Raw genomic sequence first — 72,089 nt, 5'->3', positions numbered from 1 at the left:
TGGAATGCAATTTCGCTCCCTTCCTGAGTGGCATGTGCAAGGGTGCGAAGAACGATGGGAGAGGTAGGAGGCCTAACCACATGGCATTTCTCGGCGTCTCGTCGGTAGCATGATGGATTGCAAGCCTGCCTTTTCATGTTTTATGCTGTAAATACCGCTATAACGTGTGCAAAGTGACAAACCAGCCCACAAATTCTCTTATACAATGCGTGCAAGTGTAGTATTTCATCACCGGATGCCTCAACACCCACGGCGTCGTTTTGCAATGCACGTGTATCTGGTTTGCTGTGAAGGGACGATACCTTTGATTTCTTTATGAAATACATGCCATCTAGTGTGCCATCGTTCCACAGTCTCTCAGTATAATTGGTTGCTTTGCATTACAACCAGCTTTTATGGTTCATTCGTATTGTGTAGTCTTTTGGGAAGGCAAACATTTACATACCGCTATAAATCTGTTGCATCTAGTCTCTCGGATGATGCATTTTAACCCTCAATTGGTAGTGTGGCTTCTACCAGACGCCAAGCCATTTGCTTCTCTTGGCCGACATCGTGTTTTCAAAGTTAGGAAGCTGTCCTTCCTTGTATATCATTATTTCATGCTTCTAAATTAGTAAATACTCCATCCGTCGAATGGTACGTTAAGCCGTGATCCCCGTGGTGCCTTTCGTTACAATCATGCTAATTCCATCGCCGGGTTTCTCTCCACCTACCTTTATCTGCCCTTCCCTCATAGCTTAAGCAGCGTGCAGATTGAAAATGAGTTGTCTATCCATCTCGTCTGCCCTAATTTCTCAAGAATGTCTATTAACCCAGTACTCTCCTCTCAAATGATTTTTCAAATTACTCTAGCCTAGCATACGCGTCATTGTTATATTGTAGCCTCTATATAGCCAATATCGCATTTCAGTTTGATTTTTCCTCCCTGAATTCAATTTGATCTCCGCCAAAATAGTTATTTTCCCCATGTTTCCATTCGTAAATTAATAAGCACCTTAGCACCTTATTGGCCGCATGAGGTATTAGGCTAATTTTTCTTTAATGAGGGAACAAATACACGGTTTGAGCACTAATTAAATTTCTAGCAAGTGAGGTGAAATAAAGATATGATAGCATATCACTTTCGCGGAGTTCGGTGATGAAGCCTGAATAATTTGTGTTTTCTCTATAGGCAAAATAATTGGTGAACCCTCTACATGTGTGTTGAATTTCAACGATAAAGTTCGAGCAGCCAGGGTAGATGGCCTTTCTGAGACTAGATAAAAAACTCATTCTCATAATATATATATTTAATACCTACGAATCTACATTTCGAAATAAAAATAGCAAAATAATGTAAAGCTTAAGCAGCCGTTGCGGATCAGATAGTGGGAGCCACATCGTTTCTCGTATTGTTTACTTATTGGAAGGAAAGAAACCCTCATTTTAAGGAACCTTTCCAGGTATTCTAGAAGGAATATTTTCTTTTTACTATTTCGTGATAAAACTTCTCTCCTAGTTAGTTTCGTCAACTTTATCTCTAATAGATTTTTTTACGGAAAATGAAAAGGTTAAATCTGGTGCTGTTCTTGGAAAAATTTTCAGTGAGACGCTTTTTTTAGGTAATTGATTGCTGCAAAAAGTCTAAGACCACCCTAAGTTCAACCCCAAGTTTGGCTTGGAAGCGTATCCGTTCGCCCGCTTACCGACCGATCTGGGGCAGAAACTTCTGGAAATCTTTTTTCTCGATAGCTCAAAGAAGGGTTCTCTCATCTTGGTCGTTTTTTTTAATAATGCAATCCCAATTCGTGTAATGCTATGATAAGACTAAAGTAAGGAACTTGGCGAAAACCTGAAGCAACGATCGAGCCTTAATGCTAGTTAGAGGTCGATCCATCTCGCGTGTAATGCCTTTGAACAATTTTTCAGAAACTTCCATTTGGTCAAGTGATGCATTATGATCAATGAAAAATCTGCACCTTAACTTGAGTATTGTTATTAAAAGAGGCGGGGATAAGCTATCAATCCTGGTGATAAAATATGTACTGTCATTTGATGATAATTTGGAAGAATTGTAAAGAGATTGTTTGCATTGAAAAGATTAATGGCTCCGAAAATTTTGGTGTGAACTGCTGGAGCTGAAATTACGTATTTAAATTGTATATACCTTCACTCTTTAAGTATGTAGTTGCTCTCCGCCGTAATTTTTTACAGCCATATTACATTTTCCTCCTTATAGTGATGTTCCGTTCTCATTAATAAAATTATTTACTTGCTTAACTATTTTTCCTTGTATTCCTCTATCACCGGTCATCTGAGTCTAGGCACAAGCTGTTCAGCCTAACAAGTCCTCTGAATGGGAGGGGTGAGAACTGAGTGCCTGTAATCGTTGACTTCGGTATGACCCAGTTGCGGATAAACATGGGGGGCGCGCGCTCCCCCCACCTTGCGAGGCCTTTATTGCCGAAAGTTACAGAACCACAATTGCAACTTTTTAGTGTCATAAGACGGCATTGTCTTGTACATGTGTGTTATAAGTTTAAATAAAACTTTCTTAAACTTTGCAAGTAACTTAATTATTTTTCATTACGATAGAAGTACAGGTAGCTCAAAATATGTTTTGCGCCCCCTTGAGTGTTTTCTGTATCCGCTCTTGGTATAACCAGTAAAGAGAAAAAAGCCCTGTGACCTTCTTCAACCTCTTCTACTCTGAGGGAATGTACTATAATACACAAAAATGCCATCCCAGCGCTGAGAAAATATGTATGGTGCCGGTTGCATGTAGGTTCTTCAAATTTTTCGGGTAGGCGATGCCGTCGTTATTACAAGTATTATTTAATTATACTTAACTGAGCTTAAAATAATACATAATGACATCGCAACCACATATGGAACCTATTTTCTTGAATGAGTAATCAGTAATAATATAATTGTATGCACCTACTGGCAGGTATTTTTCCAATCAAATTAAGTATTTCTTGTGAAATGAGCCCTTCGTTGCCAAAATGCTACATTTCTAAAGGTAAAGCTTACTTCTTACCTTTGATTGTTATTTACCTTATTCACGTTGTTCTGGGACCTGAAATGCGTAATTATAGAATTTATAAGCTATTAAAATAGCTATTATCGCATTTCTTCCTCGTGTACATAATTGATTTCCTCCCTTTCCGTTTGAGCTCCTAATTAATGCTCCTTTTGAACTACTAGTGGAGAGCTAATAGGATTGCGGAAAGGCTTTTTTCTTTTCTTAAGAGAAATTGTACCATACTTCATCTTCCATCCCAGTTATAGCTGAAACTTGGGTAACTTAGTTTTCTAAGTTGACGCGCCATGAGACGACCGTGAGGACGATTTTCGACTTTATTACTGCTCGCGCTTGATCTTTTACCCGCTTAAATAGCTCTTTTGTCTGAGTGTACAACTCCTTGAACCTTGTGGTCTATAATCCGTGTAATGGAATAAATGTATCTGATCATTCTCTTTCTTCGTCTGAGCTGCATCGCAATAGTCCTCAGGTCACAATAGTTCTGTAAAAGTACTATAATTTTCAGTTTAAAGTTGATTCATTTTCAGCATTAGAACCCTAATTCAAGAATTCTTTCCAACACGACTGATTTCTTTTATTTTTGTTACTTATCCAACCTCCCTCGCGTCCAAGATAAACATAATCTTAATTTTTAGAACGTAGTTCCTTCTTTCAAAACTTCCTCCATTCCTTTGTAATTTCATACCATTATTTTCCCCAGTTTTATTGCCGTATCTCACGATTAGATCGACCCATTATGTTTTTGTACGAGGTGAGTAAGATGGTCGTCAAAAAATGAGCAAGCAGGTACTATACTCGCGAGTTCACTCTTTATGAAGCTTTTGTCTCGCGGTGGCATTTAAAGAGGGTCGGGAAGGCCTCCTATCGGTACTCGGCCTCATATAGATCCTTGAGCCTTTTCGTTTCCTCAATTGATACATTTTGCCTTACACAGAGACGACACCTCAGCGATTTTGATGCGCTTCTCTTGCAGGGGGGCGTGCTCTATCCATAGGATATAAACGTGAAGGAGCCACCCACCTATGTGAACGTGCTCTGCTCTTTGTAGGGTGACGGCCCCAAGCGTAGGTGGACGAACTCGTGAGGGTTGACTTCTCTTCCCCTCCATCAATTGATCCTCCCGGGGAATATCAAAAAGAAGGTTCTTGCAGCTGCAAGGTTGCAAGGAGAGGCGGATTATAGGAGAGCGATCGAGGTAAAAACTGCTGGTTTCGTATATGAGTATAGCCCCTGAAGTGCTGGCGTATAATGTTGCGGTTGAATCGAACAGGGTTTGTAAAGGGGGAGTTAAGGTGGTAAAACTCTGTGGTTCGGAAAGGCTTCAGTCCCTACGAAGTACGAATGGGGTGCTCTACCTCTGATTTCGCAGGCCAAGGAAGTTAGGAAAAAGTTTTTTAAAAAATTGAAAAGATATTTTCCTTTTAGTCATTCAATGATTGCATTATTGCTGTATTTAGACGTCTACTAGTATATCGGTGCAAATGTTAAACGTCATTTTCACCCTCCCCCGTATGTGATGTACAATTATTTCGGAGTTCATCACTAATATCTAATATTGTAATTGGTTCAATTATTTTCTAAGCTGTTTTGCAACAAGAATTTTTTCAATACGTTGTTCATGAAAATTAATTGAAATTTTACTCACTGAGTAGGGCAGAATAAGCTCAAAATAATATCTTGAAACCATTCATTAAAATTTACTCAGTCGTGAATGCATATTCACAAGAAAATGTTCGTTCTCCACTTCCTTGGAGGTAATTTTTGTGTCTTCAGCGATTTATTCATTCCATAGAAACCATCGTAGTGGAAGCCGCCAGAGGCCGTAAAAACTACCTCTTGATGCCGACGTCGCCAGTATCGAATTCTGTGGTGAGCGCACTGTTCTAACTCAGGAGTAAACGATGTTTTAATACCGTTGACGCGCGTAGTGAAAATATAAAAACTCGTTCACTCATTAAGGTACAAGAAGAGCTATTCTATTAGAATATGTCAATCAGAATTGCAGGCATTCGTCAGAGGAAGTAAGGGACGGGAGATTTCAAATATACATAGTCAATAATATCTCATTCCTTTGCACTTAAACTTACACCTGCAACGATGGTAAAATCTTGAGCCAAAAATCTCATGATATATCAGAACCCGAAAGTACGCGAAGGCCTGAATTGTGACCTCCTGTCCCTTCCTGGTACCCCTCGCTTACAATGAGGAACTTGCATGGGTCGTAGATTGCTCTAAAAACTATTTTGAATGAGTAAAATGGATATATTAGCTCGCAAAAATACCTTCAGTTTCTCCATTCAGCATCAAAAGAAATAAAAAAAATTGCATTTAAAATCGAGAAAAATTTCTCTGAGCCGACCACTGCGCGAAGACACCCGAGCGTTGCCGAGGCCAGGCGTGACGTCATAGGTGCCTAAACAACCGTAGGGAGTCGGGAAATACGCTGAGCGCATGATGTAAAATTTGTTTTGAGGGAGTATTTAGCCGCTCATAGTCACTTTATTTTGTTCTATTATTCTTGGGCAAGTTTTCCTATTGCTATTGTGCCACGATTATTACTTGAGATATTAATAATGCGACATCGGGATGATGAAGTACAAGCGTTTCACTTCGTATGTTTTAGTTAACAGAAAAATGGATGATAACGTTGCCACTCGTTCAAATAGTACACCTGAAATTCATCTACATCTACATAATACCCCGCAAGCCGCCTAAAAAGCGTGTGGCATGGGGTGTAAGGACACCAGCTTTTTTTTTTTAGGACACCAAAAATTGATGCCACGATCCTCATAGAATTTGTTAAGACAAATTATAGCTATACGTCGGCGGCAAATCGAGATGTAAAAGAAACTTGTAATACTAGAGGATAACGATCGTAAGCTGTGCTGTTGAATTTGGCAACGCCGAATTAGTGGAGAAGGTAGTCCTATCTGTCCTACGGTACGAATTCACAGCAAAACTGTGTGCACACAATCCACATGTGAGATCGCGAATCGGTTCCGCTGCCAACACACACTCAAGCTACAACCTATTTCAATAATATATGTAAATCCATAAACAATATACTAGCATATACCATAAAAATATAGTGGGAAATAGGCAAATACTCTTATCAAAAACTGGAGGTCACTGTCACATTCTTATATTCATCACGTACAACTTACAATAACAGAGCTCGTTATGATGGAAACAACTATTTATTCACTAATTTAAACCCTTACATTAGCCCACACAAGTGACACAGGTGACTTCTCTCACTACTATTCGTTGGAATAACAAACTTCACACACAGTTTTTATTTCAATAGCTTGATCGTGAAATGTCATATATCTACGGTGAACAACGGAGGTTAACATGCCACTGACAATTTTTACTTTACTGTTAGACATTTTTCGATAGCGTAATAGCACTTTTCACAATTCAATCACGATGAAACACTGATAACTCTTGGCCGACATTTTTAAACCTCGTCAAACTTTGAGAATTACAACCACTGGCACTGTGATTGTTAGCAGTAGCTTAACGGGAGATGTCACGTTGAAAATAACACTATTTTGGCACAAAAATGTTCCTAGATGTCTCCAATCAGCGAGCAAAAGTTGCATTGACTGGAACTCACCCCATGATACAAGCACAGACTGTCCTAAACGACGAATTCTCCGGTACCTACGAATAAACGGATGAAGTCATTGTATATAAAAGCATAGCGGACATTAGTGAACATCAAAATCGTTCTAATTACATACTTAAATGAATGATATGCCGTCGATAACATCAACTTACAATTAACGTATCTTCCTTCCAACGGCCGTGGCTCGGACTCCTACATCGATGTTATTTAGGTATTGTAAAATTTTTGGTTTAACTGCTCCAGTTTTATATTTTACTAGCTGACCCGGCGAACTTCGTACCGCCTAACAATCAATGAACTTAAAGTTTACTCACACCATTTATAAATCAAGAGCGGCTGTATCGTTTTTAATCATGTTTAATTTATTATAATGAAATAAGGATACAAATTCAATAAAACTACGTAAATGAGTACCAAAATTGCTTGTCAGAAGGACATTTTCTTTATTGAATCTATATAGGGTGGATCGGAGCACGTCTACGCGGATATTTTTCAGCAAATTTTCTTACGTTTTAGCTTAAGAAATTTTGGGCATTGTGGTTTAATAAAGCAGTTCATGAAATAAAAATTATACGCATTCAGTTGTTGGCTATTTATTTGGTTATTAGCTGTAAAAAATGTTTTTAGGTCCAAGTCTGTTGCATACACTTGGCCCATTCAGGGGGCAGGTTGACACGACCCCAGACCGACGCTTGACTGATGCTCAAAATCGTGCAAGAAGAGCCCCTATGAGGCAGCATTCGCATTAAATGACTTAAGGCGCGCCAGTTTTAGTATTTCTGTTTGAAAAAAATGCACTGCGTAAACGTACTGCATGCGTAAACGCACCACGGTGAGCTCTACACATTCGGGTTTAATTTCTTGCGTCAAGCACCTTCTGAGAAACAACAGTTTTTGTTTTGTTATCAGGCGCAAGATGAAGCGGATGAAGCTAAATAAATATAGCGAAGCAAAGCAGTGACGCAGCGAGGGGAGGTTTTGGCGGATAAACCCCCCCCCCAAGAGCTTAGAGAATTTTTTATGAAAGATTTTGTTATTAATATTAGGGGGACGGATGAATAACAAACAAAACATATTTAACTATTCACACAGACGCAAAACCCACTATTTTGAACCATTTATCTTAAAAAATGTCTGGGGGAAGTGCCCCCACACTTCCCGCTTACCTTAGCGAGTTTTCTATACCCTACAGACCCGTGGTATTAGCTGCGCCCAAAACCCCCTATCCTAGCTACGCACTTGAAGCGAAGGAAGAAATACAGAGGATGGTTTATCGACTCGTGAACATAGCACGTTAAATTGACCATGAGAAAATCATGGGTTTTCATTAGCACATGAGCACAAACAACACAAAAACTGAAAGACTGACCATACGATTTTTTAATCGTTATCACGAATGCAACACGAATTGGAAATTGAATACGTTTAATCTCAAAAGGGCATATGAGTTGAGATAATGGAATCTACGGAATAAGGACTTCCTCACCTTTGAATTTTCCTTTGAGTGAAGTTGCGTGGATCACATTCATTACCAATTATTTTAATCACCAAACACGTTCCGTTGGATAGTTATGGTTGGCTTAGGCTTCGAAAGATCATGAACACAGAAACTACATTTTTCTGTAAATCGTGCCTTGGTAAGCTAGGTATGTCCAAGGACTTAAAATATTCAGATAGGTAGTTGGTGATTTCGTCTTCGTTTGTTACACATTTAAAAGATTCGAATTCATGTAGAGTACGAACTATTTGAATTTACCTCGTTTTAGTCATCCGCATCTTCGTTCTTGCTCGCTAAATCAACCATCTTTGATTCTTTTGGTGATCAATCATATTCTGGAACTCTTTGTTGATGAGCTCACTGAAACTAATTTGCAATCATTCCAAGGAAATGAGTTAAAACTACTCGATTCCTCGACAGGAACACGGACATTACCGTTTGTCAACAATTGCTTGGAGATTTGTTTACAAACACGGTAGTGAAGTGTCAACTTGAGCTTGGCCACGGCTGGGCTTACAATTAGCTCGAATTAAATTTCTTAAATGTAATTTCAATTTAATTAATGTTTTGAATATATTTAGTAATTAAAATGTTATATTGTTACTAAATTCAGTTATTAAAGTGGTAAAAACAAAACAAATTATTTAATTTGTAGTTTCGACCGACTTATCAATTGTTGTGTTACTATAACTCCTAAAAGCATGTCCATAGGAAAGAGATGAATTTTTTTTGTGAAATTATCCTTTTTTAATAGCCTATATGTTAACCCCGCCTGAGACGAATCCAAAGAACCAAATCTCATTGAAATCGGTGCAGCCGTTCTCGAGTTATAAGTGTTCTAACTAACACGATTTTCGACTTTCTTTTATATATATATAGAAGATGCCCTTACTCAGATATTAATATTATAAATAATGCAAAATATGAGAGCTTCCAAGCCTCTATCGTCGGATATTTATCTTTAAATAGAAAATAATCAACACGTTTAACAAACGAAGCTCTCACAACAGCTGGCAACTATTACAATCAATCACAACAATAGCTTCGCGTGGTGTTTAGGCACCTTTGACGTCATCGAGGCTTCGTCGGCAGTGGCTTGGGGGGTGAGGGAGTTTTTCCCGCGCTTTAAAATTCGTTACATTTAACATTGAATATCTCGCGAAGGAAAACTCAGATATACATGCGGTTTTCTTTGTTGTAATCAGAAAATAATTTTCTGTCCGCCTGTGAAATAAAAAAAATTCATGCAAGTTCCCCATTCTTTCGTAGAAATCGGCATAATTTATTCGACTGCACTGCCGGGTTAAGGAGGAACCTGCGCTTCGAAATACTGCTTTCATTAGTTAGATAAACTCGATAACAACGAGTTAAAATCGCTAAATTAGTCATTCATAAAAATTAAAAGTAATGCTAAATCAATCAAAATAGCTGTACAATGCATGAATTTTACTTAAAATGGAATAATCTAGTGATATGAAGAATGGCTGTTATATTGACTCTTAGGTATCGGAAGAATTTAAGTACTTTCTCTGGAAATACAGTAAAGCTTTATAACTACATCATTTGTGATGAATAAAATGAACTTAACTAATGAGACCTTTTGCTCTGTTAATTTCAACCTAATTTGGAAAAATTGTTTATTTATAATTGCTGACCACCAACTTGACAACGCTGCCAACATATCGTAGTTTCACAGCGGTTGAGCACCTTTGTTTGTTTACGTTACCTCGTAGAGTTACGTTGCATTGTGACAATATTACTCATTTTATTATCCCTTTTACTTAGCCTTAAGTTATTAAATATACCTTTGGGCTGAAGTGATGGCGTCATTATGCCGATTTAAAGGCAAATTTGTGTCTGAAGGTAAAGGTAAGAGCTTGGATTATTTGAGGAAACGAAATGTGGCGGAAAGTGAATCCATCAATTCCATCGAAGCGATTTCAACGAGTGCATCTGTTGAAGGATACCGAATCGTTTACGTGCATTTTTAATTTCTTAAGAAATTTTTGCAATATTTCCCAACATAAAGTGTCCATCATTGTTTAAATAATCAATTTTTATGTCTTGATTTATGAAGATTAAAGTCCCTGTCGAATGACTGACACAAAGCTCTTTAATGTTTATTTCTTTGTAGATTTTCCATTCAATAGCCTCATCCATACTATCAATAAGGAGTTGATTAGTGAAAATTAGAAACTAATGTGTCAGCTATAACCCAAATGTAATACGAATCATTAGTATCAGGATAATTAAATAATACTTGTTCCTAGTGCCGAAGTTTCAGTAAATTTGGAAGGCTGGAATTCAACTTCTACGGACTCACTTATGTCAGCTGCTATCGATTGTTCAGGAATGCATCCTAATTTTTTTTCCTCCTGCAATGACTTCATGAATAGGTAAATGTATTTACTGTTGTTTTTTCAAATTATGCTAATTGGACCTTTGGAAAACGTATCAAAGTAAATTGTTTGGTCAGTGAAAAAGGAAGTACTCTTGTCTATTTTATTTTATACTTTCGAAGAATTACATGGGTGAATATTCGATTAATTAGTACGTTCGCGATGTTGTATTTCCAAATACTACATAGTCGGTACCCAACGGCAATATGCTTGTCTCGTGGTACATTCAATTACCTGTGCACCTTATTCTAGACATTTAATATCAATTAAACTGATGATTAAATACATAATGCGCTAGATTTTCTACTTTACGCTTAGAACTTCTATTTAAATAAGTATTTTCTACAAGTTGAAAACGATGCATATTTTTCGAAATAAACGTAAAAAAAATTTGAAGTAGTATTCAGAAGAACAGATAAACTATCGCAAGTCTCATTATATTCTATCATTTTCGCTTTTGAAGCGATACGCCGACAATTTCAAGTGATGTATTGACTTCCGGTCATGATTATTCGCATGTTTAATAAAATGTAGTCGCATATAGGAATTACTTTAACAACCAGCACTGATAAATTTCATACTTTGGTGTATAGCACGTTTCGAGATGAAGTGAATATTCGTTTAATGAATACGTATAAAAATGACTCCGAAAAATCCAATTCACTGGAATTATGCAGCGGTCGACAGGTGCAATAACGCTCTTCATATTTAACCTCCGTATATTTGCAACGTTGCCACTACCTCCGCCGCATAATGGCTGCTCGCTCTGCAGAAAACCGGAAGTATGTTCTTTAAACTTAAATACTGGCGCTAACATATCGGTAACCCCTTCTAAAAAAATACATTTATTAAGCATCGATGTCTATTCTATGCTGTGCTAATTTTTCAACGTTATATTTCGGGCCAAATTTGAGATAAAAAATGTTTTACAAGGGAAGGTCATCATTCTCCCATAAAGACAATGTATTTCAAGGTGAAAATCCGTCATTTTCAAATCCATAAATCTTTCTTAAATGGCCGGTGACATAGTAATACTTTTTCACTATTCGATAGAAAAAATAATGAGCAACAACATATGTCAAAATAAGGGGAGGTTTTCGGGCATATTTGAAATGATGGTTCCTCCTTAAGGAAGCGTATGTCACGAAAACCGACGAAATTGTTAATCACTGCCGCAATTTCAGTGAAGGATCATTTCGATTAAGTGATTTTTTTAGCGTTCATTAGTTTCCAAACTGAAGTACTCCCATTTGATTTTTAAATAAACACGCAAACAATACTCGTACATTATTACCAACGTAGATCATTGGCTTTCGTGAGAACTTTCTGCTCCCTTTATCTGTTGAAAGAGTTTTAAGGTTCCTTGATTCATTGTTATTTACTATTTATTCTATTTCCGTCAAAATCATAAGACTTCTCGTAGTTCAAAGTTCCTGGAACTGGAACGGAGACTCGCATTAGGCTATCAAGAGTTAGTGTTGAAAATGTCAGTGGAAAGAGCTGGTGGCAATTTTTTTCCTGGATAATATTCATTTATTAAAATTACGATTGTAAAGGTAATTTAATTCCTACTCACTCTACCAACATTAAAATAAAATTCTAAGAAACAATGCACCCTGTTTGAAGATTTATGACTGAAATTCTTTCATTATTTTAAGGAAAGAGAGTAAGAGTTTTTACTGCAAATAGATTTTTTAGGTTATAAATTGATATAACTTAAATCCAACCATTTATCGAACAAGACTCACAAGTGCCTCGCGTTTATCAATGAACCGTTTTAATAGCCAGACTTTGCTGGCGTTAAATTACATAAAATTTCCAATCGAGGTGATATTTTCCATTATGGCCCGCATGCATTACACATTCGATTCTCCTCAGGAATTTTTTACCGCTGCTCTTCCTTTGAGAGCTCGTTTTTCTGTAGAAAAATGTCGTTCGATCCATTTTACGTGAGTTTTTAAATGCTTCGAAAGCCGTTATTCGTTTTTATTCTCCCACCGATCGTCTGTTTCCCTCTCGACATAAATCGTTTTTCTCCCATTTACGGCCGTTACGAGACTCTTGATTTTACGAGTTTCGACGGATGATACGTCACCCCACAGTGGGGAGTAGGATAGTTTCGTCATCTAGTGGGTATTATTCCCGTCGAGTTTGGCAAGGCAACATTATTTAACGTTCCACCCTCTAACGTTACCCTCTTTGCTCAAACTTTGGTAGCACCTATCCCAACTTCGAATATTTACTGAATAATTGTCATTTTTGCCTGGTTCCTTGTGAGGTGTAGCTATCGCCAGCCGAATTTGAGTTCTAAAACTCAAGTAAACACTTTAAAAAATTAAAGTTCAAGAAAAATTTAAATTTAAAAATTTAAAGGAAGTCAGTTTAGTTCATATTAAGTTTTTGGTAATTGTTTTAGCATTTATGTGAGCAGAAAACCATGAAAAAATATTTGACACATTTTTCCCTTTTGCCTGTATTAAATTAATGGGCTAAATTCGAACATTCCAGGAAAATCTCTGCACGATTTCAGTTTTTTATTAAAATTTGGAATTAAAATGCGCAATTACGCTAAATCATTTTGTTTTTACGGATGGATGAATCGGTTTTTTTTTTTTAATCTGTCACCCTTTTTCTTCATTGATTCAGAATTATTTTTTTCTCCTTCGCTTGCTGTTTTGAGCTCATGTACCCATTTCGTAATCGCGTTGCAATCACTCTGCCCTTCCAGGTGACTCCTGGCCAAAGAAAAATAATCAGCAATCGTCTCATATTTTCACCTTAAAAACCTCAGTTCTGTTTGTTTATATTATAAAAACATCATATCAAATAAATGAGAAACACTCCTGTGGCGGCAGTAATTTTATACTTGGAAGTCAACTTTTTTCGGAGAGGCATCGTGGAATAGCGTTTCAAATGGTACACAAAGATGCCGTAGTGCCCACAATTTTATTTTACAACTCGACTACACGTGTTTCAATTGCCTTGCAATCATTAATAGGTACTCCAGTACTTGGGATTCCGAAGGGGTTGGGTAATTCGTCTTAGAGTCTCAAGCGAAGGCCCCAGGTTTTCAAAAGAGCACTATTGTTACGCCACGTGTTTGCGGGTCATTTCCCACAATCGTACAAGATACGTCCATGAGCTGCTATTAAGAAAAACCAAAACTGTTAAAACAAAACTGAACGAGCTTATTATTTTATGCACCGTTTTACTACTTTTAGTGACAAAATAGTAAATAAAAAAATTATATTCCCAAAACTTAATGCCCACAGACTATGATTCGTCATGTCCATGGACAGTCCAACGCAGATTTTCGAAGAGGTGTTTATAGTATTGTGGCGATTGCTACGCAGAATAATACTCTTATGCGGTTGCAATAGAGGATCGTTTATTGCCACTTCAAAGGACAGACTGATATGTTTACCGAGATGGCTTGATATTATATATATATGCCATTATACGCTATATATTGGCGGTGAACTATCTGGAACGCTACGCCTGAACTTCCGCGAAAATTCTGGAATTTCTCTGTAAAAAGACAGAAAAAATTCCGGCCGGCGCTGAGAATAGATATCAGATATAAAGATTCAACAAGATGGATTAGCGCCTCCTATACGTAGACTCCTTGCTTTTGGATTTCAATGTAGAGGCCATAGAACTCACCATCTCATTTCAAAACGCTCTTATGTATTTTACGATTCCAATTTTTGCATGCAATCTAATTTATTAATTCTTATTTATTCCTATTCCGTCAAAGGAACTATTTAACGAAAGGGATGACAAACATTTTATACATTATTCTCATCGGCGTTTTTATTTTCAATAGTCACTTGCCTTTGTTTGTGGGTTGTTGGTTTATTCCTACTCATCAATTTCGTCTTAAGGACAAGTGATCATGAACTAATGCTAAATTCTGACACATAAATAAATAATAACTTTTGGCCATATTAAGATATAGTTAAGATATATTAAGATATAGGCCAAGTTTTCCTATATTAAGATATTAATAAAGATAGTGGTTTCTCTATGATGAGTGGCCGATTAAAAATATCAATTCGATGCAGAGTACAGTGTGTATGCATTTCTTTTTCACGCAGTCCATACCCGCGACGATACTACAGCTAATCTTACCTCTCTGCTTCTAGGAACTCGTTAGACGACATTTTGGAACGAAGCGTTGCCCACTTTGTGCATAGCTGTCCCTTGGGATGCATGCATGGCTAGCTGCCGCAGTAATTGTACGAGGTAATATCTCCCTGGTGCTTGATAACGCTATGGTGTAACTTTCCCTTGGGTGAGTGTAATATTCATCGAGCGGATCGTTCTTACACATGCACCAATGCTTATTCTCCTCCTCGGTTCTCTGCTTTTATTGGTAACTCAGCAATTTTGGACTACCTTTGCATATTCTGTCAGGTCGCCCTTTAACTCTCCGCTCCCTCTATGCAAAACCGAGCTCGCGTAGGGGTATCGACTATTTTTTCATAAAATATGGTTTATTATCTCTAATATCTCAATTATTTTAATTATTTCTTGGTAATTCAGCAGTGTCATTCTTTCTCTGCATTTCATAGTGAAGTAGCTCCCAACAAGGTTACTTCTCTGTGATAAAATATCGTGCATAGTTGCGTCTAATATTTTTGCTGTTCCATTAAATTTTCCGTGTAATATTTATGCAACTAAGATAAATACAATGAAAAATGTTCTCAAAAGCCCAGCGCAATATTTGGCCATCATACTCAGACTCCTTATCGTTTTTATCATAAAACTTACACGTATCTTCCTCGAGCACTAAGCTCTTCAACCACAATATCATCATATTGTAGACCCTGTTTTTAACTGTATGTGCTAATGTATTTTTCGTCCGATACGCATCCTTGTAGTATGGCTTCGTTTAAAAAAAAAAACATTTTTCCTAGCTTGAGCGATGGGTAAGGTTGTTTTTTCAGCAAAAATGCAAATAATGTGAGAGAGCAATTAATTTTTACATAATTTAGTATTTCTCTTCTGCAGATTCATTCCGAATTTTTTCCTCGTTTTAATTGTCCCATTAGTCGTATTTTTGTGACCCTTAGTGTCATTGAAATGTCCCAATTTATCCATTTTTCCAGAACTTAACGCTCAGCTTTGTGAATAAAAAAATCCTCAGGTCTAAGCCAGTAGGGCAAATAAATTCCTTTTTAATTAAAAAACTTTCTCGTGTAATTTTACTTATAAAATAAAATTCTTGGAAAATCGCCAAACAACTTTGTTTTTCTAAAATCAAGTAGCCTGCTGTCCTTTATAGAGACTTGAAGTTGACAAAACTCTCTGATTTTAATCAGCCATGCCAATGACATTCGTCACTTTTAATACTTTCTGGTTGCGTATCTCCAGGACTTTCAGGCGGCACTTTCTCTCAAAAATCTTATTATATTTTTGGCGTTAGTGTTCGATGGATTCTCTCCCTCATCACTAGAGAACAATCCTTTCATGTAGTATATAGCTATATAAAGTTTTGGAACTTAGCTCTTTTGTTTTAGGTGCTTTCATCTTTGTATGAGATTTTTAGAGAAAGTTTTTTAATTATCATGTTTTATATTTTTCCACAGTCTGTATGCTAATATTTTAATTTTTAATCCATTTATTCTAATATGGGGACTAAATGGGTTTTTGGAGTATTACTTAAGCTATCTTAACCTTATTCGTCCCTTGGAGAACTTTCATGCGGGAAAGGTTCATGCATATTATTTATCTCGACATAACTCATACTTTAAATACTTAAGTTCGACATTAAAACTCTTCCAGGGTAAAAGTAATTGTGTTAATAAAGTATGTGGTGGTGTCCAATTGTCCATTTACTGTCAAGTCAGCTTTTTCACTGGAGCCGCGAGTAATATTGTTAAACGTTATTCAACCTGTATTTTCGAGGAATTCCGAAGTTGCTAACATATTCCTTAGCTTCGAATTATGTCTTTGTTCTTTTAATTATGCTGTCTTTAACTATTCCATTGAAATTTAAAAGGTGTGAGCAATGTTTATCCATCGGTCACGCGCGTGGTAAGACTAGGTTTAATAGACTGACTGATGATCCTCGATGCCTCACATATTTAAGCAGTTGTAACTACCATCCTCTCAAGATCTGCATACCATACCTACATTTCTGGCGCTGGGATATTTTTTACGCTGTTTTACAGTCTGGGAGCTCCTAAAAGCGAGCTACGTGTTGAAATCTTAACTAAGTGTTAACCAGAATTTAACTTTCAATTTTTTTTACTAAGAGTCAGCTCATTGCATTACCCAGCTGTTTCAGGTATTATTTCGATAATTTTTCTACGTTTTACATTCCTAACATTCCTTTTTCAATGCGATGGTGGCTGGCGTAACATGGTGGAACTCCTTCATGATGCACAAAGGTTAAGAAAAGGACTTGGCTGTTCCACAAAGCAGATATATTTTATTTTGTGGAACAGCGAAGTCTTTTTCTTAACCTTTGTGCATCATTCCTTTTTCATACTGCATTGTGTAAATAGTTTGACCGAAGTTTTTACGTTGCTGAGGCATTCATTAGTTACTATTTTCCTTGTGAAATAACAATACAATAGAATAAAGAATGAATACTCCATTGCAGAGTTAATTTATGGATAAAATATATTTCAAAATAACAAGTAGATAATAAATCAAAAATTCATGTTACTAATTGGTTAACGAAATTTATGAGTTCGTTCAGGGGTAAGCTATTTCGCTAATTGATTCACATTCGCTTGAGGTAGAACGTTGGTATTTGCATCTTAAAGTGGAAAATAATAATGCTGTTTCTAAGCTTCTCATTCAGTATCATCTACGCATGCGCGTTTTCTGAAAATTTCGTATAAATCCCCCAATTTTGGCATTTTAATAATCTATCGTCAGCAGCATTTTTATCCATACGCTGCACCTATACAATCTTCTAAAGCAACATTATCTTTCAATGCACGTCAATATTTATTTTCAAGTATTATTTAATTGTACACTTTTTGCATTTAATTTCATTTGTTCACTCGATCGACTTCTGTCATTATAGCTTACAGAGAGATGCATGTTTCATTAAAGTTGGTGGAAACGTATCATTCGACTGATTGGAGAGGAAGCGGATCTGGTGAGAGGTGCTTTACATTCTTTCAATTCATTCCTTTCTATATACTCTCGAGAACACGCGTGGGAAAGTCGGGATAGCTGTAACATGGTGGGCTTGAGCTCCTCAGGGATTCTTTCATTTGCATGCGGATAGGACGCGTGGAAAACGAAGGGGTGACAATGGGATTGGATCCTAGCCTGGAGAATTTCCTGTGAGGAAAGTGATGCTCGTCCTTCGGGTGGCATATATTTTACTGTGCGCGGAAACGGACATATATCCCGATTAGAGTTGGGAATAGGGGCTCTTCCGTGGGAGGTGCGAAATGAATAAAGTTAAAAGGTTAAGCGGATGAAAGAAATTTCCATTCGAACGGTCTCTTCTCATCTGCATGCCTTATTTTCCGTCCGTAAACGCGGGTATCTCGGGAGTTCTCCTTCTGGATGTGGTTTGGTTTTTTTTTTGAAGAAATGGAGAGGAATGTTTTCAATTCCGCCCGAGGCATTTCCCCTGTGGCGTTTTATACTCCTGTCTATATTCTGCTGCCCTAGAGTAAAGTTTGCTCGGATACGAAGTTTTCACGCATTCTGTTACGCACCTATATTCTTTAAAGTCTCTATTCATTTATCCAATACTTGATCCAATCCGATGGGTGATTTGGATCGGTCAGGTGGACGTCAAACCTTACCGACTCTCGTATTTATTACCGTTATCTTAAGGTTAAGGGCACATTCAGGGTGGGGAGACCAGTTTATTATTCCTTAATGGTTATTCATTTTCTATTATATACAATGTATATTTTTGTGGCTTTAGGTAATTTTTTGCTGTTTTTTTTTCTCTTTTGGCTAAAATATTTTATGGCTATATGATAAAAATACTCATGAAACACCGTTAAAAATTGTAATCTATCTTGTGCCTCCTTGATTAACCTTGCGTGCATTAGGGTTGAAGTAAGAACCCCTTTTCTTTATCAGACTCCGAGTCCTGAAAACGTAGTCTTGCCTTGAGAGTTACCTTCGTATTCATTTTGTAATGCATAATATTTTACATAATTTGCATTTGACTAATGCTCCCTTCTTCACCAATTTTTCGAGCAAGTACAATATTGTTATGCACAGCTATACTTTTCAAGTGCGTTGTGGTGGAATTAACCCATCGTAAAGGAACGTTTTGAATATAATTGGTGAATTGAAATCTGTAATAAGCCTTTGGTTTATGGCGATGAGTTCTCACTTACATTACCTTAACCCTTCTGTCATACTGCCCCTGACCGATCCAGCAAAGTGCTATTTAACGTGATATTTAGGCTATTAAGTGTTACTATATGTAATGCATTTTAGCATGAGAATTCCATAAAATCTGTGTTTTCTTAATTTCCTAAATTATTCAGCTAATAATGCTTTTTATTGTGCCATTATTTTTTTAACTATTCTAAATAAACCGCCACCGATCAGTCAGCATTAATGCGAAAAGCAATAGGCTCCATAGAGCATGTCAAAACAAGCAGCGACTATAAGCGCCAAGGGTCTAGTGGCTCGGAGAATTGGAAAAACACTCGCGATTTGCCTATCAGTTCCATTGCACCCGACAGAAGGTTAAGCTCTGAAAATATCGCATACAATATATTAGAGCAAGGTTGCTAAACGTTCGCTCTGATATTAAATTCTCAACCCTTATTTCCGAAGCATTTTTATTTATTTTAAAATGCAGTCGCAGAGAAACCCTCCTAGCTCTCAGGTTGTTTTGGAGGGGGGAGGCGGAATATTGCTCGCTTACACTAGAAAAATGTCTAGAACCGGCCCTGTGTGGTATCAAGGAATCGAACCTTATCCGTAATTCATGATAGTGAGGTAGGCAATTGTGATTTTCACGGTTCTAAGCTTTTTTTTTTCAAATTTTTCCAACGCGGGTGGGAAACGTTGCGTTATCTCGCGAACCGAAGCCAACCGCCGTATTTCCAATTTTTCCCCCGCACGGCTGTAACGCCCTGAGGCTCCTGCTGTTTCAATTCCACACACGTCTCCCTGTTCCCGGAATTTCACCAATGTCTCTCCCGTCTGCACCCTTGGTACGTAATTCACCACCCCCCTCCACCACACATTCAACCCCAATGCTTTCGTCCCCCTCGCGTCTCCAATGTGCATTAAATCTTTTCTCCCCCTACCGACCACCGAATGCCCTTCGCGCCAACTGTTTCGGTCGTATAACCAACCCTTTCTTACTCTTCCCACCTCAACACGTGGATCCCCTTTTTCGTTCACCCCATTCCTCCTGCCTTCTGTCTTTTTCGTAAACCTACCCTTGCATAATTCACTCCTTGAGACGTTTGTTTCAGATACCGCCCCTACTCGATAGTCTGCTACACCCCTGCACTGCTTCACTTACTGCTTCTCTTAAAATGAGTTTTTTCCTGACCTCTATACTCAATGTTGATTATTGTGATCACGGGCGTAACTATGTGGGGGTATTCTGGGATAAATCCCCCCCCCCCCCAAAGCCTCAGACAAAAAAATAAATTATTTAAAACCAATGCCCAGTTTTGATATATAGAATAACTGCAGCTGCTTAAAGTTAAATTTTAAGCGCCAAAAGTGATGTAAAATGTATTTCCAGGCATGTCGTTTTTTCAAATATTTTGGGAGTCGCCACCCATGGGCATCCCATCTCCCCCCAAGCATATGCCTAGTTACGCTACTGATTGTCATGGAGCGTAAGTCTTTAAAGAATTAAATGTAAAATGTTTCGGCCAAATTTTCTGCATATTTTTTACCGTTGTTAAATTTTTTTTAATGGAAATGATTTGTGTATTACATTTAAACAAATAGAAAAAGTTGCCCTGATTATTTTTTATAGTCTTGGTATGTTGGTACTTCTTCATGCGTGGTATAATTTGGATAAATGCAAGCCTCTGTTGCACATCATTGGTGTCGTGCTCTGATTTTCCTTGCCCCAGTCGTAAATAGGAATATTTATCTGAGTATATCCTTTTTATCATTATGAATTTAGCTTCAGTTAATTAGGCATTGCATGAACTGACGGTTTTTTTAAAATTAGCAAATCATAATAAAAATGTTATCAAGTTCGAGTATATTTGACATTGATTTTCTTTCTTTTCTTTAAATCCGGTAAATATGCCTCTTAAGTAAGTTGTGTTACACGTTTTTGTGTAAAAAAATTTTGAAGGATATATGATTAGTGTTAATTATTTTAATCGGTTTTTAATCCTGTTTTTAGTTGCTCCGGGATATCATAAATGCGTTCGTGGAAATTACCTTTTTTCAATCTTTTCCTTATATTTGTAAATTCCATTTTAATTGGCTAAACTTAAAATAGCATAGTGTGTTTTGCTAAACTCGAAGATATGTAAACTTCAAGGGCTCTGCAAATGAATTCGTGCGTTGGAGATGATTCCGTACACTGCACGGCGAATTTTCAGCCAGTTAATGTTAGCAATCACTGTTTCACAGTTTCTACTTCGAGTAAGCGAGGAGTGAAGTAATTCAATGTGGCGACCAATATTGCTGTGCAAACGTCTGTCAATTGCGGATGAAAATTTTGATGCTGGAATTGAGGTGAGAAAAAAGATGGACACTTGTTTGTCACACGTCCCTCATCTCCAATCATCCCGCCTGTGGACTGATTCGTTGTTTTTTCGTGCGTGTGCCTCATATTTGCCGTACTCGTTGAATACTACGCGAAGGAAAAAACACTCACGCTAGTACATGCGTTTCAATTAATTTTTACCGCTGATACGGCGTTCCATCACTGTCGAGAACCAATTTCAAATGGTGCCCTCCCTCCTCATACCAAAAAACATTTCATGAAGAAAAAAAATGTTCCGACATCTCCGGAATGTACGTATCGTTTTTATTTTTGCACCATTCGATCAGCCGTAGTTCCGCCGCACTCCAAGAGAGGGCATCAAATCGCTCATTCGTGCTCCCAACCCCATATCATTTCTCTGTTCGAATGTTTTTTTGTCCAGGATTTTTCATCTGGTTTAGCATGTATCTCTCGTATTACCCTCATCCGTCTCACGATTTCCTGAATTGGAAACATCCTTACGTATGTTCTTTTAGATTGATGATATTGGTCGTCAAGAAAATATTTTTGCCGTGTCTAAAGTAAATTAATGGGGAAAAATATTATTTGTAAGGATCTATTCACAGCTGGGCATGAAAGTAGCGAATCATAGGAAAAAATTGAGCGTCCAAGGTCAACAATGGATCCTATTTGTACACCCTCATCTATTGTCGATTGTCTTCAGTTGTAGTCTCGGGTAAAAAAATAAACGGTGTCTTCGATTTGTGTTGTTGTTGATTACCAGGTCAATGGTTGAATAATTCATTTCCATTGGCTCCAATACTGATAAGGAGACGTATTAGGATTTAAATAAAATCCTTATGAGGCATCTCATTTGATAATGGGGTAGTTTCCTTCATCAAAGAAAACGAAAGGCATTGATTGCGATTCGTTACCCACCATTAGTTCATTCATAATATACAAATTATTTGGTTTTAGAAATCCCAGTTTAGACGAATGGCCGTGAGCAATTTTAACCGCATTTGAATAGGGCCAGATTGGCGCCCATGCGATGCCACTCCACGTGACGTCATAGGAACCTAGTTTCTACACGAATATATAGGAGTTTTACATCGTCTGAGATTACCAATGCATGCATGAGGCGCAGAGCTCAGGGAAACATGTCTTAATAATCACTTTTTAAAACTGCCTATGGTCAGAAAGTTCCATCGTTTGATAGGGTATTAATAATCCTTAATTAAGCCAAGCGCTACATGCTAGCAGGGTACTCTGTTACTTGCTAGCGGCGGCGCACATATCCTCGCCCCAAGGTCACCTCCCTCGGCGACAGCGGGAACCAGAATGACGTCACACGGGCTTTTCCCAGCATTCATACTTAGCCGTCGCGTTTTCGCGCGCTTGAAATTTTTCACTTTTCATTTAATCGCGAAAAATAGATATCGTCGTTTAAAAATCTAAGTGTGAAATACGTACTCCAGGAGTAATAATCTTTCGATTTAGGCAATAATAAAATAACAGGAAACCACCATGAGTTCGATGCGATCCGCTTTGTTCCAATATTTTGTTACTGCGAGGAGTAGCATTGAAAAGTTATGAATGTGATAATTCACGTCATCGTGATAGTAAATTTTGGTTGATACCCCTAATTATACATTATATCCCCGCGAAACTCGGATCACTCTGCCCGTATTCTATACTTTTTGTCGTATCTCGCCTCGTTCGCCCAAAAATATTTTTGAAATAGTCAGTCATCGGTCGGAAGTGGGTATTATTCTATATAGATGTGTGCCTGCTATCGTGGTAGGAGTATATAATAGGACTTTTACTCCATAAGAAGTTCTATTACCTCAGTTTGCGCACCTACTCGATGGAAGCGGATATATTTCTCTACATCAAGGATGACAATCAAAGCGAAACGAAATCAAAACGGTGAATATTCAATTTTTTCATTTCGTTCGCAGAAGGAAAATTTAGTAACGAAATGAATGCGAATGGAAAACGTGGAGCCAAAGTGAGGGTTGGAATTAAAAAAAAAACTGCTGTGATGTGAAACTGAAACTCCGGGGCGAAAGAAACACAATTTTCGTTTCGCAACGTTGGGAGTGTTTCATTTTGAGAGCCATTCGTGTCCTTCACCTGTTTCCCGTATTCCCTACCGTTCTTTCTCATTCGCCTCCCTAATTTCGTTGCTCTTCGATTCCACATATTCTTCATAATCCTTTTTTTGCCACTTCTCTCTTCTATCCTCCAATATCTGGTTTCAATGATTTCTTAGCCGACATCCATTTCAAGTGCATGCTGAGCCAATTCGACACTTTAAATTCGAGAGTAAGAAGTAAAATGAATGAATATCTCAATGAGTAGCTCAAATCGTTTTGTTATCTTAGTCTTTTTGATCAGTGTTTTTCTCAAGCTTCTTCTTACATAATGTGCTTATTACTTATTATTATTATGTGCATGTCTATCAGAAATGCTACTAAGTTACGGATATGGTTTGAGACAGTGTGACTTTAATTCCCATACTCAAATGCATGGTTAGAGAAAAATTCATAAAATTGTATGCTCTTGAGTCACATGATTTTGATCTCTTGTGTTATTTGTCTTAGTTGATTTTAGACCTCACAGATACCGCATGATATATAAGGATGTTTGATTGCTTGTAACCTTTGTACCTGAGGATGACGCCGCTGCGTCGAAACTAGTCGTATCGCGTAAATAAATTGGTGGATTAATAAAAAGTTTGTTCGTTTTTATTCATTTGTGTGTAGTCTTGATACCAAAGGATTGGCTCCATTTCAGTTTTGTGTGGGCTCAACGGAAGCGAGCTATGGATTTCTTTGTCGAAAAAAGAGCTATGGTTCACCTGTTCGGCGTCAGATCACCAACGGGAACACTTCCTCCTCTCTTGGCAGCATAATCCGGGCTTACTCTATTGGATTTTTGAATCAAAGGGGCTGGAGCAAACGCCCCCGAGGCTGGGAATTATTGTGCTCCGTCGAAGAGTTCGTAAGGTAGGGTGGTTTTGTAGAGTTGAGAAAAGAAGGGTTTGGGATAAAACAGAGGTCGATTTTGAGCAGGAGTGGTCGGGAATGATGAGGATGGATATTAAGCTTAAGTAAGAAATTCTAAGGTTTTTTTGCCCTCAACAATCAGGGAAGAATGAATACAGTTAAATAGACAAAAACCTAAGTTTGACTTAAAGAAAGGACTGACTTCAAAACTTTTAAATATTTAGACGGTCCAATGTATGAATTTGTTTGAATCAAATGCCGACAACATTAGAATTACATCTACTGTCGGTGATTTCTATTTGTGACGATTTCACCATCATAGTATATTTTTCTAGCTGAAATACAATCTTTTACCAACTTTTTAATTTTCTTATTTTAAAGCAAAAAAGGTTTTTAGATCCCTCGACTAGTTTTTGAGTTATTTGCAGTGAAAAATCGGAAGCTATAATCCCTTCATAGATAACTTGACGACGTTACTCAACCCTGCAAAGGGGGGGTCACTGATACCCTGATACTCCTCAACATCCCGTGCCTTCCTCACACGGTTCCTTGTTGCAATCACTCTCCTGAGCGATTCTTTCCATTAAAGAGTGGTTTTACACGAAAGGCACATTGAACTGGGATTCACTTGGCGTCGAAAAATCATGAAGTGTGGTCGGAATTGTTCGTTTTTTATTTCAAACTTTTGAGATACTGGCTGAGTGAGGTGAATGAAATATTTATTTGTATTTCTCTTTTCAAAGAAAAGCTTTTACTCACCTACATAAACCAAACTTTGAGAAAAGGTTTACCTACAATGCAAAATTTCTTTTTTAATATCTGTATTGATAGAGAATTTTAGAAATTGTTTTCCTAGGGCGCGCAGGGAACACCATCCTAAAACCTCATTATCAGTCCAAGTCCCAAATAAACGATATAATGAGAAAAAATTTTGCGGAACATGAAATTATTCTTTTTAATTTGAATTATACAGAATTAATAAATGCGAATTAAAACTCAAGTAATAAAATATAAGAAAGATATTATTTAGTAGTTTCCATCAAACTGCCGACTAATTCAAACGAATTTCTGATGTGGATCTGAGTGAGCGGTATTAGTGAAATTAATTTCGACTTTAACTTCTATTACGGGCGAAGTAGCTCTTCGATATTGATCCCGAAGCCGTGAGGCGTAATATTCCAATCAACTATGCAAGGTCTAGGTGTACGGAGAAATCTCATGACGATGTGAAGGGCTTCAGAAGGTGTCACTGGAAGCGGTGCCGGACCAGAGTAGCTTACGGCCCCCAGGCGAGTCAAGAGGAGTCAAAAGTCTCTCTCGCGGAACAAAAGAAAGGGCAAACAAAAATGCGTGGGTGAGAAAAAAAATGAAAGGGGTCTCTCATGAAGGGCTGCTTTTTTTAATTCTTCGAGTTTAATTTTGTTATATTCATTTTATTATCTTCATTGTTCCATGTCTCCCTCTGAAGAGGGAAAGGGTAAGGAGAGAAAGATTCAGCGTGAAGAGTATGGAAAGTGGGAATTGTGTTTAGCGAGGGTCCAGGGAGACGTGCTCCTTTGTTCCCAACGCCCTCCTCAGCTCTTCTTTCTTTCGCTGACGCTGCAGGGTGGCTAAGGAAAGGGGAAAGGAAATGCAGAGAGAAAGAAAACTTTTTCTTTCGTAGTCCCAACACAGAATATTAAACAAACAAAGATTTGTCACATACTCGGAGGCTACTCAGCCTCATATGAGCATTCTATAAATTTACAAGTGAATAATTGTCCGTATCGTGTAATTTAAACCAGTATTTAGTGGAGCCTAAATACCAGTATTTAGCGGACCATTTTGAAAGAAATGCAATCAAAACAGGGAAAGATAAAGTGATAACGTGATAAAGTGATAAATAATAAGTCTCTTCACAAACCAACCTCTCATCCCTGGACTGTGTCAGCAATTTCTTTGCCAATATAGTAAAAAATAGAATACCGCATTTACGCAACATGTCCACTAATGCTATTCTCTCCTCCCTCTTCATCCCTAATCTCACTACCCATAGGCTCACAGCTGATTTAAAACTTATATATAAGATTCTCAATTCCACCATCGACTGCCCAGCATTGCTCCCTTTTATCAATTTTAAAGTTCCACCCCGCCCTACCCGTTCTCATCCCCTAATCCACATGCCCATTCCTAGACTTTCGCTCACTAAACGTTCGTTTTTCTACCGCATTACTTCTGTGTTGAACTCACTCCCTCCACACATCGACCCCTTTGCACTTCCATTGAAATCCTTCATAAGCCTTTCCCTATCCTATCTGTCACCGAGGTAGTCTGTCACTGCAGTTTCTTGTTGTCCTTTTGTTTTTGTAAATGTGATTATTGTTTTCTACGTGTTATATTGCGTCTTCGTCCTCTAATTTATGTATTGTTACCTGGCCACTATAAAATGGCAAGTATATGCTGTATGTGGTTATATTTCTTTAAAATAAAATAAAAAATTAAAATATGGGCAAATCAAGATGACAATTAATAAAATATTACGGAAAAAACATTTTGTAACAATATACCATTTGTATAGTGAATTAAATTATTGTGCTCAGTTTTTGTGCAAATATACCGAACTATTTAATTACAATTACTATGGTAAGGTCAGGTCAGAGCGTGAGCTTTGTTTGACAAACAGGTAGTTAAAGGAGTCTTTGCCTAAATATTCGGCCACTTAGGGAGCATCCATAAAGTAAGTGAGGCGCTTATGGATGGGATGGGGTCAAGTCGATTCTCAACCAATCTCTCGCCTGAGGGTGAGGGGAGGTCATGGATAGTATCACGTAATTTTTTCCGCAAGAAACAGCATAAAATGTGATCGTAGAGTACGATCTTAGTAATATTAAATAAATACTGGTCTTATCTAATCTCAAATAAAATAATTGAACAATTAAAAAAAAAATCCAACTCAATGAAGCATAGATTAGCGTATTTACACTGAATATACGCATTTTGAACAATCTTACGTGAGATTATGGGGGGAGGGGGTCGAGCCAAATCTCACGATATCTCACTAAGGAGGAAGAGAAGGGTCGAAAAATCGTCAAAATCACCACGCGTAATTATTGGACGCCCCCTTATTATAGAAAGAGAGGGAAGCAAAAAGCGAGGGGAGCAGAGACGACAGAAGCACAAGCTGTAGTGTGAGGTGAAAGGGCGTGTTCCTTGTGTCACAGTTTAATTGTGAAGTAGGACGAGTGGGTATTTACGCTTTAATAATTTATGCTCTTGACTCGCTGTTTCCCTCTCGTATGTAGCTCACGGTCGCTCGCCCGTACTACATTCCACCCCAGTTGATGCAAAATAGAGGGATCCTCGGCCAATAAAAGGAAGGTGGGTTCCGGAGGACTCTTCAAAAATCATTATGTACTCCACTTTCCTTTTCACTCAAACAACACTTGCCGCTAGAATTTTGAGTGCTCATATGAGTACCTTTAACTAAATTATAATCAAAACCCTCTCGTTTGTCCAAATTAATGCTCCAACAAATTGATTTTATCTTCGTCGCTTGGGAAATTTCATTTATCTTTTCTGTAATACACAATTTTTTCCTCTCGGAAAACATCCATATATCCAATCTTTCGTATGATCTTAAATTAATCACAGCCATTTCAGTTTCTTCTTCTCCGCTGATCAGGTCACTTTACAACTTATAGGAACGTTTCTCACGTACCATTCTTGTTTCAGTTATTGCTTCTGAAGTGGAAATAGGAATGCTGGTATTTTAAATCTGTGATAATTATTACATACCTAATAATATTTTATATAAAAAAAGGGGTCCTCAAACATATGCAGTTTGTGCCAAGTCTTTGTAGCAATACTTCTGAATTAGAGCATAGTGAGCACTCAGTTATTTTCACCAATAAATAATTTTTTAAATATAAATATTGCTACCCTCAAATACGAATGCATGTTTGTGTAATATGTTTTTACTGATGCGAGGATGACGAAGGACACATTTTATTTTTTCTCTCTATTCAACGCATTAAATTTTTTCTCCTTAGCCCATAAGTGCTGCTGTGCCCATTTGGCGCACTTGGAGAATAAGGATCTCGTGCCAAAAACTCTGTGTCTTTCTTAAATGCGATGGGAACATATTACCCTTGACGATACTTGACGATTACTTGACGATAGCCACTTCTGTGGAGCGTCAGGGATATAAAAAGCGGCAGGATAAGCTTCTCTTGTGGAAAAAGAAGTTGAAATGTAATGAGCAGTGCTTTGGAAATTTCTGCATTCAATATCTTATAAATCGGTGGGAAAAAGTTCCGAAATCAACCCTAACATTGCTTAACTGAATAGGTTCCTAGGAGCCATTTTGTGACGATATTTACTTAGAAAAGGAAAAAGTAAGGCTAAGGGCGATTTCTGCATGCTCAATGCTTGCAGAATATTTTATCATGATGGTCGAGTGCAATCATTAATATGAGAGGGTCCATGTTGCAGGAAAGAAACTCTAATTCTAGCGATGAACGAATTATTTTGAGTCCCCAAAATTAAATGCAACAAATGAAGCAGATTATTCCATTTCGTTACTAGCATTCGAGTAATAATCGTCATGATTCCGGTTATATTCTGTTGTTACCAAGTCATCAAATGTAGAGAGTACTTCAGGTGACCAAGAAACTGTTACTGGACACGTACTTTGGAGAAGTTATCTTTCAGTATATTTTTAATTAATTGTTATTGCCCCTAAATTAACCGCATTTGTGTGCCAGAGTTCTCGCAGCTATCTTCAAATGGCTGTGTACCGTCCATAATGGAAAATGAGACGTGAGGATCGAAGCCATCATATACCGAGTGGACATTATGTGCGAGCATAATTCATTTAAGAGCGTTTGGTATGGGTATATCCCTAGTGTCAGCTCGTTCGTGCTCGTGGGAGAATTAAGGCTGAGGTCCTTTCAGAAAAGACATTCTTACATCGTTTGACAGACTTCACTTTGCTGCCTCAGTGTAGGTTCCTCGCTGCCAAAAAAGAAGGAAGAGATCCATATCGAATCGTTCGATCGTCTCATGAGTTGTTCGTATCTACTTCTTCTCACGTGACGCCCATCTTTCTCTCAATACCATTTTTCATCTCTTTCCTTCCGCAGTGTTATTGATGATGACTCGCACCAGTGGATTTATTTCAGGAACGCCACCGCTGTCGCTGCAGTATGAATGAAAAAGATGAATGATGTATCGCGTGGGCCATGTGTTCCCCTGGCTCCAACCATGTGACTCCTTATATTTCCACCACTGTCGTGACAAATTCGTTGAGGTGAAATAATCCCATATCTTTCCGGGAATCTATGTGAGCGGTGTGAGACAAACACCAAACGAGTTGGGCTTTTAAATATAACACAGGTCAACAGTGGTTTTGGTGCCGGAGGTTTTAAAGCTGATTCCAAGTATAATTGGGGTGCTGAATCCAAATATGATATTAGTTTTTTCCTATCAGCTCTAGTTTTCAAGATACTGATATGTTGTTACTTACGTAAAAAATGTTCAATATGATGATATTACATAAATCATAAAACCCATAAAATATAAAGACTTGATTTATTTATAGGAATGCTAAATCACCTACAATTACAATAGTTTTACAATACAATTGAATACAAATAGTAACATTTTTTACTGAGATAAAACAATTTAAAGAAAAAAAGACGTAAAAACGTCACTCAAGACTACGGAAGCTCCTTTTGCGCGATTTTCTTGCGAGCACTTTGTTAAAACAGTCTCGTTTTAAGCACTAGCAGTAATCTGCCATCATTTGTTTATCCCATCTTCCTTGGTAGCAATCCTACATTGCTTTGATTTCCTGGTGAAATCATTCGCCTTGTTTTTCACTTGTGTCGCCTAAATTTTCAAGAAAACAGTCTAAGTGACTGTGTATAGTGAACTTTTATCCTAATATTACATCCAAGTGGTTTAAAGTTAGTGAGCATATTGTTTACCAGTTCAATATAATTTATCTCGCTTGCGATTTCCCAGAAAAAATTTTATTACCTAAACATATGAAAGCTAACTGTTTTTTTCAATCTCATTCAATGGCTTGACAAAAGCAGGATACTTTGTAAGTTGTCTGATTTGTGGCCCATCAAAACTACCAGCTTTAAGTTTTTCTATACTTATCTGCGGCATTTTTATTCTTATGTAGCCGAAGCATGGTCCATCCTTGTCAAGAACCTTTACAAATTGCTTCATTAAGCCTAGTTTAACATGAAGGGGCGGTAAGGTGATTTTCTCCCGTTCACCAAAGACTCAGCAATAATGTTTTTACCCAATAATTAAGTTTTCTCTCTTTGACTACTCCTTCTTAATCCAGTGGTTTGTCTGTCCCTGCTAGCACAGAGGCACCAGAAACAAGGATATTTTGTGTTGCTAAATTGCTGCCCAAGAAGAAAGTTCACCAATTTTAAATCTACACAAATCATTTAGCGATGTCCCTAGTATTTTATCTTCTGTAAGGCCAATACTATTGTATCATATTCTTCTTTCATTTCAGTTGAATGAGCGATTGGTATTGAGCCAAACTTGTTAACATTGTGAAGAACACATTTTAAACTACGCTTGGAGCTATCAATGAACAAACGCCAATCACTAGCTTCATATTGCGGTAGTCCCATTCTTTTCAGAAGATCTCTAACGTCTAAACAAAATGTAAGATTGTCTTCTTGAGTAAAGTGGGGTAACAATTCATTTTCAATTGTGGGATAAAAAATTAATTTTTGTACCTTGTTCCATTAAATTCTTTTCATGCATCCTTGAAGCTAGTAGTTCAGATGCTTCCTTCGGTAAGTTCAATTCTCTAACAAGGTCACTTAGTCCATCTTGATTAAATAGTTGAGGATTTGTTGATACTGCCTCGTAGTCACTGTCACCGTCGTCCATAGAATCAGGAATGTGTTCACATGGCTCATATTTATCCTCACATACATCTCGTAATGTCTGAAATATTAGGATCGGGATTTCTTCTGAATGGGGTACCGGGTGTCTAGCTGAAGGCAAATCTGTATATTTCCATTTGTGGCGATTGTTTCGATTAATTCCCGAAACATTTACCATGCAAAAATAACAGTCGTCAATATGGTTTGTAGGTTCTCTCCAAACCATTGTCACACCAAACTTTAAACTTTTCCTTTTTCCTGTAGTTCAATACCGCTGATGTTCTGTACATGTTTTACACACAACATGCGGTGCCTACTTTTTACCTTGGTCACCAAGCTGAACACCAAAATATCCTAGGTATGCACATTTCACAAAGCCTGTAATGTTTTTCCTATTTTCTTTTAAAGTATATTCCCCACAAATGTAACAAAACACATCACAATGATTTACACAGCTTCTTCGAATTGAGCTCATTTTTAGAGGCTGCTTTACAAAAACTTTGAGAATTTGACCATTTGTTTTCGAAAATCCCCTTACTGCTTACTTACTCCCACTTCTCCATTTTCAAAGACACTCTCTCTTCACCCTATCCCCCCTTTTTTACTCTTCTCCACTTATCTGTGATTCTTCCCACGTGTCGTTATTCTACAGTTATGACTAGGGTCCTTTTCCACCGTGGGTTTCCCACATCCCTTAGTTGTATCTTTTCCCACTGCCTCCGCTCTGTACGCCTGTCTCCCCCTTCTTCAAAAACGCCAAATCCTCCCCAAACCCTTTCTCAAAGGTATACAGATGATTTTCAAAGTAAATACTGCAGAGTGATTATGAATTAGTTTATTTATAGATTGATTAAAATTTGAAAAATATTTTCTAAAATATATCAAAAATTTGAAAGAATATAATCATAAAATGCGCCGTATCTAAAAGAGTAGAGCTGTTACATAAAAACGGATATCATATTTGGATTCAGCACCACTAATATTGTTAATATCAGCTCAAAAACTCCCGGCACCAAAAAAAAAGTTTTTTTTTGTTGGCCTGTGTAATCGTAGGTTGGGATAAAATTCTGGCGTCAAATGTGTGCTATTTACGGAAGTTTTGCGCTCTAATACATTTTCTCATGAATGTAAAACATACATGCCTCTGTAATTACTCGTGGTTTTTGCTTCCTAATTTTAAATAATCAATTAAAATGTTAATTCCCAAATGGTAAAGTCGTAATAAAACTGTAGAATATTGTTTTTGTTTATTTTTTCTGCACCTAACATTATTTTGTAATTAGCTGGTGTCAAGTTGAGTCAATTACGCCCCCGAAACTTTTCTATTAATAATAGAATTTTTCAATTCTTAATAAAAATATTTTGCTAATTACTTGAGGAAATTGCTTGAGATTCCCTTATGATGGCTTAGTTTTTGAACTAGATATACCCAAATGATGAACTGATTGGCTAAAGCATTTTACCCGTTTTTCATTCCTTGCTCATAGTTGCCTTGATTAAAACTAGCAGTGTTGGATGCTAAAAGATTTCCAATGATAGTTCTTCTGATTACTATCATAAATTATTAATAATTACTTTTGTTGCAGTTGGGAAAAAGATGATATTAACATGTATGTGAGGTCATCTATCTTGCCTATGCCATTGCTGGAAAATTGTATGTAATATTTATTTTAAATACATGGTTAACTAGTTTGATTTTTACCTCCTATTTACGATAGGTACGCCTCTGGTGTGCGCTCATTAATATTCCATCCCCATGTTCCCCACGTTTTTAAAAAAGTCACCCTTAGCTTGTAATTATTGATTTTTATGCTAAAATACTCCAGATATCTAGCTTGAACGAGATATTTTTCACATGTCTTAAAGTTTGGAACGAATGAAATCTATTCTGGGACATGGCTGGTTCGTAATGGGTGTAACTACCTAACCGTAATGAAAGAAGACATCTGGACAAAGGAAACCTCAGCATGTACTATCTGATGACAGGGGTGGGAAGGGGGGGAGAAGTTGGTTAGGTCAGGAAAGGGTGTGACCGTACGAAGAAGAACAAAAGGAGGAATCCCTTTGACCTTTTGTGGGACTCGCGACAAGTCGAGTGGGCGGAACAGCGCCCTTGTGTTTTCCTTTGTTTCAGTCAGTTCACTTTTTTTTCCCAATCGACTGAACGTCCCCGTCTTTGGAAGGTCCTTTCATTTGGCAGCACAAAGAACCCCTAGTCTTTCCTTTTCTTGCGTCTCTTTTTTCTCCAGACCTTCAAATGCCACAGTATTTTCATCCGTTATGCTTTTAGAAGTTAATATACTGCTCAGAGGTGGATCTAGGATAGGTACAAGGGAGGGGGGCTAATATAGGGCCTCACATCAGTGCTGACGGTCCGAACAAAATTACCATTCTATCTAGTGTAAATTGGATATCCAAGGGGGGGGGGGCATAGTCCTTCTGATCTTGATCTGGATTGTAATATGCCAAAATTATGTAAAATAAGCCCTAAGTTTACAGCTAAATTCTATTTCAATTCGTTTAAATTGGTAAATATATCGGAAAATATGTAACTAAATACTTCTGTACGAAGTGGTAACTTCCAATAATTTCGATTTTATCTAGTGTGGGTTTTGACCCAATTGGGGGGGGGGGTAAATCCCCCTTGCACCCCCTCACTCATAGTTCCGCCACTGATACTGCTTCATCGATACTTAGGAACAGGAGATAAACCTTAACACGTGTAACTTTTATTGACCCAATTGTAAGTTCCTGATAAAATAGATTGTTGCATATTCTCTGAATTTTCAAGATTAAAAAGGATAGGTGGAAAACTAGAGGTACAATGTAATTAAAATCTCAGTGGAAAACATTTCGCTGAAATCACGAAGTATCAATAAACACGTAAGCCATGCAAGTGTTAGAGCTGTTAGCCGGCTCAGTGATCTAAAAATTCAAAGTTTCGTAACGTAATTCCCTTCATGTTTGGGGCTCATCAGTGCGTGTGTTCCTTGATATCAGGCCGTTTAGGCTTTCGATCTTCAGGTCTTTTACTATTCTCTTTCCGTTTTATTTCATTAATGGTGAGTTCTTTTAAGTCATTAAGACTTATATGAGTATAGTAAACTTACATGATAAGCAACACCAGGGCGCCTCGTTTTGCCAATTTTTTAGGAGTGAATTGTAATACCAAGCAAAAGTTGCGTATTCGAATGGGTAAAACGTATGATTTTTTCCAAATCGGTTAATATATTAGTGTCCGCCATTTTACCTGAAACTGACAGCTTTCATCGAAAAATACAAGTAATTTAAATTTCGTTTGAGCGGGCATTCATTTTTTGCAATGGGGTATAACTCTGCATTTCAAAAGATATTATAGACCAAATACGTCAGCCATATTTCTTTTAACTATCGAGAAAATCACCTTTATCGCGTCCCCGAAAGCAGTAAGTGAGTTAGGCAACTCGCAACACGCCGCCTCATTTTACGCTATGAATGCGATAACTGACGCGAAATGGAGGGGTTTTCAATCCAAAACGCGGAAATTAGGCCAGAAAATGTCAAGGGTAGTCTCTAAAATGAGAGCACGCTATTTTAGGCCATCGCTGACTATATTGTCTTTATTTTTGTGCAAGAAGATATCACTGAAGTTTCCGTCAAGGAATGTCGCATTTTGAAGAAAGCGTATATTCAAGCAGTTACGCAAACCAAAGTAATTCACCTCTCCTCACACCGCATGACTAATATGATAGGGCAAAGAAAATTTTGAAGAGTAAAACGGTAGTTCAGAAAACGTAGGGTGACTTGTTGGAGTCCTCCACTGAGGAGGCGACGACACTACTTCATATAGCCTTCTGCAAATGTGCCAGCATTCCCAAATGAGACTGTCCCTAGGAAAAAAAGTCCCCTATTCCATATCATCAGTTACTTGTGTATCATAGAGGTCACTCACATAATGCACTCCTTTTTGTTCTTATCCTTTTTGGTGTATTATATTTCGCTAGACAGAGGAGGATATTTAGCATTCTGTAAACTTTCAAACTATGAGAGGCGTGACTTGAAGTGTGATATACTAATTGAAATTCCAATGGTATGCATGCTCCTGAAACCGTAAAATATCAATAAATACATACACTTATATCAATAAATATATATTATATTCGGCGTATTATTTCTAAATAATAACAAGTTTTTTGGCATCGTCGGCGCGGTGGCGGAATATTTAGTTCTAAGAAAACAATCAGTGATATCTGTTTTCCATCGGTCTGCTGTCTGGGTGCTAATTGTATTTGCTAAATTGTATTGAATAATAAATTTAGACGGAAAATGGCAAAATAGAAAAAGTTAATCTATACGCATCCATGGGCGCGGGTGCAAAGTTATATACTAGAGGATGAAATTCGCTTTAAAAACATTATCTATCCTAGCCGGGATTGGAACCCAGTTCTCTTACTGAAGTGGATTCTGATATTATTATTCCTAAAAGAGTATCTACATCTACATATTACCTCGTAAGCAGTGACTTCATTGCAAAATTAGCAGTGCCGGAACGCACTTTCCTTAACTTTTTTTAGAAGTGTGATTTTTTTTAATTACTAGTTATTATTTACGTTTTTATACATTTTTTTAAATTTAGCTTACGAAATTAGTATATGTTAGAAATTTTTAGACACCACAGTTGATAAAAGTGTTATTTGAGTATTATGTCTGTTGATAACCAGTGCCGGAACGGCGTTCCGGCACCATAACACCACTGTTCGTAAGCCGCCTATATAGGCGTGTGGCAGGGGTTTTTAGGACACCAGCTCTTTACATACAGGAAATTTTCCATCGAAATTACGCTTAGCATTAATTAAAATCCTTATTTGTTCGGGGGAAAAACGAATACCAATATCTATCCGCTTGGAAAATTATCTCCCGTAATTTGTCGTTACTGTCGTACCTGGAAATATAGTGGTGTTCCAGTATGTTATTCTCCGTGTCGCTCTTAATGTTATCAATTTTGAATTGCTCAAGCAATACAAGCCTAGCACGTATCCTCTGAGGTTCTAGCGGCTCCCTGCCTAATTTTTTCAACATATGTGTTACCCAAATCTGTAAAGATGCTGTGCAGATACTATTCTTTGTCAGCAGAGTAGCTGATTAAGGGACTGGACGCGGCGAAGTGAATTTTCTCTGGTCTGCATGAATGGATGAGGGAATCCGGGACGGTGTAAATATATCGCCTTTATTTTGGTTTTCAGTGTTTCCCTTTTTTTCTGGTTGTGGCGTTGCTTGATCCTTCGAATATCTCTATCTTTATAGGGATTTCAATCTTCTCGCGTTGGATTCAGGGCTTTCCTTTGTCACCTTTGGTGGTTTAGGTCCATTAACTTCGACTAATTTCCCTTGCCAGCCACGTCGACTCGCCGTTCAATTAATCCCGTTGCTAATGAGCTTGCGGTTCCAATCCGCCCTTCACTGTCTCGTGGCTATTTCGTATCGTAAACCGATTGTATACCGTATAGGGTTGTTGCTTCAAAAAAAATCTGTTGCCTATGAGAACATTTTTTATCATTTTTTTATGATTTCCAATATGAATAATGCGAGTCCGTATAACATTTCATGTAACGGGCTATCATAAAAGAATGGTTCGTTATTTTGAGTAATGCTTCGGAAGATAGTAGGGATAGGGTGGCAGAGATTTTTCAGAGGCTTCCCGATTCTTGCTTGAGTGCCTCGAGGAGGGCTCTGAAAGTGTAGCACTCCGTCCGTCGGATGGGACGTTAAGCCGAGGTCCCGTTGACGTCTTTCGTTAGGAGTAGGCTTGTGTCGACGCCGGGTTTCTCTTTTGTTGAGTGCTAATGCCCCTTCTCTCACTCATTGATTTAACCCAAAGATAGGTTTGGATAGGTGAGGATAGATATATTTTCAGACTCAGCCACAGGTATATTAAGAGCGCTTATATTGAAAAATGTTCACTATGTAAAATAAATACACCAATGGATGAACTTCACCATGAAAAATTATTTGATTTACCTGGGATTCGAACCTGGATCTCTCGATTGCCGGTAATATGTGTTAAGAAGTTCCACCAACAAGCCATTTGCTCAGAGCGAACTTGAGGATGGGTTTTACCGAACAAGATGTTGACGTCACAAGTCCACACTGTGGCATAGGTGACGAGAAAAAACTGTTAGATACTAAAACTTTGAAAAACAAAAAAACATAACCTGTAAGTAAATCTGTTTTCATCTAAACCGTGTTTAAAACCGCACCATTCTTTTATGATAATCCTGTATTTTGAGGAGATTTTTTCATTTATTGAGCAGGAATAAAGCATTGCATAGTAGTTGGATAAATTTGATTCAATTCGGGTATCAATGTTGATGTATCGAAAATTGTGAGAGCCATGTGTCAGAAATCGTTTTTTGGGGTTACTTAAGTTTCTACATCATAAAGTTACAAGTTAAGGCTATGTGCATAACATGCCCAGTCTGCAAAAAGACCGTGTCACAATTCTTCTACTGTTGAACCATCTGAATTAACTTAAATTGAAACTAATTAGATGTGTGGGTTTCTTTATGCTGCCACATCCTAATCGTATTCCTGACTCCATGGTTTATCATAGTGTTATCAAGTAAAGATGTTAGTCGAATTTATTTAATGTTGATTATCTCCCGCTGGTTCGTACGTGAGGCTTTTATTAATGTTTGTTGTTGGCGTAAAGTTGTAAGTAATTAACTGTTGACAATAATTAAGTGATTCTTCCACGAATCGATTAAAAAAAAAAAAAAATCCGGAATGTGTTAGTAATTGTTTGCTTGTGATAAAAAATCCAGTGTAATGTGTTAAGGGAACTCTCAAAAGTCATGCGGAAACTAAAGGTGTAGAAATTATTTTGTGACTGTAAAACGTTTGGGAAAGTTTTATTGATAATAATGGTGGTTAGCATTCCAAACATCTATTGCAAATTAAAGTGGAATTCATGGCGGAATAACTAAAGTTAAGAAGAGAACTTTTTGTAGTTATTTAGTTATACTATAAAATGTAGGATTCCCCCTTTGTCGAGGCTGACTCAACTGGCCTACGCTATCATCAGGCCCAACGTCGAGTTGAGCTCGACATCGCAAGACGCTGTTTGCGATGTTTTCATAGAACCATTTCATAGAACAAATTCTTTGATTGAAGTTGCATAATATACCAAACAGTGAATTTTTAATTTTAAAAAATTAAAAAAAAAAACAAGGAAATTGATTAGGTTAACAATCAACTATATTGTTACTCTTTCCTAAAAATTAATTTGGACCAGACTACGTGAATTATAGAAAAAACTGGACCGCAAGGAGTTTGAGTAACTCCCTCTCCAAGCTACTGTAGGTACACCTTTTTAGCGATGCACTATCACTTTATAATGCCATTTTTTCTGCTATCCCGTCAAAAACAGACTTACTCTCTACAAATAAACTGTCGGCGCCAAGGCAGGACCGAAACGATGGAAGTCTTCACGGTGCCCCGAGCAAAATTACTAATTGCATTCATTCATGCTAATCTTCTTCTGGGTTCTTCTAAATTTTTAACGGAGGTATCCAATTTCCGTATTAACTCCGGGTGTCTTGGTATCTTCATTTTCCGCAGAAAAGTTGCCAGAATAATCTTCTTAGTAGAAATTTCAATTCCCCTAGAGTCTCTCCGCCCCTTACGCTCTGACGAGGATACACCAAAAATTAGTTTTTTTTCCAAACTAACTTCGTATTTTTTCATGGTTGAAATGCGTTGCGTGGAATAAACCCCAGATAAGTGCATGTCGTGTTCATTAGGCCGAATTTAGTCAGCCTCGTCAACGGATATCCTTCCCACATTGCTAATGGGATTGGTGTTCCAATATGGTGTTTGAAGTCGATTTTGCATTGAAAAATGTTTATACCTACTTCAATGATGTGAAAGAGTAAAAATATTGTTCCACGTGTTAATTTCGTTTTTCCTCGTCTTCATGGTGATTTTTTCTCTTAGTTAACCATTTATCTCGCATTCTGTATTTTAGCTTTCTTTGAAATGAAAATCACTCTCGCTCTTTCGAAAAAAATCAGATTCTCGTAATTTTGAGTAACACGTGGCTTTATGTACTGACATTACGACTAGCATAAGTTTATAAGCCGTTTATATTAGCTCCAAAGGACATGCAGTTACCATGAAAACGGTATTTCTTGGTTACATATCCAACCTCTTCGAAAATTTATTTAATACTCTTGCTTTTTAACGTCATTAAGTAATTAAGGTTGTACGAAAATTTGCTATTATAATTTCCTGATACTATTAATCTTTGAGCTAAATTTATCAAGAGCCTTAAGTGATTATCAACAATGCGATTGCGTAATCTCACCCATTTTGAGATTTATAGTTTCAATATAGCAGACATTTATTTATTTTCGAAAGAAATGAGACGTAACTGTAGGAAACATTTGAACTATAATGACATGAGCTTGCTAAATGCAGTATGCACAATGACGGAAAGCGAAATGCGTGATTTTTATATCTCACCATCAGTGTTATGTTGAACGGCGCCAGTGAGGATAGCGTGACCTGCGTCTTAGTGCGCATGTGCGGTGACCTCTTGTCAAGAGTGGACCGCAACAAAAGCCGGCCGAAATGTTGACGACCGGTCGGGCGCAACTCCCGCATACATAAACCCCGTTCCGAGGAAAATTCTCCATGTAGCACGCTCACATGCATCCTTCCATCTCTCTCCCATTCCACTTTTCGATTCAACCTATCAGCCACGATCACGATGCGAGACTGAGGCCGTGGATTGAGGGATACCCGGATTTTTCCGCCTGTCATTTTGTTTGCGGATATCTTTTCTCCTCTCTTCTCGTGGGCGCGCTCAACCTGTCCGATGCTTCGGTGTTCAAAACGAGCTACGAAGGTGGATCTACGTCCAAGTCAAATATCCTCGTATCCGTAATATAAAAACTGTATTAAAACGTTCCGTCGCTTCCGATATAATGAAATACCCGTCTTGTTGGGATAAGTAAACGGAGAATTCTCCTATACACAGTCCTCTATCGCGGAATAGACCTACATTTTTGCTCATGGTTCTTCATTTTTTATGCCGCTTTTCAGTGATGAAAAAGGAATTGTGCATGGAACGGGTTTATTTGGTAGATTACGTGGCGTCACGGATATATTTAATTGTGTTTGAGGTATGAAATGCAAGTATCCACTATTCAACTTAGGAAGTAGATTAAGTGAGATTTGTCACTGAGTAAATTTTATTATAACCTAGAAACGTCACAAAACTTGTAGCCCATGGCTATCTGTCATTCCTCTAATCAAACAATAGATTCTCATTTTGGATTCTTCGATTTTGTGTCAATATTAATGCATTATAAATTCTGAACGTATGTGAATATGGGAATGAAGTTCCTTCGAGAAGTATATTTCGTGACAAAAAGCGTGCTAATGTAAATGATATGTTACATCTAACTACTCCTTGGTGTGGTAGTAAGAGTAGTATAGAGTCCACTTGGTAGAATTGGAAAAATTAAAGCCAAGGAATCAAACAAGGAAATCAAGTGCAACTCGAATCTACTTTAGCGTCGTATACGTATTCCTAGTCCGAGTTACCAAAACGGCAAACCTCCGATGCTGAATAAGGAGAACGTGCCATTTAAACGATACAAGGATATGCCGCAAGACAATGGCCGCATCGCTAATTTATGTGGAGTTTTTGAATATTTTGAATCCCGTCTAGGACAATGGGAAGAGAACTAGTCTTTAATAGTGTATTTAGGTATAGATTGAACTTCCTGTGAGGAACGGAAATGTAAAATTAGACTTTAATTTCACTGAGTATGTCTCTTAATGGAACCTCTGTCCATTGGTACAAATATGGTACAATAATGAAATTCTCTATTTCCTTGCATAATTTATTTTATTGCATCCGTGAAGATGTGAACTTCAGTGAACTGGGAGTACCTAAATACGTACTTGAAACTTCTTATTTAAAGATATTTAAGAATATTAGTGCATTAGTGCATAATATTAGAATATTAGTGTCCTTAAAAGGACCACGAAGGAAGAGGAAAAGCGACGCAAGGCCACCATTGAAAACCAAAGTGATGACGTTGGAGAAGAAGAATCGTCAAGGAAGCTATACGTCACTATCCCTTTCATTGCTGGAACGTCAGAGAGGATCGCCAGAATATTAAAAAAGCATGACGTGGTCACCAGATACAACTGTGTGACCAAGATAAGAGACTTCCTCCCCGGACCCAAGGATATCATTCCCCAAGAACTGTATGAGGGGGTATACAAGGTGCCCTGCTCCTGCGGAAAATCCTACATAGGGGAAACTTGCCGCTCCATGCATGTGAGGATTAAAGAACATCAAAGGGCGACCAATAACAAGCAGTTTCAGCTCTCTGCCATCGCCGAACATGCATGGTCGGAACCTGGCCACGACATAAAATTTGAGGAGAAGAAACTTTTAGTTAAGGAGTGCCGATACTTCCCTAGACAAATCAGGGAAGCGATAGAAATTCAAAAAACACCTTTGAATTTCAATAGAGAAGACGGATACTTCCTTCACAGCGAATGGAAAAGAGTCATCAAAGAGAGAGCCAATCAGAGAGAAGCACCCAGTCAGACAGCCAATCACAGTGCAGCTCCCATCCAGCCTACAGTATATAAGCGAGGCAGAAACCAACAGCCGACACCTTCGACCTGAAGACGCTGGCAGGACAGCCAGCGAAACTGTTGTCAATCAACCAACAACCTGACGCGGAAGAAAACCCTGGAGAAATGCAGAGATCAGACCATCGCCGCGGAAACCTACGCTCTAACAATATTAGTGCAGTCTTTCCATACGGACAACGCATATGAAATACTATAAAATCGGATAGCTATAGTTCGTGAATAGGGTAATTACGCTTCTGTTAACGAGTATTTGCCATGCTTTAATCGGAAACGTATTTATCCTTGGTTTTTTAAAATATATGTTACCATGATAACCTCAACGGTGAGATATTTTTTTCTGATTTTGAAACTCAATGCGATATCATGCGTGCCAGATAATTTTGTCACGCGGCGGAAGCATAAGTAGTTGCAGGAACGAATATTAAATATGAGGATCTTCAATTCAGCCCCTATAGTTGTTGTCACCCGCCGTGCATTTAAATGCGTTCACAGAAGTCGCCACTCGCGTCGCCGATAGACAAATTGAACCGAGTTTGACTGGGAAGTAAGGTGTAATGTACATGATGATGTGATCTATCAAATTTATAACTTTTCAATGCTACTCTTTGCAATTGCAAAACTTTTACTGCGAAACGTTTGAAAAAGTGGATCGCATTGTACTTATCACCCCGTCGCGGACATTTTTTAAAACCGATTAAAATGCGACCGAAGTGGCAACATAAATCAGACTTGTATGGGATATAAATTGTATAAATCAAATACATGTATGGGATGTGGGATATATGGGATGTATGGGATAATAATTGTATCCTATCCCCTGCACGGCGTCACAATGGTTGTAGGTATATTGTGAGGCATCATCATGTAATATCCATGTTGCATGGTGGAAAGTCTGCAGTAATGGAATGTCGATAAAATAAACCTAGGGGTGTAAAAGCGGGGATCTCCCATGTTCTTGTTTATGATAGCCGAGTGACAACAGCGTGTCACTTGGGTTTCGTAGGTAACACATGCCGCTTGACGAAGAGACCTTGTTTCATCCGGCGTCAAAAGGCGTCAGATGTGTGGTGTTGCAGCCTTGACGCAGTATCGCTAACAAACTTTGCCACCTTTCCCTCAATAACCCTGTCCTTTCAGTTCTTATAATCTCTTCTATTTATTTCATTCTTGTTGTACAGTGTTAACATAAAATAATGGTGCGGTTTTGAACATGGTTTAAATGAAAACAAATTAATTACAGTTTATTTTTTAATATTTTGAATTAAGTAGTCTAAATTAATATTATTCATTCGAAAAATACTCAGAATACACGTTTGAATAGTAGAAAAATAACTACTTATAATATCTACTCTACTACTAATTATAAGTAGAAAATTTTTCAAATGCTCGCACCCTAAAGTTTTGGGATCACTGATTGGAACCATTTGGATTCACTAATATTTTAAGAAAGATCAACTAGATGATATGGTTTCTTGATGATCCAGGTCGTGTCTTTCCACATGGGACTGATAGCGTCATCAAAGGCCGGAAGTAAAACTGGTGAGATCTAATGAAATTGTTAAGATGGAAGTTGAAAAAACAGGTTTGGTTATAATCTCAAAGATCATCAAGATCGATCTCGATTTCCTTGCTATTTGACTATTAAAACTCGATTTTCTAGTTTAACACTAGAACCGCTGAACTTTCCAACCCCACCAAAACCGCGGCATGGGACTTTTTTGTCCCATTGACAAAATGCGTGGATCCTGTCATGTTTAAGTGTGATTGACGGTTTTTTTTGTGGTTTGTGTGAACAAAACACGTGTTTATATAATGTTTAAAACGTTTTATTAAGTATGACTAGGAATACAGTAAACTTATTTTGACGTGTTGGTTGCAAGCTCAGACCTGCAGACGCGCCAGGCAGAGGTGACGCGGTCGGCGCTGCGTGAGTAGGCGGCCGGCGCAGTGCACAGATTATTCCCTTCTGCGCAAGTGCACAGATGCCTCCCTTCTAACTGGCAGAATAACGGTATCTGTGCATCGATCCCCTTCGTAATAAACTGTTATTATGCTTAATACAAAATAAGTGTACAAAAAAATTGAAATTTTATGTTTTCACTATATGGGACATAAAAGTCCCATCCCGGGGTTCTAGGTAAATCGTCGTTTTTCTCGCCAACCAAGCATTGTAAAACATTTTCAATATCCATTCGAAAGAGCATAAAAAATGAGTAAAAGTCTGTAAATTTCAAAGGGATCAAACCACTAGTAGGTACGTGAATGGCAAATATTTGCAAAGGGCGATGGGACAAAAAAGTCCCGTCCGCGGTTCTAGTGTTAAAACTCGATTTTCTAGTTTAATCGAAATCGAATTTTCCATCACCGGTGTCGCTTTACTGAGGTAGCCCCGTTCGTAGCCTCCGAGGTGTACAGAGCGGAGCCCTCTCTTTCATTTCAACGGCCTGAACGAATCGGGTAGTTTCCTTCATTAAAGAAAACGAAAGACATTGATTGCGATTCGTTACCCACCATTTGTTTAATATACGAATTATTTGGTTTTAGAAATCCCAGTTTAGACGAATGACAATGGTCATTTTTATCCTCATTTGAAAAAGGCCAGATTGGCGCCCATGCGATGACACTCCACGTGACGTCACAGGGACCTAGTTTCTGTACGAGTAGATAGGAGTTTTACATCGTCTGAGATTACCAATGCATGCATGAGGCACAGAGCTCAGGGAAACGTCTCTTAATAAATACCCATTAATATTGCTTATGGTCGGAAAGTTTCCTTCCTTTGATAGGGCAATAATAATCCTTATTTAAGCCAAGCGCTACCTGCTAGCAGGGTAATCTGCTACCTGCTAGCATCCTGCGTCGTATCAGCGCTCAAAGCCTCGCCCCAAGGTCACCTCACTTGCGGCAGCGGGAACCAGAACGACGTCACACGGAGTTTTCCCAGCATTCATACTTAGCCGTCGCGTTTTCGCGCGCTTAAAAATTTTCACTTTTCATTTGATCGCGAATAATACATGTCGTCATTTAAAAATTTATAAGCGTGAAATACGTACCCCAGGTATAATAATCTTTCGATTTAGGAAATAAAAAATAATGGGAAACCACCCCATTGTATTCGTATGGCAGAGTTCAATAAAGATCGGCTTTTATTCATGTCGTTATTCATGTCAACTTGATATAAAATCTTTATGCACTAGGGAAAGCATTAGTTTCATTTAAGACGGAACTTCACTAGAATGCAGTAATATGCGTCGTTGCTACCTACAGTATTCTTATGGCAAAGTTCGATCAACGTGAATTAGATATTTATTCGATAAGCACGAAATGTATTCCCACATTATGTTATGGTGGGCTTTGCCTTCATTGAAACAACAATGCATTATTGTATCCTAACGAAAAAAATTACCAAACGATGGGCGAATGAAAAAATTCCAATTGACTTCTTTCTTTGAACGACGTGATACTATACTTGATAGAATTGCATTAAACGTTTCATGAGCCTTAAGTAGCGATTTTTTTGCTTACTATAATTTTTATGTAATAGAAATGTGCGGTGCTAACCAACTATTATCGGCCCGAATGAAAATTTTCATAGTATTCCCAAAAGGGCGTACACAAAAACAGACCTTCCTATTTCAGACAGAAAACTATCCCTGTCCGTAGCCGCCGAAATGTTCCGGCCTGTAACATCTAAGCGGCCACTCTACGTTCTCCTTGATTCCCCCTCTTGCCGCTGGCGCTTTCTTCTGGAGGGACACCAAATTGCATCCTACGAATTATAAATCTGTTCTTACCTTCCCTCCCATTAGTGTCCATGGAAATAGTCCCTTGCATCCTGAAGCCGTTTTTTACTTCTAATCCAAGCCCCTCATGTGTCGCCCGTGACTAAGTGTTGCTTGACACGAAGTCGTTCTTGTAAAATATCCGCGTTCTTCCCGTATGCCACAGCGCGCCTTGAACTATGTGTACACGTTTGTAACGGAAAGGGGAACGGCAACGGCCCTTCAAGATAACTTAAACGATCGCTCACAACGTGTGTATGAAATTAATTTTCAAGGTGTCCAGTAGGTTATTTCAATCATATTTTGTTAAAAATTTAAAATATTTTAATCCTGCCGCGCGAACTGCGGTTTAATATACATGAATTGTCATGAGAAAAGTTCCCGTGGACCGGGAATAGGACCATGGACCAATGCGTAGACCACAACGTTATCCATGTTCCTGATTTCCTATGACCAAAGGTCTGCCGTTCGATTTGCGGTTCAGGAGAATTTTTTATGATGGGAATTGATGTTTTTTTTTATTTTGTTTCACAGATTCTTGGTTAGCGAAGTTGATAAGGCTTGGACAAAAAAACATGTCTTTTTATCGGAGATCCCTATTTATACCGGAAAAAAGTTTTGGAAATATACTTTCAAATCGGTAAAATATTACAGTTCGCACCAACTTATCCATTAATGGTCATATTTGTTTCTCTGAAATTCGAGCGTTAATTGGAAAAACTACTACTCCAAGTATGATATTCGTCATGAAAATCTGCTTCATTCATTCTTATACCTTGTATAGCGTCCCACCACGTCATAGCTCGTATTCGCTGACAGTGAGCGTCCTCAAGAATACAAAACTGATCATCTTCCCCAAGTTTTTCTCGCAGCCAGTAATTAAACTGCACTTTTTACTATATAGTGATAAGATAATGTAGAGTGAACGTAATTTGAAATATCATTGTAAAATTTTAGAAGAAAAACTTTAGTTTTGCATGTTATGACGAGTTTTGTATGACGGCCGTGCGTTAAAGACGAATACAGAGGAACGTCGAAAAACTTTGACTGTGAATCAAAAATTAACCGTGGAACAACTGTACAGATATGGTGGTTTAAAAAGTTATATAAATAACGGATATTTCAGACATTTGTGTTTGAATACCGATGAACTTAATGATTTTTATCTCGGCGAATCAAAACCTTGTTTTAGGTTCATAATAAAATGTATTTTGACGGTTTCCAAATATTTTTTCTAACAATGAGAAGGGAATCCGTAAAATGCGAATGCCTGACGTTTCCCGCGTTTTTTTTTTAATTGTAGTGAGTCCGCATTACAGTAATTGCTTTTTCGCTTCGACCTCACACGCTTCACGAATCGCAAGGTATCTAGAGCAGTGTCATCGGTTTCCGTTGAGTGAGCTCATGTTGTAACACGTGTCCTTTGTTAGGATACCATAACTCGTCATTATGTTCGGAATGTGGGTTAAATTTTTTATCGGGAGAGTCATGGCACGAAGCGTCACTGAGGTCTGCAGCTAAATTAAAATGGCTCGTGTTACAATTTATTTTTCTAGCAACAGTAGCTCGAAAAAACTCAAATATTACCAAATTAATGTACTTCCGTATCTTCTCATAAACACATCTTTTCTCTCTGATATGTATTTGATACATGTAAAATATCGATTTATTATTTAAAAATTACTTTCCTTAATTTTTTCATTTTCTGCAATACTTCGCTTTCGCATTTGCATAATTTAAGTTGTATGATTTATCATGGAATACCTCCATGTAACATACGAGTGTATTTAAGGGTTAACATAATATTTTCATGCATTTTTCCTGTTCGACGTCATGCATTAAAGGCAACGTAATTGTCATGTCTATTTCCTTTATTTGAGGGATAGATATTTAGGTGAATTTTGTGATATGACGAGAGAAAAAAATAACACCAGTCCAGAATTTTTCGACATTATTCTATCATTTTTTCTTTTTTCAAATTTATATTAAAAAGTTCTAAAATTACTGTAGATATTTGAAATTGGAAGTATTAAATCATAGTTATATTCAAAAGCAACATTTTTATCTCTTAGATGTTTCAGTCTTATGAAATTTCCGATGCAATTAATGCAAGTCGACTGTAGAAAGAATCAGTGAGAATAACTGCCGTAGACCTATTTCAAGTATTTCGTGATCAGTTCGTGCAGTTTCACCTCATAACCTCTTTTTTGTGATAAATATCTACGACGGTGTATCTAGGCTAAATTCAACCACTAAGAAGCTTCAAATATAATTCCTTGGATATGGTTCTGATTTGATGCGGCCATCCTCATCGTATGTACCTAATCCACACAGGTTGAACCTGCTTCATGCTGGTGTGTCTGTAGCAGCTAATTTTATTAGTAATTTTTTCATGGACTTCATGTAGCTACTTCCGTATATTGAAGGAAATAGAAAAACTAGGGGAACAAAATTATTTTTTTTGTGAATTTTTGCGCAAAAATGCCATTTTTAGTGTCTAATTTTCAAATTCTACCGTATTTTAACCGTCTCGGTAACGGTCCCACCTGTGAATACAAGGGTCGCGGATTCCAACCACGCCTAGTTTGGATTCTTCTGTCAAAGGCTACGCTTTTAATATGTACGACATTATTACTATCATTTTTTAAACATTCATCAAGCAAAAGCCCAGGATGAACCTAGAAAATAGCAAAGTATTTTTAATATAAGACACGGTCTCAGGCGTTACTTTGTGGAATTGCTTCATTATAGAATAAAATAAAATAACTTTGTTTTATTCCACACTTTATTTTAAATAGCACGACCCGGGTTTCAGCATGTAATGCTATCATCAGAATAGCATTAGATGCTGAAACCCGGGTCGTGCTATTTAAAATAAAGTGTGGAATAAAACAAAGTTATTTTATTTTATTCTACAAAGTATTTTTATTAACATTACGGACTAGTTGTAGATTTTAATGTCATTCAATTATAAAATAACGCGGTTATAAAACTGAATGAGCGTCCTCGTTGTTACTTTCTTTTACCCGTGGGCGACGCCTTAATCGCCTCAGGGTATGAGGCCTAGGGTGAGGGGAGAGAAATTGGCGGGACGTGGACTCTCGGGTCTGCCGGACGCCGAGTAGAGCTCGCCCCTCATTCCACTTCTCTCTTTGCATCTCAGATGCAGAAGTGGGCATAATTTCGAGTCACATTGGGTGTGCTTGCGATGAAAAAAATATGACCCTTATCACGTTCTTGGTAATTATTTTGTCATCCAGAAGGACTCTAAATGCTGGGTAATGTAAAAAAAAACACTTAGGTGTTTATGAAGGAACGAAAGTCTAGGAGAGCCACTGTGAGAAATTTTTTACTTGTCACTTGCGCTTTTTAACTTAATATATGAAGCTATTCCCTCATTCTCACCTTTTAATGAGAGAAATATTGATTTACTTTGCGTTATATTTTCATGAACACCTTAAGCTCCTTTATCTTATAAAAACAGAAGCTCAGGGTCGACATCCCAGGGACCGGGGGGTAGCAAGAGGCCCCCAAAAAACTCTCATTGTATTTATACAATTATTAGAAGTGACTTTGAAAAAAATAATCAATTTGTAGTTATATTTGAATACCGGAAAATTAATATCATCATTCCCAATTTTTCGATAGATTTACCATTCTTGTCGTCGTATTATTAAATAGTTTAATTAATACTTGTAGAATCAATCATGTCAAAAGTGTATTCATTTATAGTTTTCGTCACCCAAATCTGTCTCAAAAACGATATATGATACGATAGCTGGAGGAACGCAAGCTAAAAGTCTTGAAAGTTAATTTAAGAACATTATTCATTTTACCGGAAAAATTATGAAGATGAATGTGTATTATTTTTCCACAATCCTGTTTTTTTGTTGATTTAGTTGGATGATAATAGATGATGAAATTAATACAGAAATATATGAAGAAATATATAATATAAAATCGCAGACATAATTTATAAGCTGAATTTTACGTAACCCCTCTTGGTAATGCATTTGCTTAATCGAACACTACCTTGATTGTTCTTGATTTGCGCCCGGTTGTCTATTTGAAAGTTTTATATTGTAAGTGCATAACATAGGGTGTAGAAAAATTATATCGCGAAACTTTTACCTTGGACAGCTGATGCCAGTAGGAACCTCTCATGAATTCGAATCCTTTCCCTGCATTTCCCTTTGTCAACAGCAGCCTGCAACAGGGCAAACTCGCGGCCAATCGGAGCGCTTGACTCAAAAGTTTCTGTAGTTTAGAAATTGGGCGTTTTCGACGTCATTGATAATTTTGGTTACCACGGTCGTCTGCTGTCTACGATTAAAATTTCGTGGCATTATATTTATCCACCCTGTGAATAGTGCATAGAATATTTATGAGGGATAAGGGGAAGTGGGCTCTAGACACCACCCGAATTATGAAAAATTTATTGCTTTTGAACTGTCTATCCCCCATCTCGTAGAGCTCACGTATTACCTCTAATCAATTGATCCAACAACCCGCGGCAATGAGCTTTACCAACACGACTATTTCGTCTTTTTGGTTTATTTTAAGTAAGAGTAAGAGTATAAATATTTCCTAACATGAAAAGTTTATAAATATTTTTACGTATAGCATTCATTGCGACACTCATTTCATTTTCTAAAACTCGGAAATTGAAATCTACCTTTTGGCATTTTAAAATATCAAAGAATTGGTAAAATTTAATTTTAAAAGCTATTTGTAATGCGTAAATGTCGTTCTCTCTATAAAAAATACAGTTAAGTCCACCAATCAAATATTTTACTCGTGACGAGATGATGAACACTAGTGTTTCGCCGTTCTCGTTGTTTTTCGCTTGTTCTTCTTCCCTCTTTCGACAGTAGAAGCTAAAATTTTACGTTTAAACAATGTTTGATGATCCATTGTTGATGTAGATTAAATAATGAGTAAAACTATATATGACACGACCCTATAAGGGGCATCGGCAGGATTTCATACAATTGCTTGAAGTTCAGCGTTGTACCTTTTTTGTGCCGATAGCAGTTAATATTTTCATAATATTTTATGTATCACATTTTTTTCAATGTTAAAATGCCACGGGGATATTTCAAAAAATTACTTGGCCAACCAATACATTATGTTATGATCCCATCCTCGAAAATATATTTGTAGCGACTGGTGAATATTTTATTAAACCGAATTTCTATCCGCTGTTTGCCTAGTTTTCCGCAGGGACTGAAAGTGGCGAGCTGCAACCGTTCACTGCCAGCTCACGTATTGCAGTATTTCTCCGCAAGAAATTTTAATTTCAAAACGCTTGCCGCTTGAAAGAGGGAATTTAGGAACGTGAAATTAGCACTGTTGGGAAGGAGCTTTGCGGGGGAAGGGAGGGATAATATGACGTCGGATGTGCAAGATGAACGGGGAGAGTGGATCCAGCGGTACTTACTCCCTTAGCGGTTCGGCTCGAGTCATTTGTTTCTCAATGACCCCCGGCTAACTTTTGCTCGAGTGGCGCTTTGCTCTGACTTCATTCTCGTTGAAATTGAACGAGTTGGAATCGTGGTATAAAGTTTCAGAGGGAAGAAGGGGACAGGGTAGGCGAGTGAAGCGGTTAGGGTGCTGTTGTGAAGCAGATAGGGTGAGGGAAAAGGCTAAAAAGGGTAATTAAAATGCGGCATTTTTTAAGTATGGTAAAGATATCCCTTTTGTGCAAAAATTAAACGTCTCCAATTTAGCGTTTACCCTCGATGATACATCAGTGGTAATAAGTAATTGTTAACAAAAATATCAGATATCAAAAACGAAAAACTTGGTGCGCATGTAAGATTATATTCGCTTTCGCAGAGAGGCAAGTACGCTATATATCGACCAGCAAGTATTAACTATAGAATCTTTCATGCGCACCACGTTTTTCTTAATTGATATCAGAAATGTTCTTCTAATACTTATTGAAACTTTCTCATAAAACATATTTGAGATTCTCAATAATTTAAGGGGCCGTGTGTCGTTATTTTATTCTATTTAACGAGACGTGTTTTCTTGTAAAAAAAATATATTTTTATTTTGTATTATCATTTTAGACTATTTAGTCCTTGATCTGGGTTCCCATGCCTTCAAGTGAAAATAAAATGTAAAGCCACTTAAGCATTCAAAGTTTTATGGAAATGTTTTAATTGAAAGGTATTGAAAACTACCGAGAACGAATTGCTTATTCTTAACTATAAGGTAGCAATCATATTTTTAATTAATGACGTATTCAATTGCTGTTAATTCACTTATTTTATTTTTGCCTTTTACTATTTTGCAATCAAGCTCGAAAACCTCTATTCTGCGGCCACCCCTCACATATAACAATATTAAATTGGTAATGTATTTGTTACTATTCGAATGAAGTTATTTACTATCACTCTGTCCAAGGAAATTAATTCTTACAAAGAGTATCGTATTCATAGCAGTGCCACAAAATTGAGTACGAATAATGAACGGAAAAATAAACAGGAGGAAATGGAAACGAGAAAGGGACTTCGCGAAAGTAAATAACAACGGGAAATTCTGAAATGACATCACGGCTAAAAGTTCCATTGAAGCGAGATATCGCACTGGAGTGCAAAAGCAAATACGCACCGGATTTAGCGAAGCGAGAGTTCTCAGCGGGGGCTCGATATCTCTTGCGAAAACCACGTTCCGTCCGCCAATCTGCGGTCTTGTTGTTTCTTTCTTCTTTAGCTGTTGCTGTTATTCTTAGTGATAGAATTGATTTCGGGCATACGTTCAAATAAATATCGGGAGGCTGGTTCCACTCTACTTGCTCCAAATAAGTTCTCGTCACTATTATTGTTATTACTGACCTCGTTTTGTCGCTGTTATTACGGTAGGTATTTGATTAATTGCTAATGCTAGAACTTGGATTAGAGGGTGAGATTCACTAAGTTATATATCTATTGACGTAAGTATTCGTGAGTATATTTGTTGAAAGAGAAAATTTGAAGACATCGATAATTTCGAGCACAGTATATAAATTATTCATGAAACTGATTCTCAGTGTGATTCGAAAACTTTGAAGGTGCTAGTCGAAATTCTGTGCAGTGGACTTTGGTGAATGTGACTGATTTTTGGTTTTGACTGTTCGAGCGTTTCTTGCAAAATATTTTGTTCTCTCCCGTTTTTAGTTGTCTGCTAAATATTAATAACTACAGAAAGTGAGTTTAGCTTAGAAAATTTTTTGCAATAAATCGTTTGAAAAGTGAGTTGAATTTGCTAGAAATGACTATTGGATACTGATTTTATAATTGGCACATTTGAATTTAACTAATAATATATACCCTTTTCTCATCCCTTATGATCCTTTATGTCATCAGTGTCTTTCAGGTCAGGACTGTCTTAACCTTCTAGGCAATGACAATCATGATGCTGAAGGTGCTGAAGCACCTGGTAAATGAAGGTAACTGATGTTGTTGTGTATGCCGGTTTCAAGTAAACCACAGCGATATAAATCATTTTAAATGCGCTAAAACACTTAAAAATATTGTATTATGTAAGTCACTTGTTCACAATCATACTATATTCAGCAAGTGTGTCGTTTTTTTTGTTTTGATTAGAACAGATCATTTGCTCTTGTTCGGAAAGAACGCCTTAGGATGGAAATCGTGACTCAACACTGACATCAGTCGATTGTCTCATCTGCTTGAATTTCCCGAGGTTCCACGGGGCCCGTATCCTTGGCAACTGGGGAAATCCCTTGAAGGGGATCACTCATTTATTGGGGGTGGCAGCGTCGAGAATCCGATAGCGGGGCTGTATTTAAAGCCGTAACCTAGCTTCAATGTGATACGTTTATTTATCACTATTCCTTTTTTTATTCCAACGGGGGTCTTCACCGAATTTGTTGTTAGTTTTATGTCAATTATCCTCTCCTTGTTTATAAAAAACACAGGTTACGAATGCTAATTATTGTGGCGAAAAATCGTCTTCTGCAAAAAAGTTATTGTCTGTTATGTATGCATAATGGGTAAGTGCAGGTTTTATCACGGACCGTACAATTTTATAGGTGTGTATAAATTATTTATTTGTAAATAAACCGATGAATTTTTGTCTTGAGTCTTGATAAAAAAACTTTGTTTCTTGAGTCGCTAATGACGCTTATTGGAAAGAAAAATTCCTGGTATTAAAAAAAATACTGACCCCTCCCCGTCTTCTAATGTTCATGTTTTCCATTAATTCTTGCCATTCGCGTTGTTAAGGGCGTAAAAAATTACGTAATTGTTGCAGTTAATTGTAAAAGAGAGATTTTTTGCCGAACGGATAGATATGGGAATTCGTTTTTCCCCCGAACCGAAAAGGACTTTAATAAACGCTGGTACCAACCTCGTTAGAGTACTTCTTTTTTTTGTTTTTGTGAACACCCCCTGCCACACGCCTTTTAGGCGGCTTGCGGGGTATTATATAGATGTACATGTAGATGAAAAGGAAAGCAGTTAAATTGAGAAAATAACGCATGAAATAGTTTTCTTTATAGTTTTAGGTTTTTGCTCTTTAATACCCGCATTTTTAATGGAATATAATAAATAATTCTTATTTTGTAGCACCCTGTAAAGGGTATTATGCTTTCAGGTTGTGTCAAATCCGAGTGCGAAGTCAAGGAAAAATACTAGTGCTCATTTTTATCTAGAGTAATACATGCGTTATTGAACATCAAATATGTGGAAAAAATGGCGTGATAAGGAGTTTACAATAAATAAATCGAGATGACTATATCTGAAAAATACGTAAAGCACAGAAAAAGTGCCCAACTAAGCAATATAAGAAATGAACTGTATAACAAGTTATCACCTACTTTTTGAGTATCCACATGGGTAAATAAAAAACTGCACAGTGGGAAAAAATGAGGATTTACAGATTTAGTACTGCGTGCATCACGACCTTTAAAAACGTAATGGTTCAGAATGCATGCAGAGCATATGCATACCGGTAGGAAACTAATCGATTAATAATATACTCCGAATGCTTTCCAATCTATTATATATTCATTGATCCACTGGAGCTTGGGATTCATGTTAGATTTTCGTGGAATTCGTTTTCTCTTCAGGCAGAAAACAAATATGAATAAGGATTTTATTGTGCTTAGGCAGCGAGATATTTTTTCACGCATCAATCGGTCGTGTATTCCCTTCCTACTGCTCTTTAATAAAAATTCCTCGTGATGCAATGCATCACTTGGTAAAAGATGCTTGTTTACTCGCCTTGTCGGAAAGAGAGCGCGATATGTATTATGGAGACTTTCCTTGTTTTTATTTTTTTGCCGCAGCTGATGCAAGCGGAAGACTTGGCAGAATATTTAGGTGGACAAGGAAATTGAAAGCTGAGTAAAAATTCGCTCGAACGGAAATTAATACAGGTTTTTTTTGTGGAATGTGACGAGGAAGGACCTAGAATGCAAAGATTTTGATAGGTTTATGAAAACATAATCTATTCCATTTTTTATCGGCCCGGGTGTATGGAATATGCTTTCGTACATACCTTCTAATATTAAATATTGAGAACCAAAAAATATAAACCCAATAGAAAAAGTTAATATCGAATTTCTCCAAATGTAAGGCTCACGCTATTTTTTTGGGTGGTCTTAAACAAGAAAAAGATTAAATCGGCGAATTTAGACCGCACCCATTTTAATAATTCTTTAAAAGCGTAAAAAGCTACTAAGAGAATTCATGAAGGGGCCTTTTCCTCGAGTCATCATTGTTGGGAATTGTGGCCAGCTGCTCCTATACACAGGACTATTTTTCAGGTGCCGTCCAAAGTAGTAAAGTTCTAATGATAAATCAATATGGCCTAAATAAATAGGGGCTAAAACAATTTTGACACTTCCGAAAAGTATTCGCATTTCGTAAATGTTGCTTTTCTGTCAAGGGTCCAGATAGGCTTATATTTTGAAATAAAATTGTGTTTTGCTATTGAATTGTCGCACTTCTCACATCCGAGCCCAGACAATAGAAACAAATTTGAACGGATACAGTTTTTTCCCGTATTTGTGCTTTGAGGTTTTCCTTTTAAAATGATACTGGTCCTTATGAAATGCATATCTCTTGCACATGCAAGGTCACCATCTTGGAAGTAACAAAAATTTATACATGTTATTGTCTTATCAGATTGGTGAACGGATTTGTCCTTTAAAATTAGTTTCCGCATGTGAGTACTAAATTGTAAGTTGGCTTACAGTCGAAACGATTCGGTTATTTTTAAGTGGTCGTAGAACTAATAGTAATGTTCCCCTTAGTTCAATGACCTAGTCTCTATACAGAGTTCTTTCCGTTTTAGAAATATAAGATGAACACCCTTCCATAGGAAGTTTTGAAGTCATGGGCCCGTATTTCCGTTAATTCACGTTAATGTGAATTTTTCTTATTACATTTGAATGCATTATACAAATGCGTCTTTAATGCGTGTTATTATTCTTTGAGTATCACGAGATGTGTTTCAAAAGAAATACTGTGTAGAAAGTCATGTATTTTTTTATTTTGCGATGGAGATTTGTGTACCTGAGACGAGTTTTTCACAGTAGGTACATGATAAATAAGCGTTGGAAATAAATTTTGCTTTTCACTTCTCAGTTGTGCCTCAGAACTCGTATTTATATATCAAGATTTATTGTTTGATCTCGATATCGCAGTTCATAGCACAACAAATGAAATCCTTAATTTATTTTCTTTTTCGCAACTGAAGTATCATTAACGGTTTTCACGTTCTTTTTACTAATTATTCCATGGTTTAAAAGGCTTTTAAACATAATAAATTTTAGGTTAGCTTTTTGAATTTTTGAAACTGATTTTTTGTTTTAGCGTCAATGTTTCTGTTGCAGGGATGTTAGAAAAGCTTTATTTCGCGTATCGGTGAGTGTTATCTGTCTGAGGCCATAGCCACGACACGGGAAAAGAGAGCATTTTTCAAAAGATGATGAATGTCCTTAGAAGTTTAAGATGTGAAATAAGTTCCGCATGTGAGTACTAAATTTTAAGCTGGCTTATAGTTGAAACGATTCGGTTATTTTTAAGCACTGCTGCGATTTAGCAATATAATATTAGGCTCTGATGCACCTTAATAAATCATAAAATTCTAAAACGAAAATGTAAAATTGATGTATAATGAAAGCTTCTGACAGTCTCCTGAATTCCTATGGTGAAAATCATTTTTTTAGGTCTTTCACAGCGATGAAATGTCTTTTTTCCTCACCTTTTTCCCCGACTTTTTATAAAACAATTAAAATTGTTATCATTTCCAGAGCTTAATGTCCATAGGAAAAATTGAATATAGAAAGTAAAAAATCACTGTTCATCAATGTTTGATAGATGTGTTTCGGCTAATGAGAAAGTGTAGTTGAGTTGTAAAACTCCTCGGTAAACCTTAATCCTTATTAGAAGGAGAATATTTTGAGTCGCTTTTGTCATGAGGGTAAATTGGAATCTTGATTGATTTTGCTTCGTACAAGGAATTTTTCTTTAACGTTTCTATTATTTTACGTAGATTCCATAAAGTCACGCCTGAAAAAAAACTAATTATATTAAGTTTGTCTTGTTAGTTTGGAGGTAAAAACTGCTGGAAAGGTCACGAGGTTTGTTTGGAAATCTACGACACTATAGATTGTTGTGCTAATTATTGGCGATTTTTCTTGAAGCCTGGGATGATTATTTAAGGCTATTTAAGCAAATTTACAGCAGAACTTCTCTCGGTGGGGAAAATTAGGTCCGCTAGCATTATATGGCTTTACGTCTCACGATATAACCCTTCCTCGTTGTGATTTATATTTTTTGGTATAATTTAATCATACGCATATCTATTCGTAACGTTGTTAGTTCTTGAAATGGCTGAGTGAGACAGCTTCGCAGCCACTCAAAAGAAGTTTGCTGTCTAATCCTTGCGAATGAAACTTGTTGTTTCTGGTGAGATGTGATGGAACCGATCCATAATGAATAGACTACCCTTTGTAGGTTCCACTTGAAAACTTCGTTAAAGCCACGACACGTTTCTAAGTTTGTTAGGATGAAACGTCACTGAATCGCCTAGTGTTTTTAACGAAGATTTTACGTGAAACCTACAGAGGATCTTCCATTAATAGAAAACCTACGTTTGGAAAATTATAAGCTATACCTACCTTTATTCTATTTAATCTATCCTAGTCTACATGATCTGTAAAGTGTGTGTATTAAGTGTGGTATCAACAAGGAAGCAGTAGTTGTTAAATTCATAACGGTTAATTTTGTTCGACTTCTTAGAATAGCCTTTATTATTTTTATTTTTAGAAATAATCATTACTATTCTGTCGTTGGTTAAGCAAAGTGCGGCTTTATTTACTGTAAATCCTATTCTTTAGGCTTTTATTTACATAGTCGGGGGAATAATTTGTTCGTCTGTTTATTTTTACTGAAAAATCAAACTTCATAACACTTTATTACCGCTAGTAAAGAGTAGTTCAATAATGGCTCTGATTTTTTTCCCTTAGAGGTAGTTCTGAATCATCAGTTGGACATAGAACTTGCTTTGAGCTATTTAGAGCACGTTCGCCCAATGTGTCTTCAATGAATTATTTTCTGGCAGTGATTTCACCAGATTATGTGGACATTGATTCATGGCGTTGAGCATCAGATGCCTGAACTTTGTCTCTTGATTGAGGTAGGGCGCGTATCATGACCAGCTTAAAGTTAAGACACCTTTGCTCTGTCATAAGAGGAGATTACGAGATAAAATACCCATCCTTCAGTCCTGATACTATATCTCGGGCACAGTGTGGTTTTGTACACTTGTTTGAAAAACGGGTTGCGTATAAACCCATCGTTACCCATACCAGCACCGGCTTGCTGAGAGGCTTACGAATTACAGCGCCAATTTGATTGATAGCGCTCCCAAACTCGTCGGTGCGGAGTGTACTGAAGTCGAAAAAAATGGAAAAAATATTTAAATGAAGTTTTTAAAGGTAGTCACAAGAATATTTTCAACAAAATTTCTTTAAAAGGTTCGCAATTATTTATATTGATGTCAGTTTCCATGTATATCCGCCATTTTTTAGTTAAAGTCAGGCAAGAATGACAAAACTTAAAGAGGAATGGCGTATTAGGTGTTCTTTGGAAAATCTTGCAGATTGAATCTCTGCAGGACGCTATTGGAATTTTTATATAGTAAAAAAATTTATAATTTATCAATAAAATTCGTTTTTTCATAGAAATTTCCATATTATCGAGTGTTGAGAGCGAATTTGCGTAGACTTATGAAATATTTCGGGAATGATCGCAAAGATCGTGTTTTTAGTTCCTGATTTTTATGTAAATTAAAGATGAATGGACGCCATTACATTGCACATTGGGGTCATAACTCTCCACATGCTTATTTCCCTGGGGACGAACATTCTGAAACACGCGAGCATAGTTCGTGAATATAGCCTGAAAAGCTGTAGTGGTGTAACGTATTAGTTGCCACTTTCCAGTCTATTACAAGCTAGTCGAGCCAGGTTGGAAGTGGTATCTGTAGTGGGAAAGTATGTTCGAATGCGGATGGAAAGAACTTCCATGCGATGAAGCCTTCTGTTTTCGCGTGTATTTATGACCTGGTTGGCTTTTCCTAGTTAACTCTTATATCCTTTGAAAACTGTATCTTGGTGCACGTATCTTAAATTACTGCTGTTTTTCGATGACACAGAAAACTTAAATTACGTCCAATATTCTTTTGATCAGCATATTTATATCCTACTTTCAATTTATGTAACTCCAATGCTCAGAGTTATTTTGGCATCTTATCAGTATAAATCTTTAAAATATTTTGACTACCGAGGGGTCTGAAATTTACTTTCATCATTCTAACATGTCTTGCTTTGACTTAGCTTGTAGATGGAGTAAACTTACTATATCTATCAACATTAATCCGTAGAGCCGGCGTCAGTTTTGACACTACGGCGCCAATTGTAAAGAGAAGAGATGCAAATAATTAGCGTATATTGAGGAGAAATCATTAGTTCGAAAAATAGATATGAAAAAATTAATTATAAGATAGCTGCACGCAACGCGAAAGCCACATTCAAGCTTAATTATAGAAGAACGTGTTAATTTATACGAATTTTTCTGTTGTACTGATTTATTCGAGGCACTGGGCAAAATGCTTTTTAAAAAGATAGGCATTAAAAAATATAATCTCACGTTAACGGCCTTAAAATTGTAATGCGCTAGAGGATCCCTTTTTAACCTATGCACCCCATAAAAAATGACGAGAGAAACTCTTTAGCTCTTTTAGTCTTGTTTCCAAAGTGTTGGTTTTAGGCAGGATAATGGCCATTAATGCGAGAGTACGCTATCTTCTTTTCATGCACCTCGACTAAGCACGGAGGTTTTAAACTGCTTCGCGCTGCTTAAGCCGATGGTGTTACTGCTCAATCTCCGGATTACTTCTGACGTTTTAATGGCTCGCATTGGTAGATCATAATTTATTTCGTCCCTAGTCTTTACCACTGTACTTTTATCATTTACTAACTGAGGATACTAGATACGCGTAGCTACTTAATAGGGTGGTTTCCTATTATTTTTCTATTGCCTAAATCGAAAGATTATTACTCCTGGAGTACGTATTTCACGCTTTTAGATTTTTAAATGACGATATCTATTTTTCGCGATTAAATGAAAAGTGAAAATTTTCAAGCTCGCGAAAACGCGACGGGTAAGTATGAATGCCGGGAAAACTCCGTGTGACGTCGTTCTGGTTCCCCCTGCCACAAGTGAGGTGACCATGGGGCGAGGCTTTAAGCGCTGATACGAAGCAGGATGCCAGCAGGTAGCACAGTACCCCGCTAGCAGGTAGTTCTGGGTTTCAGTAAGGATAATTAATACCTTATCAAACAAAGAAAACTTTCCGACCTTAGCCAGTTTTAATAGGTGATTATTAAGAGATGTTTCCCTGAGCTCTGTGCCTCATGCATGTATTGGTAATCTCAGACGATGTAAAACTCCTATCTACTCACGTGCAGGGGCATCGCATGGGCGCCAATCTGGCCTTTTTCAAATGAGGATAAAACCATTGCCATTCGTATAAAACGGTAAGTCTAAAACTATATTATGAATACACTAATGGTGGGTAACGAATCGCAGTCAATGCCTTTCGCTTTCTTTGATGAAGGAAACTACCCTATTCTCCGTTTCATCCCTTCGCGAAGATGTTTGTGTTTCTTGCAATTTATTGCGAGTCATTTCTCTCGACGCCTCCTGGGCTGGTACGTTATCCTTTGCAAGTATCTTTATCATCCACTGAATGATTCTAAATCATGCAATCTAATAATGAAAGCTGCTAATAGGTTTAGAATTCAATACAACCTTGAGAACTTTGTGAATTGAAAGGAATTTATAAAATAGGAGTACTGTTTCTATTTATGGCTTACTACTTCCAGGTTTTATTGCGAACAAGTTAGAGGAATATTTTGAGTTTCAATTCTTTCTATTATTTCGAAGAAAATTAATTTTGAGGCGTATTTTGAGGAAAGGAAGGGTGTAGCCCTGCTCTTTTTGTTAGACTTAAGCATCGAGTAACATTTGAACTCTGGATATTCTTCTTTAACTTGAAAAATTCTTCTTCTTATCTGTCTTGATAATGACGGTGTAAACGTCGAAACTAGTAGACAACTTAAATTAATTTTGTGGAATAGTACCTTGTTTTTGTTTCACCATGAATTGAAAAATTCAGGTTAGAAAAAATTGTTTTCATTCTGTGATTCATATCATGATATCCATGATTACATTATAATATACACCTAAGGTTAAATTCGCCATGGTAAAATCATTTTCTTTCACCGGAATAGGAACCCGGATCTTCCGATTGCTGATCAGGTATGCTACTATCTTCTTCCACGGCGGATCCCGGGTAAGAAAAATGATTTTTCATGGCGAATTTCTTCCTTGAAGAAAGGTGTATAAGAAGGTGTATATGGCATTGCAACTGGGCGCGTGACTGCGTACAAAGTCACTTGGTCCATGCAGTATAGTATTATAATGTAGATTTCGTCCTGCATGAGTTGTATTTGTGTCTAAATTTTCTGTATTTTTGGGAACGTAGGAGTCTTAAAAAGTTCATTGTTAATAAATAGTTTATTCTTCCTCGTTCGTACCAAGGAAATTTTAAATGCGGGTCATTTAAGGGAATGGCTATAATCACTTAATGGTGGAAAAATGTATACCGATAATCCAATCCCGCTTGAGTGTATCTCTTGGCCACGAATATTGCAAAAGATTATCCTCAAGTCGGCCTCTAAATGTGTTGTCACCCACCGCGTATTTAAATGGGTTTACAAAAGTCGCCACTCGCGTCCCTGACGGAAAAAGTGATCCGAGTTTCACGGAGAAAGAAGGCATAATTGGGGGAGTTAATCGAAATGTAAGTATATGATAATTTGATCTATTAAATTCATAACTCTTCAATGCAATTCCTCGCAATAACAAGCCTTATGATGCAAAATATTGGAAAAAAGTGGATCACATTCCACTCATCACTGAGGACATTTTTGAAAGCCGATTAAATGCGACCGAGGTGGCAGCAGAAATCAGCCTTTTATGGGATAGAATTGGGCCTCCTCTATGCAGTCCCATTGCTCTTGATTGAAGAGGATACGTTAATTCAATGCGGCTTTCCTCCCGTCTTCTGTTTGTTTGATGGTGAGCGTAGTGTTATGAGCACGAATATTACAAAAGAGGATCCTCAAGTCGGCATTTAAATGTGTTGTCACCCACCGCGCATTTAAATGGGTTTACAAAAGTCGCCACTCGCGTCGCTGACGGACAAATGGATCCGAGTTTCATGGGGAAATACGCTATAATTATGTTTTTCAACCGAAATTCACATACGTGATGATGTGATCTACCAAATTCATAACTTTTTCTATGCTATTCCCCGAAATCATAAACATTATACTGAAAAATATTGGAAACATTTGGATCGCATTGCAGCCATTACCGAGCTGCGGATATTTTTGAAAATCTATTAAATTGTGACCGAAATGGCAACGGAAATCTGCCTTCTAAGGGGTGGAATTGGGCCTCTTCTATACAATCATTGGTTATGAGCCTACTATAGTTGGATGGGAGAGTGCCGCATATCCTTCCACCTTATTTTCGCCCGTACGAAAGTACCCATTATCCCAGTCTGAGGCATCAGTATCCATTAGGCTGAAGTTGCTATTCATGGATGAGTGGCTTCCGACTGAGGAGGTGGTCTGGATCAATTGTTCGCTTAACGTTCCGAAAGTGCTCGGTCATCGGATCACGTGTGCAAAGCCGACGTTTTGTCATCTGTTGTTGCCTTTGAATGTGTGGGAATTCAGGATGAGAGAAGGATGTGTTCCTACCGAAATCCTTATGATCAATAGGAAGAAAACGTCATTTAACTCTTTATCTTTGCTAAAAGATAGAAGAATTTAATCGTCTTGTTCTCTTAAGTTCCTTTATTCCCCCTACCCCGGGAGAGAGGGGTATTGTAAAATGTCTTATGATAATCATTTTTTTAAGCATTTTGGAGCGTAAATTTCATTTTTATTCTCAACAAAATATGAAATTGAACGATGTTGGACATTTAAGGATACAATAGTTATTATATTAATTAATTTAAAAATATATGTTAAAGTTTGGGTAGGGGATCATGGCCCTCATGAAAGATCATTCTTATAATTTGGTCCTAAGGTTTATGACTTGCTACCAGAGGACTTAATAGCCTAAAATTATGCTAAAAATATACTTCTACACAGCGGAATGGTTACAAACTTAAGGAAGTTTAGAGATTTTCTTTAATATTATTTTATGAAATGTTTAAAAAAAATGTATTTATGGTATTCTCTTTGGTTCATTGTGAATACTATTGTAAAAATTACTTTTTAATTTTAAGTGCTTGTATTTTTTCTGATAAAAAGAAATAGGCAGCTATAAATTTTGGGATATTAGCGTCATATCAGATAAGATCATATTAAGTGCTTGTATTCGAGGGTACCTAGAGGTTTCATTGGATGTAAAATAAGCCTGTTAATTATTTCTGAAGACTGATTTTCTGTTTTGGAAGGTACTAATTAAATATTTATTGTTCTTTCTTTGTGTTTTTCCCTCATGTACTCTTCCTTGTTTTAGCTATGAATCGTATTTCTTTCTTTAGACGTATCTTTCTCTTTCCTTTGCCTTGGAACGTCTCTCCTTGATTCCCAAACGCTTTTATTGTCCTTGTAAAAATACCGATACCCTGAATTGCATGAGTTGGAAAGAGGAAGTATAGCGGTCGAAATGGAAATCATGTGGCCCCAATGCAGTTTCAATGCGGACTCTTCATCGTGTTCGGCCCATATAGTTTTTTTTTTAAGGCGGCACGCGCGAGTGACTACATCTTATGGGTATCTACCACCCAATCCATTCGTTTCTCCTTCTCTTCAATCCAACACATGCCAAACTCGATCCGCTTTCCATCCAGACTGATTCCAATTCATACTATCCATCCTCCTTTGCGATCCGTTGAACTCGGAAAAGACTCCATATGACAAATGGAAGGGATGAATACCAAATTTCATCCATTTTACCCCATGAATGATATCCTTCCATTCATGATATGGGAGTATACTCGCCTCGCATCCGTTCGAAAACTTCCTCCATTCAAGTTCGATCTTTTCGAGCGTCCATTTCACGCGATATTTCGGTATTTCATGGCATCCGATGGTCACTCCAATGTGTAGGCCATAAATCATTCCGTTTTCATAAGAGTCGCTGCCTTTTCCGTTAGCTACTTTTCAGTATCGTGTGAACAAGTCATTCAGAATGAATTCTGATATTGTTTTGCTTAATTTTGGTTTGGAAGTATTTTCGTCATAAATAGTTAAAAATTGAAGTTAATACCCTCGAGATTGCGGGCAATAATTATTTTTTCTCGATTTTAACCCTTAAGTAATCGCGACTGGTTTTTATATGCCCCGAGAGTTTTTTTTAATGAAAAAAGATGACCTTTAGTTCAATATTTTAGATTCTTGTGTCCCATGTATTCTATTTTTATCATTCTTTTCTCTTTCTTTCCCTGCCATTTTTGTGTACGGAGGTATGCACTATGCATCATAACTAATCATCACTAGTGGCGTAGCGAGGGCGGGAGCCCGGGGGTTCCGGAACCCCCTCCCGAAATATAAAAATACAAGGACACCATATAAGAAAAATAAATATTGAAAAATCATGAAATTACAAAATATTTTGTTGAAAAATGAAGTTTATTCGATTATGACAATTGTTAAAATTAGTTTGAAACCTTCTACTTAGTACACTGTTATTCAAGAATTTACCTCCCTTGTTTTGGACCCTCATCGAATGAAATCCCTGCTACCCTGGTTGTTACCCGACTAGTGTTTGCGTCTTGAAAAATATCGCTCTGCGACTCTTCGCGAGCGTTTGTGGTACAGTTTTGATTTATGAAAACAGTACTTGCAAATTATCATTAAAAATATGTAATTGACCTCTGAATGCAATAAAAAATCAAATGAAATGCTTTAAATAGTTTGCTTCATATTACTAAAACTAACTGTTATTTTAAAGGTTTAAATTCTAGGTAAATGTGACCCAAAGCGAGTAGTTACGTATCTATATCACGCGACTACTTAAGGGTTAATATGTATTCCATTTACTTATCATATTTGATTAAAAATCGTGATTATTATTCAGATTAAAATAAACACTGGTACCTATATTTAATGTATAATTTGATTGAATACATCCCGGTAATCGGCTAGTCAGAATCATTTTCTCGGTAAAGAGAGAGTGATTGGTTTGAGATCGCGAAAAGCAGGTCGGTTGTTGCCATTTTTGTGAATAATACAACCATTCAGGGGTGCCGACTTACAAAAAATATTGGGGGGGGCCAAACCGGGGATCCTGCCCTGGGAAATTTTATAAGTGGTGAGTTTTAAGTTTTTTCAGCGTTTTAGAAGAGTCATATGATCAACATTAGAGCACTGAGTACTCTAATCTCGATATCTGGACACTCCGGGGAAAATTGACAAGCCTGACACATTTTTCCTCACGCCCATAACGAATTTTTGAGGGGCCCCATGGAGTCGGCACCACTGCTACCATTGTTTTTGTTTGATGATTGTTTTAACATGAATGGTAGACCCTTACACCAATTTATTTTGGAAACGACGTTCTATTGGCATTACCTTCATGCTTATTTTTATTTTACTGCCATGAAGCTCTTAAGAAATCACGCAATTTGAAAAATTCATGTTTTAGAATTAAAAAAAAATCATTAAAAAGATTACCATCATGTGATATTTGCACTCGTGGAATATCGTGCATTGTTATTTAACTATGATCAATGCCTTTCGATTTCCTAATTTAAGCGGTCGCGACCAAATTCCATTACAAATCTCATGTTTAAAACCCACTTGTGTTTTTTCCTGGAACTACTTAGTGACTGTGACCGTATAGAAAAAAGCCTGAAGAATGCAGGAAGTGGCAATGAAATATGAAATTCAAAAAATCTAAGTCCAAAAAAATTTCGTAGGCACCGTTCTCCGCGGTTCTGATAAACTCTCAGCGTCCATGCACTCAACGTTTACAAGCTAGAGGCCTCTTTTATTGTAAACTGTCAAAATACGATATAAATTTCTCTTAAGCCCTTTAACGATAAAAAAACAGCGATGTGTGTAGTACGGTGGAAAACCAGGAAAAAAATAGCTGAATCCGAAAGCAGGTGCTTATTGAAGTCGACGGAGGGCCCTCAATGTATCCGAAGTATATTGTGATAACGTAACAATAAAAGCCTGGGGGTTGATGTATAAAAGCGAAAGGACGATGCCTGCAACCCTAAAAGGGAAAGTTTGTGTGCTCGCGCAACGTTAAAAATACGCTCAAAAAAGTCGGCTGTGTATGTAAGGGGTCGGGTTGTAATGAGAAATTAAAATTCCCTGAGACGAGCTGCGTTAAATTTTGCGTGAAATGGAGAGAAACTTTCTCAGTTCTCTCCCTCTCTCATACCTTTTCTCCATTCAGATGAACCGTTTACAGAAACGTACGAGGGAGGGTGATAAGGACCACCCTATATTTTTTTAGCTTTCCAAAAATCATTGTGTGCATCCAAACAAACTCAGCGCTAGTGAGCGTATGATGAATTGCATAGATGTGTGTTTCTACAATTTTATGAGAATCTTTTAATGTAGTGGTTCATGCGTAAATGGAATTTGTTCTCCATTGGCAGTTGGAAGGAATTTGCATTAAACTCAGAATAAATTACTTGCTACGTGCCCCACCGTTGATTTTGTATTTTTTACCATCACAAAATCCCTATTTTGTTCTAATCTTCTGTAATTCATTCGTTATCAAAGAGATGTTTGGTCACATATTGAAACGTAAAGGTTGAGAGGTGGGAATTACTCTAAGGGGCTAGTGGTTTTAACTCATACTTGGAGGTTTTACCACAAAATACCTAGTAGCCCGAGTAAGCTTATTATAACCATTTTCACGCGTTAAATTTGAGGCAAAATTAAATGCATATGTGGCAGAATTAAGAAGATACTAACTAGAACTAAAAGTACAATCATAGTTAAGTATTTATACTTGAAAAGAGTTTTTTTGGCACGAAAAATGTTTAGGGGACACATTACCCTCATAAACCGGTCTGTATACAATCTGACGCTGTCATTATAAAATATTTTGATTCCATTCTATTCAGTATTTGCTTGAATCCTGGGAGAAAAAGATTTCTTCAGTTTATTCTTGATGTTTTTGTAGTATTTTCTTAAAATTTATTAGCCATTATTTCTATAATACTGACAATGGTTTACTCATTTTCAGAAATTCATATTTACTCTACGTTGCATTAAACCTTCAATGTGCTGGCGTAAAATTTAAGTTATCTTCACTTCCCAACTAATGACTAAATATGACCATTCGAGCGGGACAGATATGCCCTGTGAAACTTTCAATTGAAGTTAATGTAAGTTATATAATAGCAGATTTCATCGTATATGATCACACATAAATTGACATGCGCTTGAGGGAAAAAATACGAATTTCAGATTCTATGACACCTTGTTCGGTTAACCAAGTTTAACCCAGTCTGAGATTTGCCTTGGAAAAAAATGACTTTTTGGTGTAACTTGTTGCATTCCTGCCCAGGTGATGCGATGATTTTTTTAATCATAGCGAATTACATCCTTTGTGCATATAATTAATTTGTACGGATCTCGAGTACAAAATAAATAGTACATCAGAGAAAATGATTTGAATTTAATATTTTCAACATTTCAGAGATATTTTGAGAATTTGAGATGGAGTCTCATTGGCATGTCCTGAAAGTTTATAGAAAATATCATTACTTACAAGCGACCAAAAATGACTGATCGAGTGGAAAGCTCTTATGTATCCTCTTAATGTTGCACTCACGAATATTAAGAAAGAGGATCCTCAAATCGGCCTGTAAATGTTTTGCCAATCAACGCGCATGTCAATGGGTTTACAGAAGTCGCCACTCGCGTCGCTGGCGGAGAAATTGATCCGAGTCTCACGGAGAAACGAGGTATAATAAGGGGTTTCGACCAATATTTACATTCATGATGATGTTATTAATCAAATTCATAACATTTTAACGTTTATTCCCAGCATTTGCAAAGAATGCAACTGTGTTATACTTACTGCAAAATAATGGAAAAAAATTGGATCGCATTGCTCTCATCACCTTGCCGCAAACATTTTTGAAAACCGATTAAAATGCGACCTAAGTGGGAACATAAATCAGCTTTCTGTGGAATGGAATTGGGCATCCTCTATGCAGTCCCTTTAGTTACCCTATTGAGAAGGTATCCCTTTCTCGATTCGCGTTTTCCCGCGGCGCGGAGGCTCCATTCAACTCATTCCTTGGTCGATTTCTTCCATTCAATCGTCGAAAAGAGAATTCTATTCAGGGAAGAGATTACCCTTGTGGATCCAATGCTGTAAACTTTCTTAAGGTGAAAGGGAGAGCATTTTCGTTGATTGATTGATGGTTTGTGCATTTATTTCCAACCGACTCTACTTCGTAGCGGTTTTGAGTGTTATACAAATACAGAGTCAAAGTTACACGCACGCACACACGCAACGATTTTCTTCTACTTGTTAGTTCCCAGCTTTTCAGCTGTTTTCTGGGTGTTTTTTTTTTAACAATTGGTTTCTTCTAAATAAATACAGGTAAGTCATGGCACAGACTCAAATAGGGGAACTAACCCGTTAAGGACCGAACTAATTTAACAAATGATTTTTATTATTTTTGAGCTAATTTAATCTTTTTATTTTACAAATAATTAAGGCCGTGTACCAATTCGTGAGGGTGCACCCTGCGCCCTGTGCTCTACCCGCCCTTACGAGATTTTGTGCCCTTCGTGCTCTTCGAACCGATGCCAACGCCAAGAAGGGCAGTGGCTACTGCGTGAATCTCAAACCAATGAGGTATGATTCCCGCGACCCGCGAGTGCTGATTCTATTCTTCCAGATAAACGTGGATAATATGGACGCGGCCGATCAGTGGGCGCTATTGAATCATGTTTTAACAGTTAATGCTATAACGAACGCTATTTTTCTCCTGATACGGGCCAGGAGAAGAAATATAGAAGCAGTAGTGGCAAGGATGCACGATAGAGAGCGATAAAGAATGGTAAGCGAGAGCTAGTGTAATTGATATGATGAATGTTGGTTAGCATGTCATTAATTGTGTGGATGGTTTACGTATATCTGATGGAATTTGATTATTGATACGGCCGTGTTTTTATCACAGCAACGGGCTTGGTATTGCATGAGCGACCTACCCCATCGCGGAACAATATGGGAAATATTAAGGGGGAACGAAGAGAAATGCCGTTCTCATCTCCGGTTTTCCCAACAGGAATTGGGGCTCCTGGTTTTAAAAATGGAGAGGAAGAGGCATGGTTGGGAGAATGAGTTGGAGGTAGCTATCGTTCACACATTGGATCATGGAAATGCTGCCTGTGCCGACAGTGAATTGTATGGAAAATATAGTGGAGTCCCTCGTAATCTATTAACTCAAAAATGTTTTAAACGCAATTGAAATTTCCCAAAGAATCTATCCGAATACATACCCTAAAACTATGGCCTTTTTTAGCACTTAAACTTCATCTTCGACGTCCACCACAATTTATTTGCATGGGTTGAGTGATTATGTTAACTTAACAATTTCATAAACCTTTCTGATGGGCAAGTTGGAACTTTTCTGTATTTCCAAGAATTAAGTGTAGCAATATTTTGCTTTCTTTACTATGACGGTACGTACTTATTTGGTCCTCATCTTTGACGCCCATTACAATTTGTGTGTATAGGTTGAGTGCTTTTGTAAACTACATGATTTTGTTGTTCTTTATAAACTTTTATGATGGACAAAGTGGAACTTGCCCATAATTTCCTGGAATCAAGCTTGAAAATATGTTCTTTTATTTACACTGAAGGAACCTAATTGGTCTCTAATATATTTGTACTAAAGGCTATCATCTTCCTCTACTGGTTGGCCTGTGGGACCTCATTCCGGGTTATTTCCACTACCTTTGATGTGCTTCGTAGTTCTATGCAAACTGCTGTGCGGAGGATGTTGGCTGTGATGGAGGGTGTATTCAGGAGTTTGATTTCACTGCCCACTCATCAGGAGCTGGAAGGAATCGACCTTGATTTTGCCGCCAAAGACGGCAGTGAAGCATTCTCCAAATGTGTTGGAGCCATTGATGGTAGCCATATCAGCCCTCTGGTGTTCAGCCCTCGAGGCATGAACGAGGCTTACATAAATAGAAAACTGTTTTACTCACTGCAGAATCAAGTGCTATGCACAGGCAGTGGTAAGATTATTGACTTTAATGCAGGTGAGTGCTAGTATCATACACTCTCCAAATTATTTTCGAAGCAACTTAAGACATTACTGTGAATTGTGGTAATCGCTAAGAATGATGATTTCTGACAACACGAGTTTTTCCTTTATTTTGAGGTTAATTCTGAGGAAATTGATTTTTTCAGGATTTCCTGGATCTGTGCATGATGCACGAATGCTAAGGCATAGTTCTCTGTACCCAATGTTCGATATCTTCCCGGTACTTCATTGTCGGTGATGGAGGGTATCCATGAAGGCTAAGTCCCATAAGCCTCATGGTGCCATTCCGTACTCCCCAGAACCCTCTCCAAACGCTATTCAGCAACAAATTGTCAAAGGCAAGAATAGTCATAGTTTGGCATGATGAAGACAAGGTGGAGGTGCATATTCACCAAAACACTCGAATTGAGGGTTGCTCAGGCAGTCAGGGTAATCACATCCTGTGCTGTTATGCGTAATATATGTATTGCTGTAGGGGATGTCCTTCTGGACCATGTACGTGTTACTCAATTATGATTTTCAGTGTTGGAAGTAACTTCACTGTAATTCACTATGCAATTTTCTAAATGAAATGAATATTTTTCCCTTGCAGGACAACATTCAACAGCCGCAGCAAAGTGGCTTGAGGGTGCTAGAGGGCGACTCCATAGGGAAGGCTTCAGAGAAAGACTGGTATCCTTATGTAGAAGGAAAGCCAGTTTCCTGTGTTCATCAATTGATTCTATTTATATGCATTGCCATTTAATTGAATGATATATTTTGTGTTGTTAATGGTTGCAGTAATTTAATAAGTGTCAACGAATTAAAAAAATCTTGCTCATATTATTCATTTCATTTTCTCCACCCAACCAAATGAAAAAAAAAGTCTTGCAGTTTTTATATTGCTCAGCACATCCATCAGTAAAATACTGAACTTCTTGGATCATAGGCGAAGTTCTCATTAAGAATTCTATCAGGTGACATTGCACTTCCCGAACAAAGGCCACATCTTGATTAAGGTCATCAGATATGAAACAATGAGATAGTGAGAGTGCTATCTTTCTTCAGGTAAATCAAGCAAGGGTGTATGGTGCGTAATAGATTGGTCCAGTGATAACTTTGAACTTCATCTGCAATTGAACATTAAAAGGTTTCACTAAAATCCATAATGATAACTGCTTTTTCACAACTGAAATGAAATCAACTTCTTCTGCATACACTCATTCTTACTCACATTGACTTTATCTTTTGCACCAGGCTTCTGTCGAGAATTCTAGTCGAGCTCATAAAAAGTTTTCACCAGCTCCACTGTGGAGTTTGGATGTGGTTTCCCAGCACATGGTGATGGCATAGCAGGTATTCCCTCCTCAAGAAACTTTTATGTTATCGGTGGTCTGGAGCGTTTTGAGATGTGTTGGTGCCGCTTAAAGTTGAATTAAATTGACTTATATGTTAGTAATAGGTGTGCTATTGCCGGGACAGACGCTTCCTATCATTTCATTGGCGATTTTTTTTCATCGTTTTCATTACGAATTCTATGTTTTCTTCAGTCAATCTCCAAGTATTAATATTTATATGATATTCGGCAAGACTGTGCACAATCACTCCATGCAAATGAAAAATAATTGCACCAGCTAAATCTGCTCCAGAAAATTTTATCCATGCAAGAACTAATATTTGGTGTGAGGATGTCATTTGCTGAAACA

The sequence above is a fragment of the Ischnura elegans genome, chromosome 8 (assembly GCF_921293095.1).
Source record: "Ischnura elegans chromosome 8, ioIscEleg1.1, whole genome shotgun sequence".
In the NCBI taxonomy this organism is placed as follows: domain Eukaryota; kingdom Metazoa; phylum Arthropoda; class Insecta; order Odonata; family Coenagrionidae; genus Ischnura; species Ischnura elegans.
The sequence above is the reverse complement of the archived record's forward strand: the minus strand, read 5'-3'. Positions refer to the sequence as shown.